The 53080-nt window shown below is 58.8% G+C and overlaps 1 protein-coding gene across 3 annotated transcripts; it reads right to left on the bottom strand.

The window, feature by feature from the left end:
• Nucleotides 1-5565: 5565 nt before the first annotated feature.
• On the bottom strand, nucleotides 5566-40733 carry SPNS3 (sphingolipid transporter 3 (putative)). 3 transcript variants are annotated; one of them, XM_034989328.1, is made up of 12 exons: nucleotides 40093-40733; nucleotides 37116-37181; nucleotides 33039-33175; nucleotides 32454-32605; nucleotides 31769-31835; nucleotides 31041-31189; nucleotides 26859-27048; nucleotides 13179-13244; nucleotides 9553-9648; nucleotides 8143-8241; nucleotides 7888-8059; nucleotides 5566-7044 (listed from the first exon to the last, which is right to left on the bottom strand). In XM_034989328.1, the coding sequence occupies exons 1-12, from the start codon at nucleotides 40331-40333 to the stop codon at nucleotides 6971-6973; spliced, it is 1509 nt and encodes a 502-aa protein (XP_034845219.1). In that variant the 5' UTR covers nucleotides 40334-40733; the 3' UTR covers nucleotides 5566-6970. The 3 variants fall into 3 exon arrangements, with proteins under 3 accessions (XP_034845219.1, XP_034845218.1, XP_034845216.1); XM_034989327.1 differs by lacking the exon at nucleotides 9553-9648 and adding an exon at nucleotides 30072-30224 and having other exon boundaries at nucleotides 8191-8241; nucleotides 40093-40729; XM_034989325.1 differs by lacking the exon at nucleotides 9553-9648 and adding an exon at nucleotides 30072-30224 and having other exon boundaries at nucleotides 40093-40725.
• Nucleotides 40734-53080: the final 12347 nt, after the last annotated feature.

Genomic DNA, 53080 nt, shown 5'->3' with positions numbered 1-53080 from the left:
GGCCGCGCGGCCGCGGGCGCGGCGCCGGGGCTCCGCACTGCCCCGCGCGGAGGGGCTCCGGGCGCGCGTGCGGCGTCCCGGGCAGAGGCGGGAGGGTCTCGGGCGCGTGGGCGGGGCGCCCGCAGCAGAGCCGCCCACCCGCCCTGATCGAATCGGCCTGGGGAGAGCCTAGAGGAGCGACCGGTGGGGGGCTTGGCCCAGGCCCCAGGCCTCGGCCGGGCGCAGAGGGCTATGCTGCCCTCCGCCCCAGGGAAGCCCCGCTCCCGCTCCTGACCTCTCCTGGTCCCGTTCCTGGGTGCGCGCCGAGACGCAGCCCCCGGCAGGGAGAGCCAGGCTCCCATGGGGCCTCCCCAAGCTTCGGACTTCCAGCTGTGCGCCAGGGAAGGGACAAAGGGCAGGCCCGTAGCCCTCTCTAGGTCTCTGTGTCTCTCCGGGGGTAGAGAGGAGGACAGGATTCAGTCTGGAAGTCTGAGTGGTCACCACCCGCTGTGGGGGAGGGCGAGTCCTGTCTCCCGTGGAGAGTGGCCGAGTGACTTCTGTGTTCGGGGCCACAACCCATCTCGGAGGAGCTGTAGTTCTGTGTCCCGCCCCCTTCATCTGTTTGAGGCTTTGACTGAAATTAAAGTCCCACACAAGGTGCTGAGGAGAGAATGCCAACACTGCACAGAGCTTGGACACCCAGAAGCACCCCAGGTTTCACAGGCGGGTCCCAGGGCCCAGGAAAGACCCCATCATGGACGTGCGGCTAGCTGGTGGCAGAGTCCGTGCTGACCCGCGGCTCTGATACCACCCTCCTGGCTTGGGAGCTCAGCTCCCACTGCGGGCTGTTCTGGACCCCGAGTCCACAGGCAGGTGCATCCCACCAAAGTGCTGGCCACAGTGAGTCACGGCATAGCCAGTGGGTGTCGTAGCACGAGGCACCCTCTTCCTGCTGAGAGCAGAGTTCATCCCCAGGCTGGTGTTTCTTGGCGCCTTTGAGGTGTATTTTAAATTCTGCAAAGTGACTAAAAATATGCTTTGGTGTGTTGGGGATGGATGACTGTCACAGGAGGGCCACGAAACAGACTCTGCTCTGAAAGTTCCCGGCTGCCCCTTTCCAGCTTGAAGCCGGGTAAGGGAAATTCTGTGGGGCGCCCCGGGACGACAGGTGCTCAACAGGTCAGCACGACCTACAAGCTCCATGGGGCTGGGGCTGGGCCCCGGCAATGCCCCTCCTAACTGTGGGGTGGGACCAGCTAGAGGACAGTGCCCAGCTGCGGGGAGACACAGCCACGGCTGTGTCCTATCAAGGGACCACCAGACATAGGACTTGTAGGGCCCTTCTCCCCATCTCCCCGGTGAAGAAACTGAGCCCAGGGAAGAGAAGGAATGTGCCCAAGGTCACACGCCTGGTAAACAGTGGGACTCACACTAAACCCAGGTGTGCCTGCCCCCGATGCTGCTCTGAGCTCTGCCAAGACACAGCTCCTCAGCAGCCCCAGAAGGTGAGGCTGATCTCAGGGATGGCTAAAGGTCTTCCATGTTTGTTTGTGACGCCTAGACCGCAACAGGTTTCCGGACTGAGGGACTGGACGTCTCAGAGCCTTTAACCTGAGGGCGTGCACTGTGAGTCTCCCGGGAGGAGATATAGGCTGCTGTGTCCCCCTGGGGACATGACCCACAGAACATCCTGTACGGTGTCTAGAACTTTGCAGAGCACTCTCAGAAACACCAGCTTCCCTGAGGCTGATAACGGGGAGCTCAGTCCCCTCTGCCCATCCCCCAGGGCTCAGGCCTGTCTCTTCCCTTCTCGTGGGGCACACTCGCCCTCGGCAGGCTCTCAGCCATCATCCATGTGCCCTGGACACCCCAACCTTCATCTCTAGATGTGGCCTCATCTCCACACCCCCCTCCAGATCTCCCCCGGCTCCCTAAACTCAGCACAATCACAACTGAACTCATCATCCTTCCCTTAAGCCTGTTCCACCCTGGTATCATTTATCTCTTGCCAAATAGCACCGTCATCCTCATTGTCACTGAACAGGACACCTGGGGTCACTGGGGACTCCTTCTCCCTCAACAACCACATCTGGGGCCTGTCCACTTTTTCTCTTTAAAATCCCAGTGTGCCATTGCCCACTGACTCAGCTCAAACGTCTCTATGTCTTACGTTTTTAAAACTCAACACCACCTGCCCCAACATCCCCCTCCAGTCTTTTCCATATTTATTGCCAATAACTTTCTAGAGCACACACATGACCCCATCACCACCTTGCACACAACCTTTCCATGGCTCCGCACTGCCCAAGGGATAAAAACATCTAAGTTCCTTAACACCATCTCCAAGACCCATCGGAACCCTTCACGACCCATGCCAATCTCCAGCCTCAGATCCTACTGCCCAGCTCTCAAACTTACACTCCACCGCACTGAAAATAGAGCTCCCTGAACTCACTGATATTATACTTTCCGGAACCTGGAGGGGTGACAGGAATTGGGGGTGTGTGTGCATAGTCCCTGCTCTCCCCTCAACACAATGCGGTTCAGGACCACGGAGAGCATCACCTGGGAACCCCCCCTCCCCCTGCCCTTAGTCATGCTCTGCCTAGGGGGTCTACCCAGCTCACTGCTCCCACTTTCCCTCAAAAACCCAGCACAGACCATGACTTCCTCCAGGAAGCCCTCCTTGACCCACCTGGAAAATTGTCATTTCCTCCTCTGGGATTCTTGAGTAACCTGTGTATGCTTCCCTCACACCAAACTCATTGCGTTGATTATGTTTGTACATAAGTCCACCCCCCCACCCCACCCCCAACTGTGAGCCTCAGGGCCCCATACTGTCTGATTCATCTCCACAGCCCAGTGCAAAGGAGGTGCCCAGAGAATGTTTGTTGATTGAATGAGTAAATGACATTTAGCAGGTGCACAGGAAGTGTGTGTTGATTTGCATCATGTATCTGTTGCTCTGAGTGACTCAGAAACCAGCCAGATTCCTCTCCTAGCCCCTCTGGAAAAGGCATTTTCTCCCTGACTGACTCCACCCTCCATTAGCTTCCATGTGCCCCTTGCCTCCACCCTCCTATTACCTTTTCCACAGGTCAGCACCCAGCCCTGGGGAGGCGGCAGCCCCTCTCTGCTCCTGCTGTTGCCAAGCAGGGGACTTGTCCGGGGCCCTCCACCCCGCAGCCTGGGCCTGCCTCGCGAGTCCTGCTCAGAATGCTCTGTCCCTGTCTCTCTCTCCTGCTCGGAACAGATGGCTCTGAGTCCCCACAAACACAGAAGTCCCTGTTCTGTCATTTGAACATTTTTAATGCTTTCTAAATGATAGAAGCTTCAGCCTCCTTTGATCATGGACTCAGACTATCAGAAACAAAGAATCCCTTGAAGGATCCTGAGCCCAGCTTCTTTGCGGTCCTGCCGAGAGGCTGCGTCTGAGAGAGGGCCCGTGGCCTGCCCAAGATCATTATAATGGACACCATCTTCGTGTGTGTTTGTTTTCCTTTCATTGCTGTTCTGTTTTGATATTCAGAGTCCAACCCCCTTCCCGGCAGCACCCTGGTGTCCTGGGCTTGACAGAGCTAAACATCAAGGAATGGCCACAGGGTCCAACTGGACTCTCTTGCCCTGGGCTTTAAATCTGGAGTAGGGGGCAGGAAAATAGGGAAAATCGTCTGGCACTTTGGGGAAGGTCCCCAGTAAGGCGGCCCAGGAGCCCTGCTCCCAAATCTGCATTGTTCCCATCAATTCTGTGAGCTCCTAATGTGCTTCCAACAAATCCCTCTCTTGCCCAAGATGGCCACTCGGTGTCTTCTGCACACAGCCCTCCAACCCTAACCAGCAGAATCACACGGGCGCGCAGTCCGTACCTTCCTGTGTGGGTAAAGCTTGGCGCCAGCGGCCTCCTGCGGGCTCTGTCTCGAGAGGCCGCATTCAACCGACACTTCACATTCCCACTCAGACATGGAGGAATGACGTGCACTGCAGGGAATGAGACGGACTGAACAGTGTCTGGTGTGACAGGGGAATAAGCCAGGGCTGGGGTGACCACCTCAAGGCCTGTACCCCACCCTCCAAGCCTGAGGTCAGGGTGGAGGAAGAGCAGACCTACCACCACACCCTCACACCCTCGCACGCGGACACAGAGATGAGCACTCTGACAGACACAGCTGCGTGTCCCGATGACAGCTGGGAGCTAGAATGCACGTGTTGTCTGGGACGAGCAGTGAACACGCTGAGGGGTGGGTCAGGCTTAAGGGCCTGGGCCTGCTGAGCCATGCATTCCCCACGAACGAGGCTATCAAGAGTCTCGGGGCCTCTGGGATTGCTCAGAATTGTCCTTTAGGCCAGACAGGTGTGATCGATTGACCGCTCGGCTCCGGCCTGAGCGGCTGGGCTCTCAGGGACCCACACCTGTGGCCCCAGAGCAGCGAGGCCTGAGTGACAGCCCCGTGAGACAGGAGTGGTGGGAGTGTGAGCACAGCTGGGCCAGGACCACCAGCAGAGTAGGCCCTGGTCTCACTCCCGGAGTCCGCCAGCCCAGGCCCCTACCCTGACTCCAAGCTTTAGATGAGAACACCCTATAACCTCCAAGCTGGGCATTCTGTCCAGCTCAGTCCTAGCAAGCCCCACCCTGCCCAGCCCAGCGACCCAAACACCGGGATACACTGAGAAGAACCCTGGGTTCAGGATTCAAGCCCCACGTCCCAGCCAGTCTCTCCTGCCCCCAAAGCACACACAAGCCTGCAAGATCACAGAAGCCTTCTGCCCCTCCCCCTGCACCTCTGCGGGGCCCACCCTCTCCAGGGGGAGTGCCCTTCCCCCACACCTTCTCCTGCTGTTTGCCCCCCCACCTGCGCAGAGGCTCCTGGGGGACAGAACGCTTTCCTCTGCCCACAGGTGTGCCACGCCTGGCCTGGTATTACCCTGCCCTGGGTTGGACTGTGAGGTCCAAGGGCAGGGTCAGAGTCAGCGTCTCTGCCCACCACCTGTTTCTGGCAGTCGTATGGATGAGGTTTCCGATCTTCCTCCCCAGCCTCTGGACTCTGGGGTTGGGGAGGTGGGGTGGCTCTTTTGACTCTTGGGAAGCCCTCGCCCATTTTCTGGGAACTGAGCCTCTCAGGGGTCTTTTCCAGGGGCGCAGGGAGGAAAGTTCGGATCCTGGAGCGGGGCTTCCATGGGCCTGGACCCAGCCTGTGAGAGTCATACAATGGGGGCTGGAAAAGCCACATTCAACACCCCTCTTAAAACACAGCTGGGAGTCTGAGCTACAGGAAATGAACCAGCTCACACAGCCGGTGGTGCCGAGCGGGTCCATGGCATCCTGGCCCCCCCCAGACTGGGTGTCTCCTTCTCAGGAGAAAGCAAGTGTGATCGTGGGACTTATGTTTGGTCTTCATCCTGTTTCCGGCACAGAATTCCTAAGACCTTTGGAATTTCCTAAATGCTGAGAGACCTAAAGGTGCCTTTTGTCTGTTAATGAGGTGGCATTTGGACCCCACCTAAGGGGAGGCTGGAGGCCAGGAGAACTCCCAGTCCCCCCACTGACCAATGCGGACGGACGACTGACTGACGGGCTGGAGGTCGAATCGATCACCAAAAGCCAGTGGTTTAATCGATGGTGTCTAAGTAATGAAGCGTCCACGAAAGCCAAAAAGAATAGGGTGAGCGCGCGGGGGTGCTGGTGGATGGGGCTCCTGGAGGGGGCACGGCGGCCCTGCCCCTGCCCCACACCTCGCCCTGGGCCTCCCTCCCACCTGCTGTCCCTGAGCTGTGCCCTTTATTATAAACCGGTGATCTAATGAGTAAATGAGTTTCCTGAGCTCTGCGAGCCGCTCTAGCAGATTAACAGAACCTGAGGAGGGGGCACGGGAGCCTCTGATTCACAGCTGGTCAGTTAGAAGCACAGCTGACAATGTGGACCTGTGCTTGGCCCATCCACTGGGCAGGGCTGGGGTGAGCAGTCTTGGAGGACTGAACCCTTACCCTGGGCGGGGACTCTGACCTTATCTCCCGGTACACAGGGTCAGAAATGAGTGGAGGCCAGGAGAAAACTGCTTGGAGAGGTGGGATCCCCTGCAAACACCGTAACCGGTGCAGGTTTTTCCTTATAAGTTCAGGGGCAGCGTGTTTTATGCGCTCCAAGGGTCAGATTGTGGGTGGAGGGGCTGGTCAGATTGGCAGTGGCCACTCCTGGGGAAGGGATGGGGATGGGGGAGCTGAGCCGGGGGGCCCAGCTCCCGGAGCTTGTCTGTCCGGCAGTAGGGGCAGGGAGGCAGGGTCAGGAGGTGAGCGTGAGCCTGCTGCTGGGAGGCAGGCCCCTGCTGGCCAGGCACCAGGGCAGGGGCAGAGAAGCTGGTGCTCACGGGGCAGAAAGAACGCGCCTCCCCATTGCTGCCCGCCTGGAAGCTGTCGGTCTCCTGCCGCGCCCAGCTGCGCTGAACCCAGTGGCAAGCGCGGGGCCCGCAGAGCCAGCCCGCCCCGGGCGCTGTGCCGGGGTCGGAGCATGAGCAGGGGGCAGGGACCAGGCTGCGAGCCCCCTCCCCCGCGTGGCCCCAGGGCAGCTGAGTCTGTGGGGGACCCGACGCCCTTCCTCCTCCAGGAGCTTGAAGTCACATGGGCAGCAGAGTGAAACCCCCCTCGAGACTACCGGATGCCCCCCTTTTGTTCAGAGGGTGACCCTGGCAAAGGGGTGTCCTGTGCCCTCTGCCCTGCAGAGCGAGGGGTCCAGGGTGGGGAGCGGCCCTGCAGCCCTCGCCCGGGCTGCCCTCCTCTTCCTCTCCGGCCCCCACTCCCAGCAGAGAGTGCGGACAGCTCAGTCCCCAGCCCGGCCTCAGGCACGCCCAGCCCTCCAGCTGGGAGTGAAGCAGTGGCAGGTGCAGCCGTGCTGGGTCCCGGAGCCAAGGCCAAACGGGGACAGAGGCGCTGAGGCTGCCGGGGCTGGCGGGAGGGGTGCGGCAGGCGAGTGGGACCTCCTCGCGGGGGCGCGGGGGCCTCAGGGGTCCTCGGCGGTAGCACACATGCTGGAAAGCAGGACTCGGCTCTCCGGGTCCTCGCTGCCAGGGGTCCCTGCGGGAGGAAAGATGCTCAGCCAGCCCCAAAGGAGGCAGAAGGTGCCTTGGGACCGGGCTGGGAAACCCCTCACATCTGCTGTCAGAATGAGCTCCAGATGCGACCCCTTCTCCTTACCTTCAAGGCCGCCCCAAGGTCCCAGCCCCACCGCTTCCCCTGGTGGTGCGGAGCCTCTGGTGGCCCCCTGCCTCCACGCTGACCCCCCCAGTCTGTTCTGCACACAGCAACCACACTATACAGCTTTCGCACTGTAAATAAACACGTTGGGGCCCATGTGCAGGAAACGACACAGTCTCAAAGTTGAGGCCACGGTCCCTACAAGGCCCCCAAGTGCCCGCTCCGGCCTCATCCCTACCACCGCCCCCCTCGCTCCCGCTCCAGCCACGCCAGCCACATGACCTCAGGGCCTTTGCACTGGCTGGCTGTGTGCCTGGAGCCCCTTCCCCCAGATAGCCGCATGGCTCACTGCCTCACCTCCTCCAAACCTCTGCTCCAATGTGCCCTGTGCAGCGAGGACCTCTAGGACAAGCCTTTCAACAGCTGCAGGCTGCCCCCATGCTTTCCCGTCCCCCCGGCCTACTTTACACCTCTCCGTAGCGCTGATCACCTTGCACGTACTCTATCTTTTGCTCTTCCTGTTTCTTGTCGGTCTCTATCTCCTAGAGCATCCCAGGTGTTCACCCCCCTGCATCTGGCACATAGCAGGGGGTGGGGTGGGTAATGACCACTTTTGAATGAATGAACAGATTAACAAATCAGCAGGCTCCGGGGGTGGCCCGTGCTCCCCGCTCCTGTGAGGCTCAGCCCCGAGCCTGGCCGAGGTGGGAGGGCTGGGCGTACCTGTGCCCGGCTGCCGGGCCCTGGCCTGGTCCCTCTCCAGCCGCAGCGCGGTTAGCAGGAAGCAACCGCCGCCCAGGGCGATGACGAAGGTGCAGCACAGGAAGCTCTGCTGAAGGCTGAGGAAGGACTGCAGGTAGGAGTCGGGGCGCCCGGCCCTCAGGGTGCTGGAGATCTGCAGAGAGAGGCTGCGTCTGCCAGGCCCGCCCGGCCAGCCGGCAGTGGCTGCCCCCCGCCCCCACCGGGAGCCACCCTTACAAGGCCAGTGAGGTAAGGGCTGCCGGCGTCCCCCAGGATGTGGCCCACCGTGATCTGAAGCGCCTCTGCTGTCCCTCGGCACCGGGGCACCACCACAGACTGCAAAACACAGGAGTATCAGGGGAGCTCCCCAAGAAAGGGCAGAGCGCGGGCGCCCCTCGTTCCCACCTCCTGCTCCCCGCTGGGACCGCCCGGAGCTGGGGCAGGCTGGCCAAGCCAGTGGGATGGAAGGGGGTCAGCGACGCCCCACCACTGGAACGTCAGGCCCCTCCAAGGGGTGGGGGAGCCACAGCCCCAGATGAGGGCCCCCCTCTCGAGGGCTTGCTCTGGGACCGGGCAGGGACCAGGCAGGGCTGTGACTGCAGGGACGGAGGCGGGAGTGCAGGCCGGCGTGGGCATGGATGCCCGGACGCAGGGCACAGAGGGCTCGGCCCTTCCTCTCAGGAAGTTCAAGCCCCACTGGGCAGAGACCAAAGGCAGCCTTCCTGGAGAGACCCCCATGAGCCCTGGAAGAGGGTATGAGTTCTGGAGTCAGAGTGTCTGGGTTCCAATCCCAGACCCCCCACTCACTAGCTGTGTGACTTCAGTGTCTGCGTCCCCCAACGGGGATAATTACAGGACCTACTGGGGGGATATGTTCATTATCATTCTTCATGCAGACAGCAGACCGAAATAATGCCCTGTGACCCCAGGAGGCAGAACACTTGCAGACCCTTCTGCCTGGCCAGCCTGCCCTGCTCCGGTCCAGCTGGAGCATCCCTATTTGTCCTTCAGGACTGACCCTCCCAGAGTTCGGGTGCCTGCCCTACGGCCCGTGTGCACCCCACCTGAACGTGCACCCCCCACACTGGAAGGTCCCTCCATTGTCCTCCCCACACTCACACCGTCTGGGCAGCAAGGCCCCTGTCGGACTTCTCTCGAGCTCCCTGGGGCACAACGGGGCGCCAGGCCCAGAGAGGACTAGCTGAAGTCCGCCCAGCAGACAAGTCCAGTAGAACCAGCCAGAAGCCAGGCTTGCTGCAAGGGAGGGGTTCAAGCAGCGGCCTCACAGTCCCAAAGGGGGGGCTCATCCCCAAGACCTAGGTGTCCATAACCTGAGCCCAGCAGAGATTAACAACTGGCATGTATTATATGCTTCCCGTATGCATTTTATAGATCTCACATATACATTTTCTTTATCCACTCAAGCACCCCAAAAGGGAGGCATGATTATTATCCCCGGGTCACAGATGAGGGAACTCTCCCCAGGGAGGGTGGGTCCCCTCTCCAGGGTCACCCCGCAGGAAATAGCAGGACTGGGATTTGACCCCAAGCCTGCTCCTCCAGGATGTGTTACAAGCGAGGAGGAGCCTGTCCTGAGATGCTGTGTGTCTGCTATAGAATGCTTGGAAGACAGAAGGGCAAGCTCACCCCCGCCCTGCACGCGGACGACTGGCAGAGAGAGAGGGACAGGCGTTCCAGGGGGGGAGCAGAGTGAGCAGAGGTGTGGAGGCAGGAGCCCAGCACCTGGGGGTCACAAGACAGGCTGGTGAGACTGTGCAGCGGGGGTCCCAGGTCAGACACTGAGCCACTCTGTCCAGGCGGCGAGAGAAGCTGGACCTGCCCCCCTCACTGGGACCTGCCAACAGGCCAGAGAAGGAGCTGAGCTTGGCTTTGCACCGGCCCCGCGTGCCTCCTTCTTGCCCCATAATTACGTGATTATGCACCGCTGGTTCTGGAGGGTGGGCGCAGGAGAAGTCCATGTCGGCTGCTTAGACCCTCAGAGTCAGGTCCCTTCCACGCCCCCAGGAAGTGCTGGGCCCAGACCAGGTTCTGCTGCCAGGGGCTGGAGCTGTGGGTCCCCAACCTGTTCCGTTGCGTTGGCTCCATGTAGCCCGGGGGGGACCAAAGCTGGTAATTTTAGAAGTTAGAGGCTTTGGGTTCCTAAAACCGCAGGCCCACTCTATTCTGAGACAGAGCACCTCTGTTTCTGACTCTCCTTTCTCAGAAGAGCTGTTCCCTTTTTAGTATGGGACGTAACCCGCGCCAACCAAGGGCCCACAGAACGTCAGAGCGGCGACCACCAGGTATGGACTCCCTGGCAGCCTGCCTCCTGCACTCCCCACTCAGCCCTCACACCCCGCTGCACTGGGGAGGGTGGGACTGACGGGTGGGCAGAGCAGGGAAGCACTGAGACTACTAGGGCCCGGGAAGAACAGGAGGGTGATGCCCTCAGGGGGGCCGGGGAGCTCTGCGCAGGAGGAACGCAGCGGACAGACCTGACCTGGGAGAGCAGGTGAGTTCCACTTCTGCTCTAGTCCCTGACGCTGGCAGTGGGAAGGTTGGCTCCAGGCCGCCCTCATGGGGCCCAGACACACAGGGGGCTTGTGAGACAGCTGGAGACGGCATCAGCCAGGGGGCGCAGGGAGCTCAGCCTGGGGGGACACGATCCCAGCCTCCCCTGGAGCAGGACCCTCCAAGGGGTCTGCCTCCGGAGGGCTGGGAGGGCTGCTGGGGGTGGGTCTAGAGGGCCTTGGCTGTGAGGGAGCCAGACCCTTTTCCTCAGTGAGCCTTCAGAGGCAGGGGCTTCTTGGGGTTCAGGGAGTGAGCCTCCCGTCAGAGGGGTATGGGATCAAGGACAGAGCCTGCAGGGGGTTCGCGGACTGGGGAGCCGGCTGCGCTAGACCAGTGTTCTCCGGGGGTGCTCTGAGGAGCGTCCATATCAGGACCACGTGGGAAGTTCACGAGAAAGGCACACCGTTGGACGCCCGCAGAGACCCACTGAGGCAGACTCTGAGGAAGCAGAGTTTGTTACAAGCTCCCCAAACCCGGTTCCTATGCTCACTGAGGTGCGAGAGCCCCTGGACCAGACAGCTTTTGCAGTCTCTTCCCCAGAGAGAGTCTGGGTTCTCCTTGTGGATCAGAGGGCCAGAGAGAACGGTGTCCCTCGCAGCCTGATGTGGGGCGTGCAGCCGCCACCGACCCCTTGGGACTATGCCCAGTGCAGGGCCTCCTGGCTCCCGGGCCCCCCGGGCCTCAGGAGCTGGGGCCACCTGCACTCCTGGGCCCCCACACGCTTCCTGGCTGGATCCCACCCCCGTAGACCCCTCTCTGAGGTCCTGCCCGCCTGTCCCTGGGGTGCCTCACTGCTGGAAACCAACACCAGCTTCCAGCGACCCTCCGGGGCTCCTGCTACCACCCGCCCTCCGTCCACACAGCTGCTTGCCCTCCAAGCCGCTGTCACCTCCCACGCCTGCCCCTCCGCGGCACACACCCCGTCCCCCACAGCCTGCCCCCCGCCTGCATTTGGCCCAAGACCACTTCCTCCTGGAGCCTCCCCACTTTCTCTGGGGACGACTGAGCTCCAAGGAGCACAAGGATTGGTCCAGCTCCGACCACCAAAGGCTCTAAAGGCAATCTTTCACCGAGGGGCTTCCGGAGGGAGGAAGTGGGTGCAGAAAGCCTTCCTGGGATGGAGAGACTCGCTGCCTCCAAGCCAGGGGAGGACCCCAGGGAAGGCCTGGTCGGCCGGACAGCTCCCCAGCCGGACCGCATGGGTCAGACCGCGCTGGCTGCCCTGTCCCCCCACGACAGCTCTACAGAGGTCCTGCCAGGTTAATCATTCTTGCAAACACAGACACTGGGGGGACACGGCCGCGTCCTCGCACATCTGTGGGGCTGCCGTGTGGAAAGGGGGCAGCGTCATGGGGGCTGGAGGAAGATGCGGGGGCGGGTTTCAGCTCCAGCTGGACGTCCGAGATGCCGGGTCGGGGGTGGTTAAGCTCCCCGTGCCCAACAGTGGGCAACCCCAGGGGAGATGTTTGCTGGCACGTTCCCGTCTACTGAGGGCTCTCCTACAGGCCTCCTGGCTCACCCTGCCAGGCCGGTTATGATCGCTCCTTTTTATAGACTAGGAAACTGAGGCCCAGGGCCATTCATCGGATCTGTGGCCGAGTGGTCCTCGGGCTGGAGGGAGGAGCCCTGCAGCTGATACGCCCCCGGGGTGTCAAAGGGCAGCACTGTCTACACCCGCTGAGCCTGGGCCATGGGGTGCGGGGCAGAAGTCTAGGCAGGGAGTGAGCATCCCGTCAACGGCAGTATTCGAATAGGCCTCGATGGCCCTTTCAAACTCAGCTTTGAGGGCGCAAACGTCCTTTGGGAGCCAGGAGGCGAGAAGGGCGAGAGCCCTGTGAGGAGCCCCGGCCGGCACCCTTGTCATTTCATGCCCACAGTAACCCCCAAGTATTTCACCCCGTTGTTCCCACGGGGAAACTGAGGCCCAGAGCCACAGAGTGACTTGCCCAGGTCACACGCAGCTAGGAAGTGGCAGAAGCAGGGCTGAAGTCCAGGTGTGGGCCAAGCCCTGGCACCGGTCACCTCAGAACGCTGTCAGCCTATCACCAGCCTCCCTGGCTCTCCTGTGCACAGGGCTGGGCTATGCCAGCCTTCCAGGAGGCCGGAGGAGGCCCGTGGGGGTCTCCGGGTCCCAGGTCCTGTGTTACCCACAGGGCACAGCTCACTAGTGTCCAAAGTCCTCCCCTGACATCTCCTAGAGGGAGGCAGGGAGGCTGGGCGGAGAGCGTGAGGCTCAGACGGGCCACGCCAGACTCTAGACATACCACAGTCACGTGGCTGAGCCGGCACCAGGCCTCGTTATAGCCCGAGCTGGCCCCTTGCCGGGCAGCCTGGACCCACCTGGCTCAGTGGCTATAACCCTGAAGTCCCACATCCCCATCCACACACCCAGAGCCTAGGCCAAAGAGCCTGCTTGCTGAGAAGTGTAGTCAAGGAAGAGGGGGTGCTTGAGATGGGGCCTGGGCTCCTGTTCTGGCTCGGTGCCTTTGCATGCTGTGTGACCTTGGTCCGGGCACCTGCCCTCTCTGAGCCTCCATCTGCTCATCAGCAAAATGGAGGTGATGGTCCGAGGATATGTTTGAGAGTATCAGGATGACCTTGCTCCCTTACCCCATGGTCTCAGAAGCCCCTCCCAGCCCTGAGCCAGACAGACTCCAGCTCCCTCCGCTCAAGAGGCCCCAGGACCAGCCCCCCACACCTACCAGCAGGATGTCAGCAACCACCGCCCAGTTGCAGGACAGAAGCAGCTCCCCGAGGGCCAGGAACACCTGTGGACAAGGACCCCAGTCACTGACCCCTCCCTGCATTCTCTTCCTGCCTGCAGGGAGAAAGGGGCCGACAGGATTTGATTCGCTGGGGTAGGCGAGGCCTGAACTGTTTCTTCAGTTCCAGCAGCCTGGGTGGGCGTCCCGGTCTGGGCAGGCTGGTGGCCATGACCCGGAGGAGAGGGCCAGGCCCCCAGGCCCCCAGGCCCAGGCCTTGAGGTCCCTCCTGGGGCCCAGTAGGAGGGCAGTCAGGACTTCCAGGCCTGTCCAGAGCGCCTCCCCCCCATCCTGGCACCTGCGGGGCTGGCATAACCTTGTGTGCCCGGCCCTGCCCTGCCCCGTGCTTGCCAGAGACTAGGGGCCACCGTGGACCTGTCTCGCCCAGTCCCTGAGCCCCCTGCCTCATGCCAGGGGATTAGGACAATCCTCATTCCACTCACTCAGGAAGAGCTTAATGAAGCAGCAAGAAGGGGGAAAAAAGTCATTTCTCAGAGCCTCCAAGAGCTTATTGCTGGAGTGGAATTAGTCATTCCTGGAGTCACGGGGCTGTGCCCGGGTCAGCCCGGGCTCTGGTTCCCAAAGGCCTGTGAACACCCAGGGCAGAGGAAGGGAAGGAGCCTGCTCCTCCCAGGCACCAGCACGTCCACCCTCTCGGCCACCCCGCCGGCGAGGGTCATGACACCCACCTCCCAGGCCCGCACACCCTCATCCCTGCTGCTGGCCCCATGCAAGATGAGGCCGGCAGAGGGGAGTCAGAGGGAAGCCCAGGATGGGGAGGCCTCGGGTGGAGGTGGCGTTAAGCCCAGCCCAGAGGGAGGGGCAGGGCCCAGCCCGAAGAGCCCCCAGGAGGAAGGCAGCTGGGATATGGGCCCCCTGTGCTGGGGGGCAGGGGCGTGAGCTCCCTCCGTGCGACCAGCCCCCCGCCCTCTGCCCAGACTGGGGAACTCTGCGGCCCGGGGCTGGGCACCCATGGGGTGGGAATCGGGGAGTTGCTAGGGCAGGTCTCAGGTGGCCGCAGACCCGCATTCCAGCCCGACAGGGTCTGCCACCCCGGCCTCCTGGGGCCACAAGAAAGCCGGGCCGCCTTCCCCGCCCTCCCCGCCCTCCCCGCCCCTGGACAGCCGTCGGTCGCTCCTCACACCCCGCACCCTGGGCCGAGGAGCTGGTCTCTCCCCGGCTCCCCCACACCCACAGGACGTACTGAAATACACCTTTTCCTTCCTCCAGCTGGAGCAGGGTGGATCCCGAGCCCAGAATGGAGCCCGCAGGCGGAGGCCACAGCCACAGGCTGCCGGGGATGCCAGGTTTCCTGAGACACACCTGGAAACCACCCGGTCATCAATCCTCCACGCGCGGCTTCGCGGGGTGAAGGCCGGGCTGGGAGTGGCCACCTCCTGGCCCTGTAATTACAGAGGCTCCCGAGGCGCCAGGAGGGCTCTCCCACAAAGGGGTGGGCCACCCTCGGCCTCAGCTATGCCTGTGCAACTGGGTCTCAGAGCTTGGGGCTCCCGTGGCCAACACAGACTCCAGCGAACACCCACCTGAAAGGGCCCTGGTTTGGGGCCGAGTCCCCTCAAGGGATGTAGCTGGCTGTTCACAGCCCCGGGCTCCTCCTGGACGCCCCGGGCTCCTCCCCGAGCCCTGTCTCTCCTCCTGCCGGCCAGGACAGCCGTGGCAGCCAGGACAGACCCCAGGACAGGCTGCCCCCAGCAAGCTGTAAGGGAAAGCCCTTTACACCTGGCCACTGGGGCTGGACACGGGGGTGGGGCCTCCCACGTGCTTGTGGTCCATTCCCACCCTAACGTCGCTCAGCTCCGCCCCCTCCTCCGGCCGCCGCCGCTGCTGGCCTGGTCCAGGCCTCCCCTCTCCTCCTCAGCGGTTCCCAGGCCCCGCCATGCCTCCCAACACCAGCCCCCAAGGGGACTTCCGAGTGGGAGGTCTGACTCTGCCCTTGTCCCCTTAGCGGCTTGTCCCCTTAGCGCCTTGCATGCTTCCCTGCACCCTGACTTCGTTCCCCGGGTGAGAGGGCCTGGGAACGCTGCCTGGAGCCTGAGAAACGGGGAGCCCCTCAGCCCCTGGCCTTTTCCTTTCAGACCCAAGAGGATTTCCCCCTCGAGCTGGGGCAGTGAGGGTGAATGTCTCTGGCCTTAGTCACCCCAGCCAGAGACACACGCGCCTACACTCTACGTGCCTCCCATGACTCACGCACATGTGCTCGCACACTGCAGCCACACAAGTGTGCTCAGACTCTCCACGCGTGTGCACACGCAACTCACACCACACGTGCGTGCACGTGAGCCAACAGGGATGACTTCCAAAGCACCACCACACGTGGCGGTGGTACGGGCCTGCCGGGGTGAGTGCACGGGTACGCGCGTGTTCTGGCGGCCTCGTGGACGTGTGCGCACCTTGCACACCCTCTCCGGGCGCACATGCAGGGGGGCTTGGGGGGGAGGCGGACCCCTGTGGCGGGGAGGGGCCAGTCTTCAGGCGGCAGTAACTGAGCTCAGAACCGCGAGGATTGGATCCTAGGCCTCCCTCGGATTGACTCCATGCCCCGTGTGGCTAAGCCGCTCAGGACAGGCCCCAGGCACACGCTGGCTGCCAGCAAGCTACCAGGCCGGCTGGCACACTTCGCCCCCGGGCCTGCCAACCGGTAATTGCAGGGACTGGCGTCAGGGTGCGAGGGCACCGCTCAGTTCCCGGGGTCTGGCAGTGGCCCCGGCAACCTGGGAGGCAGGCAGGTGGGGAGCGAGGCAGCGAGGAGGCTGAGTTCTGCCGTCCTCCTGGAAAACTCAGCACACTGCAGCCTCTCTGGGTGGGTGTTGCTGCCTGTCCAAGAAGAGACACCTGCTAGATCCTGGCAGGGAGCTACAGCCCTCAGAGCAAGGGCGGGTGGTCCCTCTTGGTCCCTCCCAGGCAGCCCCTGGCCAGGCTGGCTACTCCAGTTCAAGATGCAAGCGAAAAAGAAGTCCCCTAGGGGCCAAGTTGTAGGACAGCCCCCCAGAGCTGGGGCACCTGCCCAGCCCAGCTGTCTGGGCCGCCCCAGGGGCCAGAGAATCCTTGCTGACCCTGCCCGCCTCCTCCGAGTCCCCCGGGGGTGGTCAGCCGGGCAGATACTCCCATCCCTGGTCCTTGCTCAGGAGTCCTCGGGGCTGAGGAGGGCAGCGTCCCCTCCCTGAGGGAAAGGCCTTGGTGAGAGGTGGCTCTCCTGGGCGGGCAGAGACTCAGAGTTAGGGTCTCGTTTGGGCTGGAAGGGGCCTTACACATCATCTGGGGCAACTCCTCTGTAAAGACAGAGGGTTGGACTGCATCGCAGGCTTCCCTTCCCCCCCAAAAGCAAAAAACAGTAAGTCAGAAAAAATATGTTTTTCACCAAAGAAAAGAACAAAACCTAATGAGACAAACATTACATAATTCTGGAGTACAGAACTTCTCAGTCTCCCTAGAGCCAGCACAGTTGGAAGAAAGTGAACTGAGTAGCGGTCCTTTGTTCCCACCCCTAACTGGGAACCAGTGGGGAGGCTGCTGGGGAAAAATGGGGAAAAGTGGAGAAGATGAGCAATGACCCCTTATGGATTTCACTCGAGGCCAGAGGGGCTCACCGGGAAGGTAAGTAGGAGGACCCTGTGTGCACCAGAGTCTTTACTTACCCCCCAGAGGATGGCAGGGCCCAGGGCTCTAACAAAGACTCCCCACTGCCTGACTGGAGCCCCAACGCGCAGCCCCAGTGAGGGGGGAATGGCCCCAGGGAAGGCTGGGAGAGCCTCTCCACGGTGTTGAAGCAAGTTCAGCATCGGAGCAGAGCCGCTCACGCCCAGGCTCGGCACAGAGGACAGAGAGGAACGAGAAGGGCAGAGAAGACCGGGACTCCCTTATCGATAGACCCAGCTAGCCCCTTCCCAGCCAGCACGTTGGAAGGCGTGAGCTGCTGGGAGACAGAGGCCCACGCAGCAAGCACCTGCGGCCAGGAACCGAGGCCCTCAACCAACGATGCACAAGGGTCTGAGAGCTGCCAACAACCACCCGTGAGCATGGTCGTGGATCCCGCCCCATCAGGCCTTCAGATGACACCGCAGACCCTGGGCTAGCACCCACCCCAGCCTGGGAGAGATCGTGAAGTGGAGGGCCCAGCCGGGTCCAGCCCGGCACCTGACCCCCAGAGGCTGTGAGACAGCATGTGTGTTCTGTCTTAAACTGCTAAGTTTGGGGGTGATTTGTTACACAACATGAGATAACTAATATGCTGGCTGAGCCATTGAATTTCAAGAATAAATAATGAAATCTTCAGGTATCCAGCTGGGCAAAATGAGTCAACATTAAGGATTTTTTTAAACATTAGGCTAACTAGGGGGGCCTGGGTGGCTCAGCTGGTTAAGTGTCTGACTCTCGATTTCAGCTCCCGTCATGATCTCAGGGTCATGGGATCAAGGCCCGCATGGGGCTCCATGCTCACTGGGAGTCTGCTTGGATATTCTCTCCCTCTGCCCCTTCCTCCAGTCATGCTCACGCTCGCTCTCTCTCTCTCAAATAAATAAAATCTTAAAAAAAAACAACCATTAGGCTAACTTTATCCTCCACAGCAATATTTGATGCTAAAAGACAACAGAAGAAATGCAGAGCAACAGGGAAGGAAACTGTGATCCAAGAGTATCAGACCCAGTTAGATGTCGTTCAAGGGAAGAGTCCAAGAGAAGACAGCCTCACAGACGAACGGACCAAAGGAACAGTCTCTCTAAATACAAACTGCTTCACCCCAGAATCCACACAGGTAGGAGCTGAACCCAAACGAAGACCAGGAACGGAGGTTGGTGGGTGCTGAACCCATTCAACCTGGGACTCCCCCAAACATCCGTGAGTGTCATGCTTGGACTGTGGGGGTTGTAATCCAGCAAAAGTGAAAATAATCATGTAACATGAACCGGGAGCCTGTGGAGAGAAGATGGGAGACAGAAGGCAGGTGCTCTCTTTCAAGGTCAGGATTCACCACTAAGTCCAAAATCTTAAAATTAATTTGAACTTAAGGGGCGCCTGGGTAGCAAAGTCGTTGGGCGTCTGCCTTCGGCTCAGGTCATGATCCCGGGGTCCTGGGATCGAGCCCCGCATCGGCTCCCTGTTCAGCGGGAAGCCTGCTTCTCCCTCTCTCGCTCCCCCTGCTTGTGTTCCCTCTCTCGCTGTGTCTCTCTCTGTCAAATAAATAAATAAAATCTTTAAAAAAAAATTAATTTGAACTTAAACAACCCCTTTTACTTTGCTTCAATTTCTTCAGGTAATTCATGTAAATTAACTAAATGTATGATTCAATTTATGGGAAATATCCAGAATGAACAAATCTATAAGGACAAAAAGTGGATTAGTGGTTACCCAGGGCTGGGGGAGGGGTGGCTTGGGGAAACGGGAAGGGACTGATTAACAGATGTGGAAACTTCCTTTAGGGGTGATAAAAATGTTCCAAAATTGATGTGATGATTGCACAGCTCTGAATATACTAAGAGCCAATGAACTGTTCGCTTTGAAGGGGCGAATGGTATGGGCCGTGAATTACATCTCAATAAATCTGGTTTTAAAATTACACTACTATATGACCTCATTTTAACAAAAATATTTATGGAAACACAAATTGGTGTACATCTACAGAGACACATATGGAATGATGATCACCTAATTAAAAAACAAAAGCAGAAACAAAACAGGCCCAGATGCTGAGAGCAGTCAATTCTGGGGATAGGAATGTGGATAACTGTTATTTTCCTCCTTGCGCTTTCTGCTGTGGCGTTTATGTTTTAAGTTTCCCGCAAAGGAAGATACGCATGGGATACAGTGTGGCGAGCTGAACCGTCCGCCCCCTCCGGACCTCGCGGTAGAGCGGGAGGCACCCATGCCCTGGCATGGAGCGCTCCGTCCAGCCGTGGTCCTCCCCTCTGCGCACGCGCTCCTGGCAACCCCGCTCAGCCTCGCGGCTTCACCTGACCGCCAAGACCGCTCTCCCAAGCTTCAGACTCAAACCTTGACGTCTCCAGCCAATGCCCGAAGAGGCATCTCGAATTATACACGTCGAAAATCGAAATCTTTTTTTTTTTTTTAAAGACTGTATGTATTTGACAGAGAGAGACACAGCGAGAGAGGGAACACAAGCAGGGGGAGTGGGAGAGGGTTAGAAGCAGGCTCCTGGCTGAGCAGGGAGCCCAATGCGGGGCTCGATCCCAGGACCCTGGAATCACAACCTGAGCCGAAGGCAGACGCTTAACGGCTGAGCCACCCAGGTGCCCCGGTAACAGATGCCTCTTTAACTATTAATATTCTTTTTTTTTTTTTTTAAGATTTTTTATTTATTTGACAGCGAGAGAGGGAACACAAGCAGGGGGAGTGGGAGAGGGAGAAGCAGGCCTCCCGCCGAGCAGGGAGCCCGACGCGGGGCTCGATCCCAGGACCCCGGGATCATGACCTGAGCCGAAGGCAGATGCTTAACGACTGAGCCACCCAGGCGCCCCGAAAATCGAATTCTTAATCCCACCCCCTCCGAAACAAAGCACTGCCCCTCCCTCAGTGTCCTGGATTGGTATTTGGCAACGCTGCCTCGGATGGCTGGCCGAAACCCAGGGTCACCCTGGCTCCTCCCCACCCTCCCCCGATACCCAACGCGTAACCCAAACATACCCAGAACCTGACCCCTTCTCCACACTTCCTCCACCCCACCCGGGCCCACGCCGCAAGCAGCTCAAGCCTGTCTTACTGGAAAGCCTCCTCATGGGTTTCCCTGTTTCTGACTTTGTCCTTTCTCACTCTGCCAACAACACGGCCCCTAGAGAGGCCCTGTCAAATCACAGGGAAGACAGTGGCCACACAGTGATCACGCATCTTGGAGTCCACACCCTGCATGGGCACAGGGAACCCGGCCGGCCTGCACCTTGCTCCGACCGACAAGACCCGGAGGCAGTGGTGCTGTTCCTGGCCTGGGCCTCGGGAGCCGTGGCAGCCTCCATCCATGCTTTCCGGGAGCGCTGCCCTGAGACAGCCCTGTGGGAAGGCAGGCCCCACAGCAGAGGACGCGTCCACTCAGAGGAGAACCCAGGAGCCCACAGACAGACAGGAGGGAGGCCAACGTGGATGTCCAGCCCACGCCTTCTTCCAGGTCCAGGCGGCCACGTGAGTGAGCACAGGTGGAACCCGCCAACCCACTGAATCGTAAGAAATAGCAACTCACTGTTTGGGGGGTGATTTGTTACGCAGCAACAGGTCACTGTTACAAAACCACAAGTCAGATCAGTTCATGTATGTGCTAGAGATCCTGCCATGATTTCCCACTTCTCTTACGCTTGAGGCCTGTTCTGTGGACAGGGCTCTGCACCCCATGGCCGTTGCCTCTGACCTTACGTCCTCTGCTCTTCCCCAGCTCGCCCCATTCCCACCAGGTTTCCTTAAGCACACAGGCCATGCTCTCCCCCTAGGGTCTCTGCATCGGCTGCTCCCTCCCCACCGTACCCCGATGTCCACCCAGCTCCGCTCCTCACTCTGCTACTGAAGTGTCACCATCTCGGCAAGGCCTCGCTGACCACCTGGCCCGGCCCCGGTCCCTCCTCTTGTCCCCTTTCCCTGCTCTGTTAGTCTCCACAGAACACATTCCCCCCTAATGGTTCATGGCACACGGAGGTGCTCGGGAAGTATCTGATAAGTGAGCGAACGTTTCTGCTCATTCCCAGCCACCTCACCCTGCTGGGCTCTGCACCTTGAGGCCCTCGGGGCCCAACAGGGGTTTGAGGGTGAAGACCCCACTCCAAGGTTTCTCGCTTGTGAGGCCGGAAGAGCAGGTGGGACTAGAAGCCCCCTGAGGGTGGCCCACACCTGTGGGGCTTCATGGCTGGGTGCCCGGAGGAGCCCAGATTATATTTACCCCAAACAGACACTGAATATCCACCTGTTCCCTCAAAAATGATGCTGTGTAACTTTCAAGGGCAGGTCATACAAGCAACATGGTGTCACCGGGCCCTCTCGGGACTGTCGTTGGGGGCCGGCCGCCATGTTTTGAGGAAGCCCCGGCCCCATGGGGAGGTCACGGGCCGCTGTTCTTGCCGACAGCTCCAGCGTCCACCACCTTTGATGGTCCAGCCCTCCCCGCCCCAGCCTCCCCAGTCAACCTCAAGTGGGAAGGAGAGAAGTTATCCCCACCCCCAACCCACCCAAATGGCAAACTCATGAGCAAAACAAGTGTTTTTGTTGTTTTAAAACTGCTGGGTTTCACCACATCCCATAGTGACTAGAACAGGCATGGAGGCTCATTGAGCTCCTCAGGGAAACCGAGAGGTCGGGACTAGCACCCCACGTTACCAAGAACCGGGGCTCAGCAAGGCCAAGCTCTTACCCCGGCTCACACAGCTCGCAGTGCAGATGCAGGAACAACGTCCAGGTCTTCCCGAAGCCTCGATGCCCACGCACTCCCGTCCCGACTCCTGCCCCTCCATCTGGACCACAAAGCCCACCTGAGGCGGGTGGCTGACGTTCAGCCGCGTCCTGCGGCCACCGGGCCGGAAATGGTGGAGCCCTTACCTTGGGCTCCGAGTATAAACCCCTTCTCCTCTGAAGGGCAGTAGCTCTGGGAAGGAGGCCAAGGAAGGGGGTGTGAGCCAAGACCCGCTGTGTGTGTCTGGATCCTAATTAACAGCCGAGCAGCCCGCTTCCCCTGCCAAGGGGCCCGGAGGGAGGGACGAGATGGAACGCTCTCTGTGGACGGGGGCTCCAGGCATGGGCTCCCGGGAAGGCCCCAGAACAGACTTCATGAGCTCAGGGAACCTCTCCGCCAGGAAACATCCAGCACAGCGCGGCCCCGACTTCTAGAAATGTGGGAGCAGGCGCACAACGCTGCCCCCAGTCGCTCCTCACGGAGCAGTGGGTTGACACGATGTGCGCACGACGCTTGGTGCCTGGACACACACGCGTGTGCACGCTCATGCACAGACCCGTGAAACAACACACAGACACGCTCCTACACACCTCACACACACGTGCAGGCCACATACGGCGCGACCACGTGGGCCCACAGACACGAGACACACGTGTCCACACGCGTATCTACGACCTGAATAGATTCACCTCACAGTGCACGCACGCGCGCACGGGCCCGCCTTCCCGAGAAGCCAGATCCGTTTCCCCCGGATGGTCAGAGACAGTGCAGGAAGAACCGGTTTGGTTCCTGGAATCTGGGGAAGTGAAGGGGTACATGGACAGACGGACGGACGGACGGACGGAAGAGACCCAAGTGACTCTTCCCCTTCGGAACACAAGTCAATCCCTCAGCCCTCTCCGGACACCCTTTCTGACATCGGCCCCGGACGTCCCCCAGACCTGCCGACGGTGCTTCCTGCTGGGCCGCAGCCAGGCCCCACCTGTTAGGTTTGCAGGGGTGACGTTGTGACCCCCAGCTCCAGACTCCACGTCTAAGTCCCCACCAGCACCTCCCACCACTGCGTCCTCCAAACCCGCTGCACCTGCCACGGCCCTCTCCCGGTCTCCCGAGCGGAGAGGTCCCCGTGCCTCCGCGTTCTCTCGCACCCCACACGGAGTCACCAGGCGTGATCCACCCACGCCTCCCGCCTCCGTGGGGCGGCTCTGGCCCACGCCTCGCAGCCGCGCTGCCCCATCCAGGTCAGGGCAATGGCCTAGCGCCACCCACGCCTGTGTCCACAGCAACCAGACTGATCCTACTAAACGTGGGCCGATCACCGAAGAACAATAGAGAAAATCAATAAAGCCAAAATTGGCAGCAAACCGACACCGACCAGGAAGAAAGGACAGGTCACTAAAACCAGGGTGGGAGAGGTGCACGCCTGCCGACCTCGCGGAGACTGGAAGGGGTTACTACGAACAACCGTACAGCAACAAATCAGACGCTTACACAAAGGTACACACTCTTAGAAAGCCGCCAACTATCGAAAGCGACAGAAAAGAAATAAAAAGCCTTAATTGATCTATAACAAGTAAACACCGAGTCAGTAACCACGAAACTTCCCACAAACAAAAGCCCAGAACCAGATGGCTTCCCCTGTGAATTCTAAAAATGTCTAAAGATGAATTAACACAAATCATTCCCAAACTCTTCCCAAAATGAAAGAGGAAGAAGGACTTGTCAGGGTGTTCCGTGGGGTCGCCGCCACAGCCCACGTCAGCATCTCTGGTGGCGAAGGCGCAGCCAAGACAGGGTCCGCGCCAGGAATGCAAGTCTGGCTAACAGGACGATTGGTTAAGGACAAGCCACGTGGGCCCCTCGACAGACCCCCTCACTCAGCCCAAGCCGGTCCCAGCCGACGCATGCAGGCCCCCTGCGACCCCGACCTCCTGTCCTCCCGTCTGTCCCTCCTCACTAAGCACGGGGTTCTTGCGGTTCCTCAGACCCAGCAGGTGTGCATCTGCCCCGGGACCCTAACGACCCACACCAGCCCTCCTGCACCTCCTGCAGGACCGCCCACATGTCTTCGCCCAACACCGCCTCCTGGGGAGCCCACGGCTGCACAAATCCGCCCCCACACACTCCCAAGCGCTGCATCCTCCGAAACATCCTGAAGCGCACTCCTGTCTTGCCTGCCCGCTGCCTCCCTCGGCGAGGATGTAACCCCCCAAGGACAGAGATGCTTAGTCCTCATCCACTGCCGTACCTGCCGCAGTTAAACCAGCAGGCCCTCTGCAGGCCCTCGATGTTTGTTGAATGACTGAATGATGTGAATGCCTGGCACTGAGTTTCGGGCCCAGCACTGAGGAAGATGGGAACCGCCCTGGACCCCTGGGCTGGGAGAGTGGTCAGAGCATGAGGAAGACGGCCTGAGAGCACCAGGAGGGGAGCGAGGGTGGGGCCCAGCAGTCAGGGAAGCTCCTCAGAGGGACGGGACGAGGAGGGAACCAGGAGGGGCCTGCCCGGGGGACGCGGCCGCGAGGGCCATCCGGGTAGTTCCCCAAGGGCTTCGAGTGCCAACAGGAGGAGCCGGACTGGGTTCCAGAGGCACCAAGGAGCCCGGGAAGGTCCACGGTGTCACCAGCCACGTGGGGAAGAGAAACTGCGGTAGGTAAGCAGCAAGGTGAACAGCCCGGGAGGCGGCTCCTGGCCTGGGTCCTGGAGAAAGACAGAAGGCCTGAGCCACGCCAGGCAGAGGGGACTGGGAGAGGAGCGTGGGCCTGGATGTGGGAGGGTTCTGTGACTGGAGCTGGGCGGATGGGAAACAGCTGGGGCCTGGATCTCAAGCCCGAACAACGGTTAGACGTCAGAGGCACAGACGGAAGCACGGAGTGGGCTCCTGCTCAGGAGGTCTGGAAGGTTCCGCGCTGCTCCCGGAAAGCTGGAGCCTGGCCTGGGGGCTCAGTGCCGCCGGTACCCCCCAGGCCCGAACACGAGCCACGGGAAGGAGCGGCTTCCCGGCACCAGAGGCGGGACGCGTCCCGGGCCTGCCCACCGTCCTGCCCCGCAGCCCCTCACCCTTGGCCAGGCCTCGAGAAGAATTTCTGCAGGTGGCTTTGTCAGCCAGGCACAATGTCACTTCCAGACGAGGCATCCAGCTCTGGAGATGCGCCCGGCTGCAGAGGGGGAGACAGCTGTGTCCCCTAAACACAGCCAAGTAGCCGCCTCCCAGAGCCAACCAAGACCGTGGCAGAAGCAGGGCTGGCAGGGGTCCACGGCCCCAGCCGATGCAGGGACAGGCCCGTGATGGGCCTCCATCTGCCCGCAAGGTCGGGCCCACACAGCCCCCTCTCCGTCTTCCGCTCCCTCCGCCAGGATGTCAGCGGGAACCCCGGCTCTTATTAGCGCCTAATGTACACCAGGCTCTGCTCCTCCCCCGGGGCGACAGGGTCAGTACGGCGTCTGTGGGCTGACTCTCCGTTTCGTCTGTCCCACTGCCTGTGTTGCTGTCTCTGGGCCTCAGTCTTCCGATCTGTAAGTGGGGGTGAGAAGCCCTTCCCCGCGAGGGTGCCGTGAGGGCTACGTAGGAGCACGCGCAGAACGCAAGCCAGCAGGGCCTGTCTGCTCTCCAGGGATTTCGGCAGGAGCCCACCCATGGCTGGACACGCGAGAGACGCACCGGCCCCGCCCTCAGGCCTCAGGAGAGAAGCGCCCCCACCCCGGCATGTAGAGGGAAGGTTGCGGAGGGTTCATTTGAAGAGTGCGGACGCTGGGGAGGGGCTCCGGGCGGCCCACCCCCAGACTGAGGACGCCAGCGACATGCTGACCTTCCCGCTCCAGAGGGCACCGCGGGGGCACCCCAGCACGTCACCCGGGAGTGCGAGGACAAGAGGGCCGAGGCCCATCCCGAGCACATGCAGGGGTCTGACAGACGCCACGGACGGGGAGGGCCCGAGGGTCATGAGAGGGGACCGGTGACAGGGTCCGGGCAGGAACAGCCGGAAGGGCCACCGCGGAGCCGAGCAGAAGGAAGCCGTGCATGGAGGCGACAGGGTCACCTGCACCAAGAATCGGACGATGCAAATACCAGAGCTCCTAAACCCACAAAGCGCCCCCGAGCGCAGAGCCAGCCAGAGTCTGGGCCACAGCAAAGCGACCCTGGACTCAGAGAATCCTGCCCCACCTCGGGCTGTCCTCGCCCAGCCTGGAGGGGAGGGCCACCCTGGGGAACAGAGTGGAGGTGGGCCGAGTGGGACCAAACCAACCACAGCTCCTTCTTGCCCCGGTGCCATGTTCTGGGCCTGGACAGAGAGTACTGGGAAGCAGAACCAAAGGTTGGGTTGAAATGGGACCAGGCTTCTTTAGTTCACTAGTGTAACTGAAGATCTGTGGGGTCTGGTCGTGGGTAGGAGACTAGTAAAGCCGTTAGCGATTTGCCTTCTGAGTCCAGCCTGCTCAGGGGCATCTGTATCCGTGACGGGGGACCCCAGGACCTTGGGGCGGCATAGGAGGGGGAGGGGAATCCGTCTGGTGGGGGCAGAATCACGGGTCCCTTCCCCTTGGGTGGGACCATCGGGGCCGGGGTGTGGGGAGCCAGGGACACTGCTGGGCACGTGGTGGGGGGGTGCACACAGCCCCCCCATACGCCACGGTGCCGGAGCCCAAGCATGAGCACAGAACGGTCTGGAAAGGCTCTTGGAGAAGAAGCCTTTGCACTGGGCCTTGCAGAAACAGGAGGATTCAGATGCCCAGGAGGGAAGGGCGTCCTTGGCAGAGGCTGGGAGGCGTGAGCCTGTGGCTGGCGTGGCCATGCTGTGGCCTGGTTGGCCTGGTCCACCCCGGTGACAGGATATATGGGATAGTGTCAGACCGGCACTCTACAGTGGCACGGCTGTGGCCGATCTGGGCCTCACTCCCCTCGTCGTACCCTAAGTCTCCTCGAGCTCACAGCATCCTCGAGGAATGCCTGAGTCCCACTGTCTCCAACCAAAGTGTTAACCAGCGGCTCAGAGGACACACTCTAGAGTCAGAAAGGCTCAGGCTCAAATCCCAGTTCTGTTCCTTCCCAGCTGTGCTACTCCTGGTAAACCTCAATTTACGCATCTGTAAAATGGGCATACCCAATGCTCCCCGGGAGGAGTGATAGACAGAAGTAGAGACCGGGCACAGTATCAGCCCATGTGAACGGGAGCGACACACGAGGCCCCCCCCCCACCGCCCCAGGGGCCCTCACTTACATAGGAGGCCAGGAGAGTGACCGGGGCCAGGATGAGAGCCAGGTAGAGGCAGGGGGCAGCAATAAGCAGGCTACAGGCACAGATGAGGGGCTCAGCCCGCGGGTTGACCTTCTTGTACCTCCGTGAAGCCTCTGCTCCCAGGACCACCCCAATGATGCCAGTCACCACAGTCAGAATCCCAAAAATCAGGCTGAGGACAAAGAACAGAGCAGGTAACCCAGAGCAGGTCAGCCGGGTGGGGTCAGGCCTGCCCTGGGGTTCAGCCCCCTGTGCAGGACCGAGTACCTACGGGGAATGTGGCTGTGAGCCCCTCCCCGTCCCTCCGAACCAAGGCTCCTGACCCGTGTACTCCCCTCCCCCCATCCCCGTTCCTGCCTCATCCTGGGGACGTCACCGGCCATGGGGGTGACCGGCCCAGCATGCCTCACCTCCAGTGAGCTTCTCCAACCTCTCAGCATCCCACCTGCCCCCCTCAGAAATCTCAATTGTCCCACTCTGGCCCCAACCCCCTCGCCTTCTTGCCCCCACACGAATGGGAATGGAGGCACGGGAACATTTATTTACTGAGCTCCTAGGATCCCCCAGCCCTTATCGAGCTTTGCCCACGCCCTCCTGAACCCCACTGTTCCACGTGGTCTTGGCACCCTCTCAAGCTGCCCCCTCCTAACTGCACTCCCAGGCCCTCCTTCAGCTGCACTTGGCCCCCTGCACACCCCCCGGGGAAAGCTGTCCCTCCAGAGCAGACTCCATACGGGTCCCCTGAGGGTGCTTTCTAAAATACAGATCTACCCGACCCCTGCCGTAAACCCTCCGCCGGCTCTCAGACACCCACCGGATTTGTGCCAACTCACTATGATGAACGTGGCCCTTCATGGTCTGACCCTGGTTGACCTCAACCCCGTCCCCCAGCTCCAACCTCTTCTGCCCCCAGACGAGTTTCTGTCCCCACTTCAGACTTTCACTCCTCCATCTGGACACTCTTCACTAGTTTTCCCACCTACCAAACTTCTACCCATCCTTCAAGACCCCTCACAAATATCCCCTCTCTGGAGATGCCTTCCCCTGACCCTCTGTGCATTCCTTCACTCCCTTCGGCTCCCAGAGCACCTTCTGTGTTTCCACCACCAAGGTCGTTCACCAGACTGTGACGTCCTGGAGGACAGACCCCGGCTTTGGCTTACTTTCTTGACTCCACGCTAGCAGCACAGATAAATGTGAGCACGCGAGCTCATGCACCCGTCCCAGAACTCCCAGAGCCTGAGCTGGAGTCCTGTGTCCTGGAGCTTCCTGCCCTTGCCACACCCTCACTCTGGGGCTTACCCCAACCACGGAGGGTGTAGTAATAGCTGAGGTGGGTGCAGAACCCCGACACCGGGACTTCTATCTACTCTGTGGCAGGCTGAATAACGCCCCCCAAGATGTCTGTGTCCTAATCTCTGGAACCTGTGACTGTTACCTTCTACGGCAAAACAGACTTTGTCACTGGGATTACGTTAAGGGTCCATATTCGAGGGGCCCTACAGGCAGCCACCAGCGTCTCTATGAGAGGGAAGCCAAAGGGGACTTGAGACACAGAGGACAAGGCAACAGGACCATGGCTGCAGAGACTGTGGACGCGGCCACAAGCCAGGGCACGCCTGCAGCACCCAGAGGGGACGAGGCAGGAGGACAGTCCCTTGGGGACTTGAAGGGGGTGCGGCCTGGCAGAGCTTGGCTCTGGCCTGGTGAAACCACTCTGGACGCCTGGCCTCGGGACCTCGAACAATTCTGTTGTTCTAAACACCACGTCTGTGCCACCTGCCATGTGGGCCCTAGGACGTCGTTGGCCACACGGGGTCCATGAGGAGCCAGGTCGGAGGATGAGGCTGAGCTGAGAAAGGGGAACTGACTTGCCCACGGATGCAGAGCCAGCGAGCGCCAAACGAGAACGTGAGTCCTGTGCCCCCCCGTGTGTCCGGGCTGCCGCGGGGCCCCCTCCCCCGTGTGTCCGGGCTGCTGTGGGACTTTGAGACCCTGGTCTCTGTCTCCGGGAGATAACAAGCTAGGAGTAGAGCCAAGACCAACAGCACAATCTCACTGGATGCCCTCCTTCACTCCTTCCCTGATGCTTCCCCTGAGCACCTGCTGTCTACCGGGAGGCCGCGGATGTTCATGTCGCCAGCAGCCCCGGGCGGCTCCAGACGCTCCAGGATGTGGCACTGGGAGCACCAGCTCCGGAGTCAGATGGGTTTGAGGCTGGTTCTGTTGCTTGGACAACTCACTAACCGTTCTGATCTTCCATCTCCTCATTCCATAATACAGGAACAATAGGGTTTATTATCATAAACCCTCAGAGGGTTTTTCAGGTAAAATGCTCCTCATTCGGGCCTGAACTAACGTGATCGCTTAAGAAGTAACCATGGAAAAGGGAAGGGAGCTTCAGGCAGAAGGCCCAGCTCAGGCCGAGGCACAGACAAGTGAGAGGGCGTGGGACATTCTGGACATCTCGTGAAGCCCCCTCTGGGCTGCAGTGGGGGAGATGGAGACAGAGGGGAGGCCGGGGAGAAGGGGGGAACACAGGTGTCACGCACCACAGCCCATGTCTCTGAGCCTCGGGGAGCAGGGCCGCAGGGACTGAGGAGCAAGGCGGAGGAGACAAGGAGGAGGAGAAAGGGAGTGACGGGGGCCTGGGGCTGAGCTGGAGAGGTGTCGGCCTGGGCACAGTGCAGATGAGGTGGGAGAGGGACATTGCCCTCCGCATGGCTGTATCTTCCACCCCAACGTCCTGGCAGCTTTCCCAGGACGCTTGGTGCCCCAGACGAGGCAGAGAACACTTGAGTGCAGGTGTGAACTGCCTGAGCCCCATAAGTGACGAGACATCCCAGTGCCTCAGTTTGCCATCTGTAAAATGGCCTCACGCTGCAGGTCCCATCACCCCACAGGCCCCACAGGCCCCAGAGAAGGCTCACCCCTCTACCAAGTGCCTTCCGGACCCCCACAGCAGCCCAAGAGTGGGGAAACTGGCCCAGAGGAGATGAGGCTGCTGGCCTGTGGCCACCCAGAGCCCCAGGAGCTCAGCCAGAGCTGGATCCTGGCCTGCTGGGCTGCCTAGGTCCCAAGTCCTGGGTTCTTCACTGAGACACTGAGCTCTGGGGCTCAGAACCGCCTGAGCACTTGCCTACCAAGAGCCCCCTGACCTGGGCCAGGGGCCCACGCCTCCCAGAGGCCCCTCACCTGTCCTGGTTGTTGCACAGATCCTCGAGGCAGGGAAGCTGCAGCCCATGCACTACATGGGCCTCGAGCAGAAACCTGGGGGCCCAGAAGCCCAGCGCTCCAGTCACAAAGGCTATGGCAGTCACCCCAAGGGTCGACCACACAAAACTCCAGCTGCAAGAGAAAGTGTCCTGGCTGAGACCCCTGGGAGAGGGCTGGGGTTGCAGGGCCCAGTGGCTCCTGTCAGGCCCTGCCCCCACGCCTGGAAACTCTGGTCACCCAGGCGCTTGGAGGGCTCCAGGCTCTGGATCCTCCCCAACATTGCCTAAGAGCCCTGCACAACCCCCTCCACACTTTCCTTCTTGCTGGGCCTTCCTCCCTCCTCTCTGCAGGGCCAGCTCTCCCCATCCCAGAAGGCCCAAAGCCAACAGCACATTCTCCAGGGCACTGTCCCCGCTGCCCCCACCTTCCTCCAAGTGCCCTCCACCGGGCATGGCTCTGTATCAAAGAGAGCTGGGTCCCGTCCGCGCCCCACATTCCAGTAAATCATGAGGCCTGGGAGTGCAGTTGACTCCTGTCTGCCCCCACACCCATGCCTGGGACAGGGGATGGACGCACTCCCACAGGCTTGCAGAGGTGAGTGATTAACTCCCAGCATCCTCCCGGCAACCCTGGGAGAATTACGTCCATTGAATAAATGAGGGGAGTACAGTTCCAAGTCTCAGGTCACTCGGGGATAAGGCAGTGGCCAAGCCAGAGTCAAAGATCACACTGCCTCCCCCTTCCCTCCCTCCCAGCCCCATCCTGTCGCATGGCAAAGCGAGAAGGGGGCCTCCAAGTGAGGGAGGGGCACCTCAGTTGGTGAGTGGGAGCTCAGAGGAGGAAGAAGACTGAACATTGGGGCTCCCTGGAGGCGGAGAGAGGCAGGGCAGGGCTGCTGGGGCAGACGGGGGTTCTCAGGGATATGCAGGGAGGAGCAGGGACACTCACTTTCTCCCCAGGTACCTGACATCCTCACACCAGCTGCTCCTCGGGTCCCCCACGGCCACCTCTTCCTGCTTCTCAGCAGCTCCCCGAGGCGGGTCTGGAACCAGCGCGATAAGCAGGATCAAGGCCACGGCTTCCAGGCAAGGCATGACCTGGGCATGGGAGAGCCCAGGAAGCTCAGGACCACACATGCATGCCCTGGACCCCGGAGATCCTGCCGGTGACGAGCCATGTGGCCCAGTGTCTGGGAGGCTCTGTGCCCTGGGGGTGGGGCAGGGGGCTCATTTCTTGGCTGTGCCTCACACCTAGGACTACAGCCTCTCTGGGGAGTAGGGTCCCCTTGGGACTTCCTTTAATGTGTGCAGCAGACTACTCCCTTGGGGCCCATGAGTCCGACCAAGAGGACTCACCACCTCTACCCGCCAGGCCCGTCCTGCCCTGGGCTGCTCCCACCCTCGTCTGTCCCTCCCCGAGATTCCATGATGCAGCCGGACCACCCCACCCACGTTACAAGTCCCTGGCTTGAGCTCACCCCGCTAGCAAACCCAGCAGCCAGCATCTGAACCCAGGGCTGTGACCTCCACAGTCGTATTCCATCCAATTTCTGAGCTGCCAATGTCTGACTCCCCCCATGGCGCCAGTGACCGTGCCAAGTGGCTAAGGCCACTGGAGGCTGGAAAGTCCCTGCCGGCCCAGGGGGATCGGAGGGAAGAAGAGGAGGCTGGACTCACTCGCAAGGCCAAACGCCAGTTCCCAGTTAGCTGCAACACGGCCGACCCCAGCACGTAGCCCAGACCGCTGCAACAGAGGGCCAAGGGGGATGGGCAGTGAGGGTGGGGGGCAGGTCCAAGGCTGCCAAGCCAGCCTGTGCTGGGCACCCCACCCCAAGGAGCTGGCTTCCTGCTACTCACAGCCCTGCCACGGAAAAAATGAGCCACGTGAGGCCCAGATGTCCACTGCCCTTGGTCCGGTCACTGGTGACCTCTGGCTCCAGGCCCGTCCCCTGCACCACTACCCAGTGCCGCCCTACCTGAGGACCCACGGCTCAGCCCTGCCTGACTCAGGCACTTCCAGGAAAGCTGGATCAGAGCTCAGAGGTTGGATTGCAAATCCCACTCTGACCTACCCACACCCCCCCCCCCGGGGGATGCCTGGCCCAGCCCCACACGCTCCCCAAGCAGGCCTTCCTGAGTGTCCTAGGGTAGAGGGAGCACCTGTATTAACCCTAACACAGCCCACTGGCCAGTGTTCTCGCCTCCCTGTACAGACAAGGAAACTGAGGCCCAGAGGGGTAAACGGACCCGGCAGGGAAGGAGGCGGGCTGGGATTCAAATCCCATCCCCAGCCCAGCTTCTGTTCTGGCTCCTGTGGGCCTCAGTCCACCACCTAGGGAAGTGGGTCCTGGGTGGTACCAACCTTCCAATAGGGATGAAGATGTAGAAGATGGCCAGCACTCGGGTCCGTTGGTCCCTCACAAAGAGGTCGTCCAGGACGGTGGGCGCGATGGTGGAGTAGCTGGCCGAGCCTATGCCCACAACTCCCCGGGACAGGAAGAAGAGCCAGGAATGCTGACACAAGACGCCAGTGAGTCCGGGATCACCCACAGGGCAAGGGACCGGAGTGATGACACGTGCCCCCGGGAGAGGAGGTGGGGATGGGGCTAAAGACCCCTGGCTGGCCTCCCAGCCCAGGACCCCCCTGCATCACACGGGTGGCCCCTGCTCCCAGGGGCCCCAGGCCCAGGGGAAGCCTTTTTCTGGGCTCCACCTTTGCCAGGCAGGCGGGTTCCCCAGACAGAAGCGGTCACAGGCAGCAGTGGGAGGTGCAGGAGAGGAAGGGTCCCGTTGAGAGCATCCAAGGAGGTGCGCTCTCTAGGCCCTGGAAGGCACCCTGCAGCGAGCCGGAAGCCCGGAATGTATGGAGGCAGGCCCATCCGCTTTCCAAGGGAGGAAGCAGGTGGGGGCAGGACCCCGGGGGCCTTGCAGGGGTGAGGGGACCTACCTGGGGGGAGATGAAGGAGCTGGAGAGGCCTGCCCCCGACCAGAGCAGGATCCCAACACTCAGAGTGGCTTTGCGGCCATGCCGGTCGCCCAGGTAGCCGAACACAGGTGCAGACAGCAGCAGGCTGCAGATGAAGACTGGGGGCACAGGCAGGGGTCACATGCGTCCCCCACTGTGGTGGGTAGGCGGACGGGCCCGCAGGCCCCCAGAAGGGACCTGGCTCAGATGCCACAAGCTGGCAGCGGCAGTGGGTGGGGGCCAGGAGGAGGAAAGGATACGGTGAAGCCCCCATCCCCGCCTAACACATAACCCAACGCCCAGAGTCAGGGGCACTGGAGGAGGAGCTGAGGGGCCGGGCTCGCTCACCGTGCACCCCTCCGAGCAGCTCCCCAAGCGCCTGGGAGGCTGAGCCCCAAGTGAAGGTGGAGCCTGTCCTAGAGCAGCACAGGGGGCCCCCAGTGCTCCCCACCAGGACCCTGTCTTTGCACAACTCCCCCCCCTCCTCGCGCCTGGCGAGGCTGGTCTGACTTTGCTCTCACACCCCTGCTGGGGGCGGGGTGGCGGGAGGCGAGGGAGGTCTGCCCGGGCCTGCTCTGCAGACCAGCAGGGTCTAGAAGGAGCGGTCGCTCCCGGAGGCTGGAAAAGCCCTGGTTTTCCGAGGTAGGTAGACCATTCCCCTGACACTGTCGGTTGTATTTGTACCATTTTTTAAAGTACACCCTTCTGAATTGGCGACTGGATTAGTGAACACATTTGCTGCTCTGCGAGGACAAAGAAACGGCCACGCTTTTGCACGACTCTGCCCTGCGCATAGGTACCCTCGCCGCTGCAAACCGCCTCCACCCTCCGCAGGTGGAGCGAGGCGGCCTGGACCCGCCTCCAGCGGAGGCCCCGCCCCACACCTGGGCCTCCATTCGCTGAGCGCAGATGATTGACCTGGCCCGAGCCTAATGAGCGTCCAGACTCGTCCCAGCTCAGGTTCCAGCCCCTCCCAGCCCCTCCCACTCCCCCCGACCTGCTCTAGTATTAGGCTGAGCCGTATGCAGTTGCAGAAATTAGGCCAGTTTTGACCTACAAAAAAACGGCAATTTAATATGGTTCGACCTAATGCTCCACAGAGAATGGTCTTTGGTGTCAGTGGTATTTAGAATTTTAATAGCTACTGCCAAAATAGGCCTCCAAAAAGGCTGTATCCATTTACACCGGCACAGAAGTTCATGCTCCCTTGCTGACATTTATAGGATCAATCATATTGTTTTTGTTCATTTAACGGTTGAAAAGCAGACGGTGTCTCGCTGATGTTTTAATCTGCATCGTCCTTATGTCCAGTGAGTCTGAGCAGCTTCCTGTGCTCACGTCCTCTGCCCATTTTTCTATGGGGCTCCCTGTGGTTTGCAAATCATGTCTCCCAGTCCTTTATATTTGTTTTAAGGACTCCCTGTGGTTTGCAAATCATGTCTCCCAGTCCTTTATATTTGTTTTAAGGATTTACAATGCAAATTCTGGGGCTAAACTACCTGGGCTCACATCCTGAACCAAAGACTGCCTAGCTGTGTGACGTTGAGCAAATTCCTTAACTCTTCTGTTCCCCTCGAATCAATGATATGAGACAGTAATTGTGCCTCCCACAGAAGGTTATGGAGATTTTAAATGAAATAAAGCATATAAAAGGCAGTGCCTACCTTTATGTAAATGCCTCATAAATGTTATTCATTGTTGTTACTAACTGCGTTTATAGTTTCAGCCACCATCATACAGAAGAGTTTAGCTTTCTTGTACTCAAATGTATCAATCTTCCTCCTGCCAGGATTGTTTCTTGTCTTCTTAAGGCATATCTTCTCTACCCCAAGGTTATAAAAATATTTCCCTACATCTTCTAATCCTTTTATGAGATTTGGGGCAGGGATCCCTTATAGGATATAAACAATTTCACCCCGCAGATGCCTTGAGATGGAGAAGCCTGCCCCCAGGGGGGAGGCACACTCATGCTAGTGCATTCCTCTGCTCCTGGCAGCTCCAGATTCAGATGACTTCGGAGACAAAGGGGAAGGAATGAAGGAGCAGGGCGTGAAGAGGAGGACTCTACAGATGGCTGCCCGGATTCAAATCCCAGCTGTGTGACCTTCAGCAAGCCCATAGCCTCTCTGTGCCCCAGGTTTGTCATGGGGGAAATGGGCACAATAATAATAATAATAATCCCTGCCCTGTGGGGTTGTTGTGAAGGGTAAATGAGTTGATATTACAGGGCACTTGAGACAGGGCCTTCTTCCACTCTGAGCCCTGTGGACAAACAGCAGGGTGGGGTTTGGGGCCATTTCACCACCACCTGGGAAGGTGAAGATTCACCTGAGGTCACTGGAGAGAGAGAGCCTGGTCGTCAGGCCTCCAACCCCTGGCACCCCCCACACACCTCTCTGGGCTGCTTCACGCACCGTGCACAGCCCTGGGACACGCACACACGTGCACACGCTTCTCTCTCCATGGCAGCTCACTTATGGAGGCCTTGTAGTAATAATCCTGCTCACCAAGGTGAGGACCAGGGAAGGCAGATCGTGACTCAACCACCATTATCTGTTTAATCTAGAAGGTTGTGGGGATTGAGCCCAGAGGGTCTCACTTTGGCTCCTCGAAGGTCAGCAGCCGCTGCTGGCCTCCGCCTCGAGACAAGAGCGGTTGGAAAAGACACGTGGTCTAAAGCAGAGGTCTGCAGGCTCTTTGCCCCAGTGCTCTAAGACGCTTATCAACCCATGTACCCTTCACGTGTTTTACCCTTCACGTGTTTTCAGCCGACATTTAAAACGTTTTCATCGTAAGTTTAAATAATTGCAAAGGATGTGATTTCCATCATTATTATATTTTTTAACTATATTTTCATCCAAATACTTGGGGCTGCAGATCACATTCATCCAATTGATGGGAAATGTCTGCCATCTACGGACGTTTGCTCTAAAAAGTAAAACCAGTCCTTATTTGCCAAATCAATCCAACAAATCGGACTGACTGCCTGTAAGAAAGATGTTAAAATGTTGGCTTCATTTTTTCTAATTGAAATGAATGTGTTGACACCCATCCGTGACACAACATCTCACTTCTGAATTCTAAATCGTAGATAAATAGTAGACTGTCACACCAGCAGGACAGCCAGATAAGGCTTGACACTTTGCCATGGGCTTGTGGCCTGGAGGAAACATCCCAAGTTTCTGCGTCATTCTCTCTGCCTGGTTTGCACGGCCTCCCCCGCAGAAGCCAAGCATCTGTGGGGTCCCCTCTGTCTGGCACCCGGGAGGCTTTCCCACCCCAGGGCAGGGCACCAAAGGTAAACTCAGAATAGGGAAGACAGACGTTTTCCTTCCTGAAGGGGAGGCAGGGAGGAAGAACAGAGACTTTTTCTCAAGCAGGTCCATTTTAGGAAAGAAAAACACAGCCTTGAGGGTCTGTAAGTGGATTCTCTCAAAAGTCTGCTCATGTGGTCCCTAGAAAGTTTTTGTGTATCCCTAGGGGTCCCCGCAGAAACTTGTTCTGAGATGTTGGGGTAGCAGACTGTTAGGGGACGGGGCCCACAGGGAGGAGCCGCGCGTGTGCTAGTTACATGTTGGGTGTGTACCCCATGCCGTGAGAGTGCATGCACGCGTGTGTGTGTGTGTGTGACCTTGGAGGTGTGGCTGCTCCCACCCCTGGACTGACTGCCGGCCCTGTGGGCCCAGACCCCGTATGAACCCATGTGGCAAGTACAGATCTCGTCTGTCTGTCTGTGTTCTGAGGGCCAGATTTTTCAGGGAAAGCCCACGGCAGGACTCCCCAGCCCCAGCCAGCATCAGGCACCCAGCTGAGCCGGGGAGGGACAGGTGACCACTCATCACGATCTGAAGCTCAGGAGCCTCCCTAGCCCCACCCCCTGCTCCTTCGCAGCACCTGCGCTCAAACCCGAAACGGCTGCTCAGGCACCAGGGCTCGGCCCAGATTCTCCCCTCCTCCCACCCACACTGGCCCTCGCAGGGACGCGGCAGGGCTCAGCCTGACCCCCTGCCCCAGCACAGGCCCTGGGCCCCAGCTCCAGAGCAGGGACTCGCTCCTTACCTGTCTGAAGCAAACCAGCACTGCTATCACTGATCTGAAAAAAGTTCTGTATGTCCAGCAGCATCCCTGTGGACAGATGGACAGCACTCAGGACATGGGAAGTGGCCTCCTGGGCCTCTAAGGGCAGCTGCCCCCGCCTGCGGGATAGGGCCCCAGCTGACCAGCGCAGCACAGAGTGTGGCTCGGGGCCCACTGCTCTCGTCCCCTCTCTGCCAGGCCACGCATATGCAAGCCCACACGCGCACAGAGAGACGGGTACACATCAACACACACGGGAACACGTATCCCAGAGGCCCAAACGTACGCCCGTGTTCATGCACAAGCATCCACCCGGGACACAGATGCACAGATGTGCAGATCCGCATCCATACGTGCAAACGGACATGCCCAGAGAAATGTGCCCGCAGAGGTGCGGACCCACACACACGCCCACGGAGTCTGCACGCCGCAGGCCTGCTCGCGTACACACGTGTGCAGGGTTGCCGTACACATCCTGATCAGAGCGACCGGCAGCTCCGAGTTGCTACACGGTGCGCAGCTCGCTTAGACTACAGTGTTAATGACTATGCAGCGCTGCAGCCCTGCTCAGGTACCAGCTCCAGACATTCGTGGATGTACATACATGCGTGAGCACGGACATACAAAGACACACATGCCCTGGGCTGCACATGCGCACACGCAAGCATGTTCTTCCAGAGGCATGAGCAGACAGATGGTGCCCGTGAGAGCTTCAGAGAAGGACCCACTGGGGTCCCAACTCCCTGAGGGGGGCAGGCTCTTTCTCCACGCCAGCTGGGCCTCGGGAGCCCCTCCAAGGTCTCCCTGGGCCACAGGCCTATGCAGTGGGCACTCAGCCCAACACAGAGAGAGGAAACAGGCCCTATTCCCCGAAATCCCCTCAGCCTTTGGCAGTGCTTCAGCAAGGGTTAGTCGGAGTGGAGGCACCTGCTTATCTGAGCTGGGAGGCTCAGGCCCCATCATTAGGAAGAAGAGCAATCATCGCTGTCATTCAGTTATGAGCCGGCGGAGGGCCCAGCCCCTGAGCTGGGCCCTGCAGGTGTCCCCCTCAGAGCTGGGGGAGCAGCCCCCTCCCACCCCTCTGAGACCCGCCAGCAGGCAGAGGAAGGCCCAAGAAGCAGAGAAGCCCCGTATGAGAATTTTGTTCAGACATTGGCTTTGGGCCCGAATACCACAACATGCAACCATACCAGCCTGTATGTCTTTCCTTCCTTTTTAATACTTTTAATTACACGAATAAGATGTATTCATTGGAGAGAAAAAACAGAAACACTAATAAGCAAAGCAAAGAGTTAAAAATTCTGTAGGATCACACTCATCCTTCATCCTCAGCAGTGAGGACTTGCCCCTGGTTTTATCTGCTCCTGGGCTCCTCCCAGCCCTCTGGGGCCTTGAGTGGACCCCGCCTCCCCCCCCACCCCGTCATCTGCCCCCACAGAGCCACTTCCCACAAGAGCATGTGAAAACCACCTGCCCCCCCAGCCGTCCCTGCCGCTCACTCTGTGTGGTTTCACTTCTTCCAGCCTCCTTCATCCAAGCCAGCAGCCTCGGCCTTGTTTCCACCCAGCCAGAGGAAGTCCCAACAGGGAAGGGCCTCTGCTGGCCGGACTCGGGGCCTCCCCAGCCTGCAGGGCTCCAGGCACTCCCCCACCCCACACACACCCTGCTTCTCTACCTCTTCCCCACTCAGCTCCGGCCCTCGGCCCACACACCCGCACACCCTCTTGGGCCTCCACCTACTACAGAGCAGTAGCCCCGGAACTGGATGCCCCGCGTCTTGTTCTGTCTGCACCCCTCTCATTCTAGTCCCCCCACCCCAAAAATTGTCTGTGGCTCCATATTGCCCCAACAGAAAGCCCAAGCTCCCAGCCTGGCAAACACAGAGCCTGTGATCTGGCCCCAAAGACCCTTTTAGAAGAGTTCCCTGCTGTCCCACCTCTGGTCACCTCTGCCCAGAGCACACACCCCCACTCCGTGTGCCCACACCGACCCCTCACCCAACACCCTCAGCTCACTCTATGTCCTGCCTCGCCAACTTTCTCAGCTTCAAGACCCAACCCAAATGTCCCCTCTTCTGAGTTCGGCCAGAACCCTCAGTCGCCGTCCTGGGGCCGCCCCGCGAACGTCCAGCCCGCTCTGGTCTGTGTGTGCCCTCCGAGCTCCCCAGAGATGGACTCGCGTCTGCACGCGTCTGCAGATCGGATCCTGTTCACCGCACAGCCGCTGCCTGGTGGGCTGAGCCCGTCTCTGGTGCACCAGGGTCCTGGCCTCAGGGCTGCTGCCGTGCCCCCTGACCCCCACCCCAGCCTGGCCTGGGCTTCCCTCTGCTCCACGACATGGGCATTCCTGAGCTTCGGAACCACCAGACAGACCCTCCCTGGGTCTCCAAGCCCCATAGTTCACGTTCAGTCAGTCAGTCTTGAATGTATCAGTGATGAAGAGAGAAAAGAGAGTTAAATCTGGAACAAATAAAGGAATGAATGAGTTAAGGGAATGTGTGAGTAACGAGAAGAGCAGGTTGAGCCCTGGGGCCTCCAGGAAGGAAGTCAAAATGTGCAAGGCTTGCACACAGCCCACTGTCCCAGAAGCACCCAGCCAGCGATTTCTGGGCCCGGCTGCCCTGCCCTCCACAACCTCACTCAGCATTCCACCCAGAACCTCCAGGCCTTCGCCTGAAGGCCCTCCCTGCAGCCCTCGCCCCCCCACCACCACCACCACACACCGACACCTGTGTGCACAGGCCTAGGTTGGGGCTGGATTGGGAACGCGATGCCTCCCCGCCCCCCGGGCTTGGCTGAAACTCCCTCCAGCAGGGAGAACGGCAGGGATGTACTCCACAAGGAGACAGTTTGCAGGATGGAGGGCACCGTGGATGCACCATGCTGGCTGGTGGCAGGGCGACCATGAGTGAGTGGCAAGCAGGTGCTTCCCAGGACGCCGCCCGCCGTCGCCTCCTCACCTGCAATGATGAACCAGTTCATGTAGTTCAGGAGGTTGATGTAGCAGAGCACCGCGGCGGCCAGCCAAGCCCGCCAGCGGGGCAGGTTCCAGGGGGCGGACGCGGTCCCAGGGGGGCACAAACCTGCGCCCGAGGCCCAAGGGTGCCCCCCCGGCCTGGGCTCCCAGCACTCCGCCGACATGGCCCCAGCCTCACCAGCCCGAGCTCCTGTCCCAGGATGGCTGCCGGGACAGAGGCACATCAGCTCTGCACCGAGTCACTTCCTGTGGGTTCCCGGCCCCCCGACCTCAAAGTAGCTGCCCTAACTGCTGCACATCTTATCGCAGGTTCCTCCTGAGCCCACCGCAGGCTGGCCCTCAAGGTTTCACCACCCCAGGCTCTGAAGTCCGCTGGGGGCCTCCCCCGGGTGACAGGACATGATGGTCCCCTTGACCTCGCCTGCAGCTTCGGCGCTGCAACGAGGAAGAGAAGCTTAACGCGACGGGAAATGAGATGAGTCTCTGGAGCCCTGCTCTGCAAAAGAGGGTCTGGCTGCCCGCACAAGAGATGGGCTGTGAGTGCAGGACGTGAGCCGGGCCAGATGGGGAAGGCTGGGTGCTGGCCGGGAGAGCAGCACCCAACTGTGAGCGAGGTCAGCACCTTTCCCACTCCGGTGCCCCACCTGGGGAGGCAGAGGTGACGGAGGGGCTGCCCCCGGAAGGACAACGGACTCGAAATCCAGGGGGAGGGGCAAGATATTGGCACAGTCTCAAAGTGTCTCTTTACAGAATGTTTATTGTGGGGGGGGGGGGGGGGGGAGTAACCATACAGTAGAAGAATCAGGCAATGTCTAGAACAAGGATTAAAGTAACACCACCGCCAAGAGCAGAGGGCATTGTGTGTGTGTGTCCCCCCCCCGGAGGCCCTGAGCCGGCCACATGTCACCTAGGCAGGGTTCCAATCAGGAATGCATGGCCCGAATCTAACGAGGAAGCATCAGACACACCCAAATTGAGGGACACTGTTTTTTTTTTTTTTAATAGACTATGTTCTAGAGAAGTTTTAGGTTCACAGCAAAATTGAGCAAAAGGTTGATTTTCTGTACATCCTCTGCCCCCGCCACAGCCTCCCCCATTATCAACACCCCCACCAGAGGGGGACGTTTCTGATGACTGATGACCCTACACCCACACATTGTTGTCACCCAGTCTGTCGCTTACGTTAGGGTTCACCCTTGATGTTGCACGTTCTGGGGTTCAGACAAGTGCGTGGTGGGTGTCCACCTTAATGGTATCACGCAGGGAAGTTTCGCGGCCTTGAAAGTCCTCTGTGAGCTGCCTGCCTCCCTGCCCACCCCTGGCAATCACTGTTTTTACCATCTCCATAGTTACGCCTTTTCCAGAAAGCCGTAGAGTCAGAACCACACAGTATGGAGCCTTTTCAGACTGGCTTCTTCACTCAGCAATATACATTTAAGGTGCTCCCATGTCTTTTCATGGCTTGGTAAGTCATTCTTTTTCATGCTGAAAAATATTCCATTGTCTGGACCACACTTTATTTATCCATTCATCTACTGAAGCACATGTTGGTTGATTGCAAATTTTAGCGATTATATATGAAGCTGTCAGAATCATCTGTGTGTGAGTTGCTCTGTGCACTCAAGTTTCAACTCCCTTGAGTAAACACCAAGGATTGCAATTGCTAGATTGCACAGTAAGAGTATGGAACACTATCTTTTTAAAAGGTACTGTATTTATTTTTTAAGATTTATTTATTTACTTGAGAGAGAGTGTGCACATGGTGGGGAGGAGCAAAGGGAGAGAGAATCCCAAGCAGACTCGCAGCTGAGCATGGAGCCCTACGAGGGACTCGATCCCATGACCCTGAGATCATGACCTGAGCTGAAGTCAAGAGTTGGACACTTAACCAACTAAACCACCCAGATGCCCCTTAAAGGAACTGTATTATGCAAAAATGTCAAAGTCATAAAAGACTAAGGAAGACCGAGGGATTATTTCAGAGTAAAGGAGATGGAAGAGCTGTGATAATTTAGTGCAACATGGACCCCAGACTGGAGGGAAATGCGTGTTATTGGATCAACTGATAAGATTGGAATGCAGACTGTAGACCAGGAAGACATACACCAGCATCGATCGTACTGAAGTTGATGATGGTACTGTGGTTGCGTAGATGAAGCCCTTATACTGAAGTATTTAAGGGTAACAGACCACCGAATGTGCAACTGACCCTCAAGTGGTTCATGGAAAAAAAAAGTAGAGCTAGCACGAGAGCAAATGGGGCAAGACGTGAAGAGTAGATGAGCTTGGGTAAAGATTGTGTGGGTGGGAAAAAGTAGGGATAGTACGAGAACAAATGGGGCAAGACGTGAAGAGTAGATGAGTTTGGGTAAAGATTGTGTGGGTTTCTCTCCGAACCATATTATAATTTTTTTGTAAGTTGAAAATTATTTCAAAATAAAAAACACAAAAGCACAAAATGACAAACAACCCAATTAAAAACAGGCAGCAGACTTGAATAGATATTTCTGCAAAGATGTCCAAACGGCCGACATGCACGTGAAGAGATGTTCACTATCACTAGTCACTAAGGAAAGGCGGATCAAAACCACAATGAAGATGGATGTTCTTTGAGCAGCTACCCAGTGGGCTCTGTGTTGGCTTTACCTCTGTTCTTGCTGGAATAGTGTGACAGAAGATGCTTTGCCTCTTAAAAAAATAACACAATGAGAAACCAGTTCATATGCACTAAGATGACTAGAATTAAAATTGTTTTCATTAAAAAAAATAATAACAAGTTTGGTGAGGATGTGTGGAGAAATTGAAACCCTCATACTTTGCTGGTGGGAACGGAAAAGGGTTCGGCATCTGTGGAAAACAGTGTAGTGGTTCTCCAAAAGGTCAAACTTAGAATTAAACCACGACCAGCAATTCCACTCCTGGGTGTATACCCAGAAGGGTTGAAAACAGGGACTCAAGCAAATACTTGCCCGCAAATGTCCATAGAAGCACTATTTGCCATCGCCCGAAGGTGGAAACAGCCCAAAAGCCCGTCAACTGATAAACAGGCAAAGCAGGGTAGCCTTCTCGGGTCCCTTCCCTCTTCGGGAGTTTCGTACTCTATCATTCAGTAAACTTTACTATTGCTCAATAAACTTTGCTGCCCACCAAAAAACAGGCAAAAAACAGGCAAAGCAAATGTGGGTTGTGCGTGCAGCGGAATACTATCCAGGCACAAAAAGGGATGGGGTCCTGATCCATGCTACCACACGCTCGAAACATCGTGCTAAGTGACAGAAGTCACACGCAAGGGGCCACACACTGTATGATTCCATTTATACAAAATATCCCAGATAGTTAAGTCCATCAAAACAGAAAGCAGACTCATGGTTGCCAGGGGCTGGGAGGAGCAGGAAATGCTCCATGGGTTCGGGGTCTCCCCTGGGGCGATGGGATGTTTTGGAACTGGATAGAGGTGATGATGTCACAACACTGTGAAAGTACCAAATGCCACTGGGTTATATGCTCTGAAATGTTTAAAACCTTACGTTATGTGAATTTCACCTCGACTTTTTAGAAGAGCTAAAGCAAACCAAGAAAGAGCCAGTCTGGAGACATGTCGAGAACATGAGCTTTGCTGGCGGACCAGCCAGGGTTCAAATTCCAATTTTGCTTCTTCCAAGCTACATGCTTAGTGCAAGTCCGCAACCTCTCTGGGTCTCGGGCTCCTCACCAGCGATAGTTGTGCGGATGAACTGAGTCAAGCGCGCGTAGCTTTCCCTGCTGGCCCGAGTGGGGGCTCACAGGAAGCATCTGGGGAGGGGGAGGCTGGCTTTATCACCACTGTGGGGGTGGCGCTCACCACCTGCCCCGTGGGGGTGGTCTTGGCAAAGCCAAGGGAAGCTCAGAATCAGGCCCTCAAGCAGGAGCACGCACAGCTCCAGGGCCGAGGGCCTGTGTGTGGGGCAGGGTCGCCAGGCATCCCTCCGATCTCCACACCTCGGGCTCCTGGGGTAGTAATAGAACATACCCTCTACTTCTGTGGCTCTGTCGTGGTTGTTGTGCCGTAAACAAGATCATGTTTGAAAAATGCCCAGAACTTTGCCTGGTTTTGAGGAAGTGCTCGGGGTTTCCCTGGCCCGGGACTTTGGAGCAGTTTCCCCGGCTGGGACTTCGATCCTGGCCCTGCCCTCGGATGCATGATAAGCAGAGCTACATCCTCACGTGGAGTCGTGAGTACAGCCCCGGAGCGTGATGCAGGTGCACGCATCCTGCCGATGACGCGAGAGCTTTGCGCGTTATGAGCATGAGACCGGGCTGCTCCCAGTCACCCCGCTCCAGGGTCCGGCCCTCACTACGCCAGGCCAGAACACCACCCCGTCCCGGCCTTCAGAGCTCCCGGGATGGGTCCAATCAGGGAGGCTGGGCATCAGCCGGGAGGGCAGAGTGCAGGCTCACACGGGATGTGTCCCCGGCGGGGAGGTTCTGGAGGAGGAGGCTGTGGTAACAAAGCCAGGGGTGGGGCCAGCAGGGCGACACAGTCTCGGATGCTCGGGTAAGGAGCCTGGGTACCAACACTGCGAGGTGTCAGCAGGACATGTCCCTCTCTGGGCCTCAGCCTCCCTATTTGAACACTGGGGGTCAGGATGGTGGAGCGCTTGGAAGGCCCTAGAAGGTCCGCTTAGCTTCCAGGTTGGTGTGCATGCCTATCTCTCGGCTGGGCTGCAGACTCCTTGAGGGGTCCAGGGAGCAGACCCGGTCATTTCTCCAGGGACCACCAGGCAGATGCTGCTACCTTCAGGCCTTGCAGGCAGGAGCCAGGACCCAAAAGTCCTGCTTCTCAAGAACAGAAACATTTCCACATGCACATGGACAGGAAACACTGCTTTCGATGGGTGGGAAAGACAACTCTGTCTCTGATCTGGAGCCCCCAGTCCCAGGAAGGGGCTGGATCGCCCCCGAGCCAGCTGCAGATCCTCCACGGTGTGGCAGCCCCCTCCCAGCCAACCCAAGAGCCAGGGTGTCCGGCCTGCAGCGTCTGCAGGCTCTGCAGAGTGAGTCTAACGTGCTCAAAATCACTTTCCCTGAAAAGTCAATGGGCATACACCCAGAAGTCCTGCAAGAAGGGCCTTGGCAAATGCCCGCACACCCATGTTCAAAGCAGCACTATTCACAACAGCTGAAAGGCAGAAACAGCCCAAATGCCCATCAACGAGTGAATGGATAAGAAGAATGTGGCCCATCCGTCCCGTGGAATAGCATTCAGCCCCGAAAAGGAAGGGCGTTCTGACACCCACGGCAGCGTGGATGAGCCTGTGGGACACGCTGAGGGACACAGGCCGGTCCCAGAGGGCAAGTGCTGTGCGGTCCCACTCAGATGAGGAACCTGGAGCAGCCGGATGCATGGAGACAGAGCGGGCGGAGGCGCCGGGGGCCTGGGGGCCGGGAGTCCGGGTGGAGCCGGGACAGAGCGTCCTCTGGGAAGATGGAAGGTCCTGGAGACGCACCGCGGCGCCGGCTGCACAAGGGGAGTGCGCTCGGGGCCCCAGAACTGAACACGTACAGTGAAGATGGTACGTTTTGTGTGAGGCGCATTTTACCGCAATTAAAAAGAGCGACTGTGGTGACGACAGTGCGCAGAAAGGGGCAACTTTCTGGGCTCCAGCTTTCAGGGCACCGGTCGGAACTAGCGGTGCCTCCGGGCAGCCCTTCCGCTAATGCTGGTTTGCGTCGGCCTCGCGTGGGGCCCGCACCCTGCGGCGCTCCTTCGGCCTCGCGGGCCAGCCTGGCGCGCCGCGGGAGGGGACGGCGCGGGCGTCAGCAGGCGCGGGACCTCGCGGGACACGCGCGCGCAGGCCGGCCGCGCCCAAGAGGAAGCCTTCTCCCGGCCCCCCACGAGTGTTGATCAGGGAGGAAGCCTCCCCACAAATGCCCCGCGGGCATTCCCTCCGACCCGCCGGCAGGGTGGGCTCCGCAGGAGGCCGCCGTTGGCGAGCGAGGCGCGGAGGGAGGTGGCCGCCGGGCGGGCAAGCGTCTTCCACGGCTGGCCGTCCGCGGAGCGCGCGAGCCGGCCGCCCCGTTCCCGGGGGCAGGGGCTGTGGCTGGAGGGCCCGCCCGCCCCTCCTGCGGATGCCCACCACCTCTGGGGTCTGGGCGGCGGCGCGGCCAGAAACTGTCCATCCCGGAGCTCCCGAAGCGAGCGGGAGGGGTGCGGGAAAGAGAGCGGCGGAGCGCTGAGAGCCGCGAGCTCGGGGCCTGCGGCCTGGGGCGCCCCTCGCGGAGCGTAGCACGATTTCAGATCCAAAAAGGCCCGGGAGCATCCTTCCGGGGCTGGGGACCGGCGGGGCCCTGGCTTCCACAGCGGCACCCCGTGGCCACAAGCGGGACCGCAGGCGCGCCGCCCGCCGGCGCGGGGAGCCCTCGGAGCTCCCGGGTCACGGGGCCGGGGGGCTCCCTGGACACGAGCGGGCGCGGGTGACCACGGGACACAGGCCACCGCACGCCGCATGGGGGGCCGGCCACGTGGACAGCATATGCGCACAGGGACAGTGCGGAAGGATATACGCACAGGGCTCAGAGAATTTCGGCTGATGGTTTTCCTACCTCCTCTTCTCTTTCTCTACTGGCCAGTAATTATAATGGCAGGTACTGATGACAGAGCACTTCCCACGTGCGGGGACGGGCTGTGATGGGCATGCGTACGTTCAGATGAGCAGGCTGGGCACGAAGCATCATGGGGCTGGAGGGCTCTCACACGGCCGGCAAACCGGTTCTGGGCCCAAGTGCCCCGCCTGGCTCTGAGCTGTGCTCCGCCCTCCTGGCAAATCCACCTGCTTGTCGTCTTTGCATGCACCAAATTTCTGTAATTGCATAGAAGAAAGGAGAGAGTAGGGACATGCATGGGCTTATCATCACACCAAAAATAATGCAGGGACAAAACAGGCCGGACACGAGTCTGCCCGACACCTGTGGTGCCGCTGTCAGAGCTGCAGGGCCCCCGGGGGCGAAGCTGCACCCGCAAAGCCTGGACTCGGTGCCAGCAGAGGCCGCTCTTCACCTGGGATCTCGGGACTGGGTAGCAGTTCTGGATATTCCTCCTACTGGTTATGTTTCCAAACTCCACTCGGAGGTCACCTCCTCCAGGAAGCCTGCAGGCTTGGCTGGGTGCTTACTTTTATCATGATACTTGCTGCTCATTACTGGGATTTTCTGTCTCCTGCACAGGTCAGTGAGCCCTTTAAGGGAGAGGCGATGTGTGAGCCCTTTCTGCCTCACCTGGGGTCCTTGGCCAGAGCAGCAAGACGGACAGACGTTTTGAATGAGTGAAGGAAGCTTGCTTCTCAGGCACCAGCCACACCAGCCTGGGAGTAAGAGTAGGCTCTCTCTTTTAGCAAAGGTGTTTCTGTTACTCCAGCCTTTGCCAGAAAAATAGCTAGAACTCTCGCTGTTTGAAAGCGTGACCCCACACACTTCTTTTGGGACCGCGCAGAGGGAGTCTGGCTTGTGCGTGGCTGCCCTCGGCTCTGCACACAAGGGCGGCTCCCTGTGGGTGGGGGATGGAGAGGAGGGGGACAGCCAGAGGGCACAGGGCTTGTTTTGGAGGTAATGAAAATGTTCTAAAATTGACCACGGTCATGGCTGCACATATCAAAAAAAGAAAAAGAAACCGCACTTGAGCTGTACATTTTAAATGAGTGAATTGAATGGCATGTGAATGACATTTCAATAAAGTCGTTAAAATGTCAATAATATGATCTCACAGCTCCTATGGGCCCAGAATTCAGAGGCACTTCTTGCCCACGCCCTCAGTGGGCCTCCTGGTCACCCCTCGTCTGCCCGAGACTTCAACCCCTGCCTCTTTCCATCCTCCCCACTCCCAGGCCTCAGCACATCTCCAACCATCTCCTGACGCCCCCACCCGGATGTCCGCCAGGCATCGCAAATGCACGGAGCCCAAACAGACTTCCCGGTTCCTCTCCCCGAAACCCCCCTCCCTCAGGCTTCTCGGGCCTATTGGCATGATCATCCACGCGGAGCACAGGCGAAACACGCAGTGAGTCTCTTCCTTCCTTCACCCGCACATCCAGTCCTTCAGCAAATCTGGCCAACGCGCCTCTAGAACACTTTTGAGTCCATCCTGTCTCCCCCTCCATCACGAAAGGCCTAGATGGGCCCCCTCACATCTCCCCTGCACGGCTGCAGTGGGAAGCTGACTGGCCCACCACAGCCCTCCCTGCTGGGTCCACGGGCTGCACCGCAGCCCCTGATCTTTGTAAAATCACTCCCGGGCTTAGAACGCCTTTTCCCCAGGCCTTCCACCGTGGCTGGAGTAAAACCAGATCCCTTTCCCTGCCTCCAGGCCCTTTATCTTGTCCCTGACCCTGCTATCTTGGCCTCATATCTTATCATCCTTCCCCTTGCTCACTCTGTTACAGCTGCGCAGCTTTCTCTGTTCCTCAAAGCTCAACCCCGTCTCAGGGGCTTTGACCATCCCCTCCCCCTGGAATGCTGCTCTGTGAGATCTCTGCACCACAGGTTTCTTCTTATTCAGATATCAGCTTAAATGTCACTTCCTCCAAGAAGCCCTCCCTGACCACTCCATTTAAGGAAGTCACCCAGTCACTCTCTGTCCCACCTCCATATCACAGTCTGACGGTTTTCTTGTTTTCTTGTTCATTTTTTTCCTCCACTGTCTGTCTTGGCAGCCGCTGTACCCCCAGCGCCATGGTGCATGGCACTGAGGCTGTGCTCGTTCCAATAAAGAAAGGAAGGAATTGCTGTGTGGCTTCAGGCACGTCGGTGCTAGTCTCTGAACCCTCTCTATGAGGTAAAGTCACGTGCCCTCACAAGCTCTTTGCTTCTTAGGGTCAATCTGCAAAGGCAAAGGTTTAAGGCAAGTCGGCGCTGGGGTGGCAGGGACCACCAGGTGTCGCTAAACACCAAGACAAGACCAGCCTTAGCTACGTGACAGTTCCGGGGCGGGCCCAAGAGTCTAGGTGGTCAGCTCACCACTGAGAGGGTCTCCAAGGACACTTGAGTCAGTGCATGCCTTCTGGGGCGACCCTCAAGTGGGGGATCTCCAGTGACACGACCAGCCAGGCAAAGGACCCGGGGCTAGACTCTGGGTTCTCTGGGCCTCAGTCTTCCCATCTGCCCATTGGGTGTAGACTTACCGTACAGGTTCTTCTGGCGCAGACCCCTCCTCTGTGGCAGCATCGGGGCGGGAGGAAGGAGGATTGGAAAGGAGAAGGGGGTCCCCCTTTCTTCCTTCTGTCCCATGGGGCAGGGCCATGTCCTTCCCTGGGTGCGTTCTTGGTGCCCACACGTTCCACGGGAAGGTACCTCTGACAAGGCACAGCTTTGTCATTAGGCCCCGTCAGAGGTGCGAGCACTCACAGCCAGAATTCCTCTGGTGAGACACAGGGACGTCCTGGGTGAGGAGGGGAAATGTATTCTTCTAAAAAAGCAAATGTTAAAACCATTATGAGCTCAGGGCTCCACCCAAACAGGCCATCAGCCAGACTTGCCAACAGGCCACTCGGGGGTCGCAGAAGAGGGACAGAAGCGCCCCAGGGAGAGGCACTGACCTGCCCAAGACCGTCACGCACAAAATATACTTGGCAAACTGCTGTGCGCGAGTCCAGGGGAGATCAGTGTGGGTTCTGAGAGATGGAGCCAGAGCCGGGGAATGGGGGTTGGGGAAGCCTGGGGCTTCAGGGTGACGCATCCCAAGACCCCGAACCTTCAGTGAGAATGAACTTTACTGCACACATTGAAGTGGCCAAAATGTTCTATCCAGCAGGTTACACCTCTCGCCAGGACCCTCGTCCTGATCCCACACAGCCCCAGAAGAGAAGGGGAAACCCTTTCAGGGACACATTTGGACCCAGGCTTAATGAAAGTCGTGGGAACACTGCCTCCAGGTCCTTGTCAAACCCCCGAGGGCAAGCAGGGGAGAGCTTCCTTCCAACAGAAGAGGAACACACAGGCAGAACAAAACGAAGATGTGTTCACATACATACCCTTATACAGAATTCAGCTTTATTGAAATATAACTCACAAACCACACTATTTCACCCATTCAAAAAATTTTAAAGATTTTATTTATTTATTTGAGAGAGAGGGAACACAAGCAGGGGGAGGGGCAGAGGGAGAAGCAGGCTCCCTGCTGAGCAGGGAGCACGACATGGGACTCGATCCCAGGACCCTGAGATCATGACCTGAGCCGAAGGCAGACGCTTAATGACTGAGCCACCCAGGCGCCCCCACCCATTGAAATTTTACAAATCAATGCTTTTTAGTATAGAGCTTTACAACAGCACTGCGATCAACTTGAAAACATGTTATCACTGCAAAAATAAACCCTACACCCGTTAGCAGTGCCTCCCATTTCCCCAGCTTCTCCCCCGCCGCCCGTTTGCCTCTCTGGATTCGCCTGTTCTGGACACTTCATGTAAATGGAATCATGCAGCACGAGGCCTTTTGTGTCTGGCTTCTCTCTCCAACGTGATGTTTTTGAGGTTCGTCCCCGCTGATGCATGGGTCAGGACCTCATTCCTTTTGATGGCCAAATCACATTCCATTGTACGGATGCACCAGAATTTGTGCGTCTGTCCACCACTTGATGGACATTTGGGTTGTTGCCACCTTTTGTCTATTATGAGTAATGCCTAAGTTTTTAGATGAACCTATGTTTTCAATGTATTTGTTGGGTGCTGGGAAGGAGAGCTCCCCGCTTACCGGCTTGAGGAGCCTCCAGGCTGTTTCCCAAGGCGGCTGCACCTTCCGCCTTCCCACCAGCCACGAGTGAGAGTTCCAGTCACAAACACTTGCTTTCTGTCCGTTGGATTCCAGCCGTCCCAGGGGGTGTGGAGTGGTACCTCACTGCAGTTGTGCTTGGCATTTCCCTGACGGCTCATGATGCTGAGCATCTTTTCAAGTAGTTATATCTTCTTCAGAGAAATGTCTGTTCAAATCCTTCAGCCGTTTTTTTTTTTTAATTTTTTAAAAAGATTTATTTATTTTAGAGAGAGAGGGAGAGAGAGAGCGCGCACACAGTGGGGAGGGCAGAGGGAGAGGAGAGAGAGTCTTAAGCAGACTCCCCACTGAGCGCAGAACCCAACGGGGGCCTCGATCCCCCAACCCTGAGATCATGACCTGAGCCGAAATCAAGAGTCAGACGTTCCACCAACTGAGCCACCCAGGTGCCCCCCTTCACCCATTTTTAAATGGGGTTGTCTTTTTGTTGTTTTACGAGTCCTTTATGCATTGTAGATAGAAATCCCTAATCAGGCACATGACTTGTAAACATTTTCTCCCATTGTCCCATGAGGGGTCCTTCCACGCTCTGGATATCTGCCTTACGTTTTAAGGATATGTCATCAGGTAATACAACTTGAGAGTTGTTTCATCTTCGTAGGTCATTCCTATAATCATGAGGTGGGCCCTCTTGTTTTCCCTCATAAATATTTTCTGTCTTAAATAACATTTTGTTTGCTATTTATAGAAACACACCAGCTTTCTTTCGGCTAGTATTTTCTATTTACTCTCAACCTTCCATATCCTTGTTTTAGGTGTTTCTTTTGTAAACAGCATGAATCTTGACTCTTCAAGTCCAAGCTGACGGTCAGTCTGGCCAAGTTGGTGCACTTACAATTACGGTGACTCAGGCTGGTCAGAGGTGCCAGCAATCTGGCCCGCGCTGCACCGGAGGAGGGGAATGAAACTGCCTTTTATCCACTGTTAGTTTCGTGCCAGCCCAAGCTGCTGAGTGCACCCCGCGCCGGCATAAATAGGAGTAGTCCTCTTTCTCGGAGAGAAGGAGCAAGGCTCTGCTCAGGTAACCCACTCAAAGTCACACAGCTGGTGAGGGGCAGAGTTGGGGCTCTCCCTGGGCTCCAGACCCCCTCCCCACAACCTGCAGGGGCAGCCAGGACCCCTCCCAAAGTGGGCAGAAATCCAGCTGGACCTGGGGGTCAGACTGTGACAGAGAAGGAAACAGGTTTGTAGGCAAAGGGAAGAGTCACAACTGGATACCAAGGTGCATCAAGGTCAAAAGGGTGGGGGCGCCTGGGTGGCTCAGTGGTTGGGCATCTGCCTTCGGCTCAGGTCATGGTCCCAGGGTCCTGGGATCGAGCCCCGCATCGGGCTCCCTGCTCGGCGGGGAGCCTGCTTCTCCCTCTCCCACTCCCCCTGCCTGTGTTCCCTCTCTCGCTGTGTCTCTCTCTGTCAAATAAATAAATAAAATCTTTTTAAAAAAAGAAGTCAAAAGGGTGGGGCCCCGCTCCACCTAACCCAGCCCACCACTGGTATAGCAGGGACCGTTCCCCACCCTATGCCCCTGCATTTCTCCTGTCCATGACATGCACAGTAGGGTGGCTGAGCAATTCCAAATAAATCTGAGAAATAAAGTGATTCTGTTCCGTTTCACTGGTGTGCAGGGGGAGATGTTTAGCACCCCACTAAGTGGGGAGGGGGATCTCGGAGCATTTGCCAAGTGCTGTGGTATGAATACTCCCACCATGCCAAACTATCAACATCACCAAACACACAGAGTTGGGAAGATATGCACCCAATCCGCTCACACAAGCCGGGAGCAGCTGACTCCAGCCCACCACCCTGCTTACCCCTCCTGGAGAAGTCTGCCAAATGGGGGGTGGACACTGCTACTGGAGGCTGTGCCTTTTCAGTGGGGTATAGAGAGTTCATGCCCCTCGTCCTCCTGCTCCTCCTCCAGGAAGACCCTGCAGGTAGGGGTGGTCGGGGTTAGAGAGATTGAGGCTTAAAGAGAACGTGCCCAGTGAGTGCAACCAACACACCTGTGAGTGTCCACATGCACCTGTGATGTGTGCACAACCCCCGTCCACGTGCACCTGTGATGCCCCCGTCCACATGCACCTGCGATGCGTCCACGACCCCCGTCCACGTGCACCTGTGATGCGTCCACGACCCCCGTCCACGTGCACCTGTGATGTGTGCACAACCCCAACCAC

Source organism: Mirounga leonina, unplaced genomic scaffold, assembly GCF_011800145.1.
Source record: "Mirounga leonina isolate KUSES-001 unplaced genomic scaffold, KU_Mleo_1.0 Mir_488, whole genome shotgun sequence".
Taxonomy (NCBI): domain Eukaryota; kingdom Metazoa; phylum Chordata; class Mammalia; order Carnivora; family Phocidae; genus Mirounga; species Mirounga leonina.
The sequence above is the reverse complement of the archived record's forward strand: the minus strand, read 5'-3'. Positions and strand labels throughout refer to the sequence as shown.

Coding starts and splice junctions, on each gene's coding strand:
- SPNS3 (XM_034989325.1), bottom strand. CDS start 40,333: ATGTGCCTCTGTCCCGGCAGCCATCCTGGGACAGGAGCTCGGGCTGGT. Junction 33,176..37,115: donor TGCTGGTTTGCTTCAGACAG/GTAAGGAGCGAG, acceptor CTGTGCCCCCAG/TCTTCATCTGCAGCCTGCTG. Junction 13,245..26,858: donor TCACTCTCCTGGCCTCCTAT/GTAAGTGAGGGC, acceptor CCTTGTCCACAG/GTGTTCCTGGCCCTCGGGGA.